The sequence below is a fragment of the Pongo pygmaeus genome, chromosome 7 (genome assembly GCF_028885625.2).
Source record: "Pongo pygmaeus isolate AG05252 chromosome 7, NHGRI_mPonPyg2-v2.0_pri, whole genome shotgun sequence".
NCBI lineage: Eukaryota > Metazoa > Chordata > Mammalia > Primates > Hominidae > Pongo > Pongo pygmaeus.
In genome coordinates, this window is record NC_072380.2 from 78,708,468 (window position 1) to 78,778,430 (window position 69,963).

General features: G+C 40.3%; 2 protein-coding genes across 2 annotated transcripts; one reads left to right on the plus strand and one right to left on the minus strand.

The window, feature by feature from the left end:
- Nucleotides 1–7,022: 7,022 nt before the first annotated feature.
- VCPIP1 (valosin containing protein interacting protein 1) lies at nt 7,023–47,924 on the minus strand. The gene is made up of 3 exons (XM_054497545.2): nt 44,844–47,924; nt 32,031–32,117; nt 7,023–13,889 (listed from the first exon to the last, which is right to left on the minus strand). Exons 1-3 carry the CDS (start codon nt 47,557–47,559, stop codon nt 13,018–13,020), a joined length of 3,675 nt encoding a protein of 1,224 aa, XP_054353520.1. The 5' UTR covers nt 47,560–47,924; the 3' UTR covers nt 7,023–13,017.
- Nucleotides 47,925–55,355: 7,431 nt separating this feature from the next.
- LOC129042088 (putative uncharacterized protein C8orf44) lies at nt 55,356–60,578 on the plus strand. The gene is given in 4 exon segments (XM_054497676.1): nt 55,356–55,376; nt 58,314–58,509; nt 58,512–58,585; nt 60,345–60,578. Coding segments are annotated over 4 exon segments (525 nt in total).
- The last annotated feature ends 9,385 nt before the right edge of the window (nt 60,579–69,963 follow it).

Genomic DNA, 69,963 nt, shown 5'->3' on the forward strand with positions numbered 1-69,963 from the left:
CGGGAGGCTGAGGCAGGAGAATCGCTTGAACCTGGGAGGCAGAGGTTGCAGTGAGCTGAGAGCATGTCACTGCACTCGCTCTGGGCGACAGAGCGAGACTTCATCTCAAAAAAAAGAAATACAAACACTACCCTAAGGTTCTGGAGGCCAGAAGTGCAAAAAGGATTTCACTGGGCTAAAATCAAGGTGTCAGGAGGGCCGTGTTCGTTTTCTGGAAACTCTAGAGGAGAATTTGTTTCCTTGTTTTTGCCATGCTCCTAAAGGCAGTGTGCACTCCTTGGCTCACAGCCGCTTCCTCTATTTTCAAAGCCAGTGGTGTAGCACCTTCAAATCTTTCTCTGACTCTCCTGTCTGCCTCTTCCATTCTTAAGTATTCTTGTGATTATACTGGGCCCACCTGGCTAATCCAGGTTAATCCCTCATGTCAAGATCCTTAAGTTAATCACATCTGTAAAGTCCCTTTTGCCATGGAAGGTAATATATTCACAGGTTCTGGGTATTAGGACATGGACACTTTTGAGAAATCATTATTCTCTCTACCACAAAAGTGTAGAGCAAGGAGTCTTGGGTTTAAATAGGGACATTTTAAAACTTTTCTCTTTACAATTTTTCCTCTCATGCAGTTCAAGTGCTCTTATTTTTAACTTTAAAAGCCAAACTAAGAATTCTATAACTGCTTATGTTAGACAGTGTGATTTCTATTTATAATTTTCATCAAATTTAAAATAGCACCCTAAATGTATACTGAAGATTAGCAAAAATATTGGTGGTGAGGGGACAGAGAATGGAGCAAACATTTCTCTATCCAAGATAGAGTTCTGAACCTGAGTTTTGTTTTCAGATTGAATACATGGTTTCATCATTTCTGTCCAGGTACTTTTATTTTTTGGAGCTATTTCCTTCTAGGATTGATTGATTGACTGATTGATTGATTGATTTTTTTGGAGACAGAGCTCGCTCTGTCGCCCAGGCTGGAGTGCAGTGGTGCGATCTTGGCTGACTGAAACCTCCGCCTCCTGGATTCAAGCAATTCTCCTGCCTCAGCCTCCGGAGTAGCTGGAATTACAGGTCTGCGCCACCACACCTGGCTAATTTTTTGTTTTGTTTTGTTTTGGTATTTTTACATGTTGCCCAGGCTGGTCTGAAGCTCCTGAGCTCAGGCAATCCGCTTGCCTGGGCCTCCCAAAGTGCTGGGATTACAGGTGTGAGCCACCGTGCCTGCTCATTCTAGGATAAAAACAAACAAACAGACAGACAAACAAACAAACAAAAAAAAAACATAGCTGGGCCTGGTGGCACCCCTCTAGTTCTAGCTACTGGGGAGGCTGAGGCGGAAGGATCCCTTGAACCCAGGAGTTTGAGGCTGCAGTGAGCTATAATCACACCACTGCACTCCAGCCTGGGTGACAGAGTAAGATCCCATCTCTTTAAAAAAAAAAAAAAAAAAAAAAAAAGTATAGTGTTCTAGGTACTAGATTAACCAGGGCTTTTCAAATCAGCATAAGCAAATCCTGGGAGTATTGCCCTTTTGTTACAGGAGGATGGGAAGTAGTAGGTACAGCTATACGGATGGTGCATATTCCTGGGGAAGCAATTTAAAGATTTAGAGTAGAAAATGAATTAGGCATTTTTTATTATTTACAAATAAAAATGCAAATATATTTATCATATTTACAAACTGAATTTGTAGAGTTAAGACAATTTTCAGAGAAAAATGCCAAAAATTAGCCAGGTGTGGTGGCACGTGCCTATAATCTCAGCTACTTGGAGGCTGAGGCAGGGAGAATTGCTTGAATTCGGGAAGCAGAGGTTGCAGTGAGCTGACATTGAGCCACTGCACTCCAGCCTGGGCGACTGAGCGAGACTCTGTCTCAAAAAAAAAAAAAAAAAATAGTGAATAGTGGGACATAAAACAAGATAGTTGAAGTGTCTATTAATCTTGTCCACAATCTATTCCTGCTTTCTTCTTGTGGAATAACTGCTAGTGAATTTATACCCAGGCAGAAACAAGAGGCTTGTTCTCCAAATAAATTAAATTACAATGACTGCCTTGATTTCACTGGGTGAAGAAATAGGTGAAAAAACAATTGCAACGTTTGCCTTGAAAACACTCCAACTTCTAATTACTGTCCCAGAAAAAAAAAAAAAAACCTTTTCATTTTATTTTTATTTTTTTAATTATTCTAGGGAAAGTGAAATCCTTTTCATTTTAACATTTGGGACCACCTTGGCTATTTATTAGCTTAATTAAACTATAGATTTTTTAAAAGGCACTTATGGCTAAAAGAACATAACTTGAATCCCATCAACCTTGACAATGTAAAAGTAATAAATAGGATAGCTGATAAAAAATTAGGAAGTAGAATGAGAAGATAAGGGATCTCAGAAAGTGTAAAAATGCTAATTGCCTCATTTTTCCTAGGGAGAGTCAAGAGATAATGTTTGAAATTGGTGGATTAATAAACAGAGACCTAACTATATTATTTAAAGTTATAGAGAAACCTAAAAAGGGCAAGGGAACTAATGTTTTTCACAATGGAGGAATAAAATACTGTCTAAAGTCGACAAATCAAGAGATTATACCTATGATATCTTATGTTGTAGAGGTAACCACCGAAGATAAAACGGTTGATTTAGCGATTGGGATGGGAGAACAGGGTGCCTTCTATAGTTTTGTATTATTTTAGCCATGTACATGTATTGCTTTGAGGATAAGTTTTTTTTGTTTCTTTTGTTTTGTTTTTGAGACGGGAGTCTCGCTCTGTCGCCCAGGCTGGAGTGCAGTGGCTCGATCTTGGCTCACTGCAAGCTCCGCCTCCCGGGTTCACGCCTTTCTCCTGCCTCAGCCTCCCGAGTAGCCGGGACTACAGGCACCCGCCACCACACTCGACTAATTTTTTGTATTTTTAGTAGAGACGGGGTTTCACCGTGTTAGCCAGGATGGTCTCAATCTCCTGACCTCATGATCCGTCTGCCTCTGCCTCCCAAAGTGCTGGGATTACAGGCTTGAGCCACTGCGCCCGGCCGAGAATAAGTTTTAAATGGGAAAAAATTAAGGCCTATTTGAATGAGAACTTTTCCAGATAGTAATTGTTCTAATTACCCCATGTACCAAAAATAAATTTAATAACATTGTAACATTTACAAAAGAACCAAATCACCTGCCATAAGAAAGATCACATAATGATAATCTTAAATTGAAATAGAATACTGTAAGCACAATTTAAGATAGGCATTTGAATACTAGCCACTTAGGCAGTACCACTGCTTAACGGAAACAGAGGTGACAGATACTGGTATAGGCTGGGAGAAGCTATAGGAAGAAATGAAACTAATCTTTCTAGGTCGGGCACCATGGCTTGTGCCTGTAATCCCAGCCCTTTGAGAGCCAAGGAGGGTGGATTGTTTGAGTTCAGCAGTTCGAGACCAGCCTGGGCAACATGGAGAAACCCCATCTCTACAAAAAATACAAAAATTAGCCAAGAGTGGTGGCATACGACTGTAGTCCCAGCTACTTGAGAGTTTGAGGCACAAAAATCGCTTGAACCCATGAACAAAGATCATCCGCTGTACTCCAGCCTGGGCAACAGAGCCAGACTGTCCAAATAAAATAAAAATGCCAGGCGCGGTGGCTCACGCCTGTAATCCCAGCACTTTGAGAGGCCGAGGCAGGTGGATCACGAGGTCAGGAGATCGAGACCATCCTGGCTAACACGGTAAAACCCTGTCTCTAATAAAAAATACAAAAAATTATCCGGGTGTGGTGGCGGGCATCTGTAGTCCCAGCTACTCGGGAGGCTGAGGCAGGAGAATGGCGTGAACTCGGGGGGTGGAGCTTGCAGTGAGCCGAAATCGCGCCACTGCACTCCAGTCTGGGAGACAGAGCAAGACTCCGTCACAAAAAAAAAAGAGGCTGGGTGCTGTGGCTCATGCCTGTAATCCCAACACTTTGGGAGGCCGAGGCGGGCGGATCACTTGAGGTCAGGAGTTCGAGACCAGCCTGGGCAACATGATGAAACCCCGTCTCCACTAAAAATACAAAAATTAGCCGGGCGTGGTGGCGTTTGCCTGTAGTCCCAGCTACTTGAGAGGCTGAGGCACGAGAATCACTTGAACTCGGGAGGCAGAGGTTGCAGTGAGCCGAGATCGCACCACTGCACCCCAACCTGGGCAATAGTGCAAGACTCAGCCTCAAAAAAAATAAAATAAAGAAACTAGTCTTTCTATAGTCCTGGTCATGTTGAAAGAAATCAGAATAACTGAGGGCTTCTAACCCTCTAATTTGATTCTGGCTTTACTGTTTTGCTTACATTTGTGTTATTCATCTATGTATCTAATTTACATTGGTCATATTACAAAGACACCTTTTCATTTCAAAGGAGAAGCTTATGTATCTGGTTACTTTTGTATATTCAGTGCAGAATCTCATTCCTTGCTAAAGTTTTTTCTTTTTCTCTAGCAACCCTATTTTCAACAGTTTTCTCAAAGTTCCTCATCCTTCTCTATTCAGCTGGCTCACTGCCCCCTTATAGGATCTGGAGTCGAAAGTACGGCAAACATAAACATCCCATTTAATTTTTTTGATGAACTGACCTAGTTAGTAAAATATTTTTGGAGATACTGAGTCTTGCCAATTTATTTTTTAAGAGACAGGGACTCACTCTGTTGCCCAGGCTGAGTGCCATGACACAATCATAGCTCACTTATAAACTTCCCCAGCTTCCTGAGTAGCTGGGACTACAGGCATGCACCACCACACCCAGCTAATTATTTTCCAATAGTGTTGGGGTCTCACTATGTTGCCCAGGCTGGTCTTGAATTCCTGGCCTCAAGTGATCCTCCCATCTCTGCCTCCCCATGCACTGGGCACGATCCTCCATCCCTGGCCAATTTTATTTTTATTTATTTATTTTGAGACGGAGTCTTGCTCTGTTGCCAAGGCTGGAGTGCAGTGGTGCCATCTTGGTACACTACAACTTCCACCTTCCGGGTTCAAGCAATTCTCTTGTCTCAGCCTCCCAAGTAGCTGGGAGTACAGGTGCACGCCACCATGCCCGGCTAATTTTTGTATTTTTAGTAGAGACAGAGTTTCACTATGTTGACCAGGCTGGTCTCGAACTCCTGACCTCATGATCTGCTGGCCTCGGCCTCCCAAAGTGCTGGGATTACAGACATGAGCCACTGCGCCTGGCTGGCCAATTTGATTTTTAAGTATACTATCAATTATTTAGGTCTCAGATGGTACATCACCTCTCAGGAAGCATTCCCTAACCATTTAGCAGGTCAGGTTAGTTCCTCTTGCAGCATAATCCCACACCACCCAATGCTCCCCCAATATGTACAGTTACTTGCTTGTTTAAATGTATCTATCTCTCTCTCACTAAAAATGTAAATGTAATGAAGGCAGGAAGTGTCTTTCTCAATTTATTATTCCTTCTGTTTAGCAAAGTACCTGACACATGATTCCATAGAAATAAATTTTCTAGTTGAGATGCATATAGCCCATGAACTATTTTTTGAGAAACATGACCTTTGGGAAACCTCCCCTCCAAAGCAGCAGACCCACTTAGTAAACAAGAATTATTTTAGGTCCTTGAAAAACTGGACTTTGACCAGTGATTCTCAAATGTAGCCAGGTTAGTCATCTAAGAAATTCTGAAACTCTTCCTTAAAGCACCTCCAAATTTAGAGGAGGCAAGAAAACAAATCCAAGGAAGGAAGAACTTGAGATGGAGGACTAGGGTTCAGGAAGGGAACTAGTAGGAAGTGAAATTAAAGCTGTTGCTCATGCCTGTAATCCCAGCACTTCTGGGATTTGAGACTAGCCTGAGCAACATAGGGAGACCCCTGTCTCTACAAAAAATAAATTAGCCAGGTGAGGTGACACACATCTGTAGTCCCAGCTATTTGGAAGGCTGAGGCAGCAGGACCACTTGAGCCCAGGAGTTTGAGATTGCAGTGAGCTATGATGGTACCACTGGGCACTCCAGCCTGCACAGCAGAGAGACCATCTCTTAAAAAAAAAAAAAAAAAAAAAAAAAAAAAAAGCCAGATACTCTATACACTGAAATCAATTAAAACCATGTTGGTGTATCTAAAAACAAGCTAGATTTAACAATAAATGTTTGTAAAGACTTATGTGACCACCAAATTTTATTCCTTTGCTAAATTACAAATGTAGCATTAAAGTTAAGAGCATAGACTATGGAGTCTTAAACATCTGGATTTAAATCTCAGCTCTGCCACCTAACTCCAGGACTTCAGGTAAACCAACTAATCTATATCAACTTGTTTCCTAAAAGATGATAATGATAGTACCCACCCACAAAGGCTTTTGATGGTTAATTATTGCATGTAGTGTTCGGCCTATTGCCCAGATATAAGGAAAAGAGTCACTAAATGTTAGCTATTACCAGCGTGTTTTGTGCTCATCTCCATCATTGGGATGTAAGCTCTAAGGACACATGGAATTTGTCTCATTTGGAACTGTTTCCCAAGTTTTTAAAACAGGCATTTGATCAGTACTTGTTTAAAATAATGAATGACCCCTCTATTTAGTAGAGGCCCCATCTCTACTAATACAAAAATTAGCCGGGCATGGTGGCGGGCGCCTGTGATCCCAGCTACTCGGGAGGCTAAGGCAGGAGAACTGCTTGAACCTGGGAGGCGGAGGTTGCAGTGAGCCAAGATGGTGCCACTGCACTCCAGCCTGGGCAACAGAGCGAGACTCAGTCTCAAAAAAGAAAAGAAAATTAAAAATAAAATACTGATTCCATAAATCAAATATAAAAATGTCATCACTTTATAGGTAGACTTCGTACTATACCTGTTTCTATAAATAGGACAAACAGGGATAATCCCCCCAGATTCCTACACAATTTTATCTGTTTCTCAAATAATTTACGTGGTATGACAAATGGGCCAAAGACAGGTTTACTTCTAAAGAGTGTGCAAATTTGAAGAGCCCATGTTTTTCACCTCAGTGTATCATATACAGTTCAGAAAATCAATTAAAGACTTACTTCGGTTTTTCTATATACATTTTTAATGATTAGAAACAATCAATTATTAAGTCAGAATTGCAGTTGCTGGGGTCTGAAAGAGCCAGACAATAAAAATAAAATCCATAATGAGCTGTTATAAGTAGGATGTTTATCTTATTTACTAAAGAGTTTTTGAGAATTCTATTCTGATGGTATGTGACCAATGGCATGCATATACAAGACCTCAAGTCCAAGTTTGGGATAACTGTAGCCAACACCTAAAGGAAAGGTAATTATGTTTAGTTTACATGGGGCTCATACCCATGTCACTTGTCCCATCAGCACTATGCCCTCTGCAAGTGAGACTATGACGACAATGGTCAGCAGAACAAAAGGTTGACCATTGTGAAACCACAAGGTTACAGAAGAAATGGAGGCCTTGAAAGCCTCCAAGACTTGCCTTGGGTCACAGAGCACACTGTTGGTTCATGAGATTCTCAGTGCTGCACATGGTCATAAATGTTTGAATGTACAACCATCCATTTTTTAGTCAATTATGTACAAGTAACTTTTAATGTAACAAATTATTTAAATAATGTGTGCCCTGTGAGGATTTATCCCACTTAATGGCAACTGAACTCTACCACATTACATTAACATATAACAATAGCAAATATTTGAGCATTTACTATGTGTCAGGCACTCTTCTAATTATCAGACACGTGTTAACTCATTTAATACAGCCACCCTAGGAGCAGATGTGATCATCCTCCTCTCAGAGAGGAATGCACAGAGAGGTCACAGAAAGCAGCGTACCAGGACTCAGGCCTAGGCAGTCTGGTGTCTAAGGCTATACTCTAAATTATTGAGTTAAATGATCTAATAAAATGTATATTAAGCATATACAACAAAACTTAAAAGTAAATATGTGTTGACTGCTAAGCTACACAAATGTTATTTAGTACTATTATCTGTATTTCATTTCCTTATCACTAACCAGTATTTTTTTAAACCACCACAAAATCAAGTTCTCTATTAGAATTTGCCTTTATTTTTAAATATTCAGTAAGCATTATGGCCCAATTATGTAATATGTCTAAAGAAATTTTGCTGGCTGGGTGCGGTGACTCACGCCTGTAATCCCAGCACTTAGGGAGGCAGAGGAGGGCAGATCACTTGAGCTCAGGAGTTCAAGACCAGCCTGGGCAACATGGCAAAACCCTATCTTTACAAAAAATACAAAAATTAGCCAGGTGTGGTGGCACATGCTTGTAGTCCCAGCTGTTCAGGAGGCTGAGGTGGGAGGATCACTTGAGCCCAGGAGGCTGAGGCTGCAGTGAGCCCTGATCATGCCACAGCAATCCAGCCTGGGCAGCAGAGTGAGACCCTGTTTTTTTTTAAAAAAATTGCGCACTCTTTTTTCACTGGGTCCATTTCATCTAGCAATGAAATCTGTATTAAAGGGAAAAATTACTATTCCTGTATGATAACCCACTTAAGTTCAACAAGAAAACTTTATTATTTAAGAATTTCTTTATAAAACTGAACTATATGTTCATGCATTATAATTCCAGGAAACTAAAGAACATAAAATTACCTTTAAAAGCTAATGTGGAGAATTTCAGGGGAAAATCAGTATTAACTTATAGTTTTATTATTGATATAAAACTTCAAATACTGTACAGTAAGGTGTGCTGTAGAACACTATAATACACTACTACCAATTATTCATTACTCAAATGTAATATATACAGCAATCACGAAATCGGAAAATAATGGGCAACAGCCAGTGCCTTAAGGGTGAAATAACATCTATACTATTTTATTGAGCAGTTAAAGCACTTGCTATTTTTCTAAATATTTACACTATTACTGCTTATGTTTACAAATTCTAAATATCATTTCCCTCCAAAAAGTAGAATTTCCAGTTCTTGGCACTAATTCTTAGTCAAATAAGCCTGAAAATACAACCTTTTCAGTCTTGCATTGCTCTACCACAGGCATAAGGGCTCAGGACGAGATTTCTGCATTCTAAAGAAAAGTATGCAATACCTTAAAATTTTAAAAACTAAGTAATTGATACTCACAAGCAGGTAACATCAACTAAAACTTTTTTCTTTACTAATTTTTCCTTTTCTTTTACAAGAGAATAATCATTAATATTATACTACAAAAGCATGTAGTCTCCATAATTAAAAAATTAAATGTCAGATATACAAGTAATGGCATTTTCTCCAATAATTCACAATTTTTACAATTTATGCTATTTTGGAACAAACATTAAAATTCCCATGATTTAAGTATCATTAAATATGAACTGAAACACTTAGCATCTCAAAGAATTATCAAGAATGGTAGAACTTGTAATTAACTCTATAACTTACATGGGTGATATAGTTCCCCTTTGTTGTTTTATTTCTTAAATATACATTCTACTAAGGAATATTTTCATGTGAACAGCTCTGGTTTGAAAAATTAATTTATACTGTGAAGAGCCTTAAGGTTGTACAATTTTGTTAAATTATATGATAACCTTGAATGGTAGGATACATTTACTCAACTTAGAATATGGTGCTCACTATTATTATTATAAATGGTGGTTTTTAATTCACATTAAGATAGGCGGAATTTAATCCAATTTTGCAAAGGCTTTGTTTTTATAAAAATCCTAAGATGGAAACCTTGCTTTGAGAACCATAAAACTCAAAATCTGTGCTGTAGTATTTTAAGTATGAACCAACTGAAATTACTGTTGAAAAATGAAGACAAAACTGTATTGATATTCTGAAATAAACACTTTATGCTGCCACTATATTGACCAGTTGAAGTGTAATTAATGACAGAAGTAAATTTTTTACCTAAAGGTTATTAGTGAGGTCTACATATTTAGAGAGTTATTCGGTAGCAGATAGTATTGGTAGGTAACTACATAAAACAATACTTTTATACATTTTGCATTTAGTAGCTAACATGTGATGTCAGTACAATTCTCAAAAACCTGTCATTAGTAGTATGAGTTGCTAGCAAGTGATCTTCCCTGAGGTAAGAGACCATACGCAAAAGTCAGTGTTCATCTCCAATGAAGATACTTAAAAATAATGGCAATAAGGACCTGTGGCCAGGAATTACGGATGCATTTCAGATATCTTAATTGCAAGCAGTAGGCTTGACTGTAAAAACCAAACCAAAAATCACTGGAAGACACAGAGCCAGTATCAGTCAATAGCATTTGCTAACTTTCTCAGGCCTCTACCCTAACATTTTCCAATAAAATATGTGAAACAGGGTGAAGGGGGAGAAATGGGTTTGCTCTTTAACTAGTTCCTGAGTAACCATTCTCATGGAGTTAATTATATTCTATCTTAATATATGGCAGCATCTTGTTTTCTTCAATTTACAATTTCTCATTACCAGTATTCTAGATACATACTATCTTCAACACTACCTGGACTTTAGGTCATCAACTTAAATTTGGTATGATTAACTACAGAATGGATTATTGAAGAAAAAATTTACAACTTTATTTCAATGTTTAGTGAAGCACTGCAAACAGAATTGCAGGAATGCATTTTAGTTATAATGTTACCTCTAGGGCTAAAAAAAAAAAAAAAAAAATTTACCTGAGATGTTTAGCTTGCACTCCAAGATGTGGCTATATCACAAATGGCAGTACTAGAAAAATAACCATGCTATACTCATGTATTTGGTTATGAAAACCATATGGAAAGACAAAGGATGATATTTAAAAACTTAAAGAAACCCTATTCTAAAACTTCTTCGTGAGGATACCTGGCCTACTTCTCAAAAACCATCAATCACCCCAACCAAATTTTCAGCTGATTTGAAAGAATTTCAAGAAATTTGATCACTTATCAGAATTGAGCCTTTTATTCATTTATCAAGGGAGAACCCAAACTGTTATTGTACTATTCATACCTAACTGGCTTTTAAATAGCATTGCTGTAGTTAGAGAAATTAATAAAGTTGTCAGAGATTAAGTCCATCTTCTAACATTCACATATGCATTCCAATTTGCACTAAATGTAAGAATAGGGAGATAAAGTTTGTTTCTGGTATTTTATGTTAATGCTATGAGATATCTGTCAGTTATCAATGAAGAAAATATTTGTTAAAGATGATTATATCATTTTACATGAAAGCAGTGCATTTTTTGATTAAAGTTTTCCTGTATTTAAATCCCCCCCCAAAAAGTTCCAGTGCCTGAAAAAGCCAAAAATAATTATAGTGGTTAGTGAAGTGATATTTGTAATTTGTAGTTTAATACACAGAAGCCACCTTTACTAAGTAGTAAATAGTATTTGGTAGCTACAGCTCTCATTTTATGCAAAAATAGTGTACAATATAAAAGTTTAAAAATTTCCTGCTGTTTTGATAGGGAGAAAGAAAATTTAGGATGAAGATAAAATATAAAGACAAACGTGATAATGTGATAAAAACTAACCCAAATATATATTTTGCTCAGATACACCTGTAAAATGTCTAGATTCTCCATTCTTTCCTTATTTAAAATAGAGTAGTTTGTTTAAGTAGTGGATTCAGTTAGAGATACTTTCACAGAAAGATGACCAAAATCTGCCTTATCTGGAAACACAAGTTAAAGTACTGTCTATATCCCTTATGAATCAACAGGCAGAGATTTTTAAACATCTGATAAAATACTTTCTGACATACATTTTCTTAGAATTACAAAAACAGTTCTGCATCTGTTACATGTGCAAACAGAGACAGCCAGGCTTTGAATGCTCTAGGTAAGAGATTGTATTAACATACATTTTGTCTTTCAGCCATTCAAATTCAACTTAATTTCAGTGAACAGAGGAAGAATATGGGTTGAAATGTACATTTTAGAATACAGATTTGCAGAATAAAATAAAATAGTGCAATACCAATCTCAGGATAAACACTCTTCTGTTGTTTTTAAGGAATAAGCATAAAAGCTGCTTCTCAAGGAAACTGGCACTAAAGATTTGATGAATACACTAAGCAAATACCCAGCTGATCAGGGTGTGATGCAGTAAAATTTGCATCTAAACCCAAGTGAAGCCAACAAATAAACTCTTATGGATTCTAAGAAAAAAAAAAAAAACATTTTGGCTCAAAGGGGCATAAATACACTTAGCATATACAGGCTTAAATACCACTGATCAAAATTGTAGAACAATTAACTCATTCATAAAGATAAACTCTTATTTATAAATTCTCTACTGCTACCATTATTTCTTTTTCTACCACACTTTGCAATCAACTTTTCTGCAAGATTAAAAAAAAAAAATCAGGTGGTTCTTGACCAAGCCAGGAATCAAAAATAATGGTAACATATTAATAGAGCACACACAATTGGCTGTGCTGGCTCAGACAGCAACACAACTGAATCACATTGACCTCATCAATCTAGAAGAGATTTTTCCCCAACCTTGCGGAAATCAGCAAAATGTTATATTGTTACATTCTATTCTCAAGATATTTTCGCCAAGAAATCTCTATGAATGTGTTTACGTTCATGGAAACATTTGCATTCCACTGCCTAATAAATAATTGTATGAATTTTAAGATACAATTTAGTTCAGATAAAATTCAAGTTTACATAAACCTTTTGACACTAGTATGTAAGATGGTTACCTTGATGACATCAACATTAGCAAAATCTAACTTCCCCTCCATTTGTAGCCTTTTCAGAAATCAAACGTATTTAAGTAAGAGAATTTTCATGTTGGAAACATTAAGACTTTCATGGAATTAAAATTACAAAGAACTTCCAATGAACCACATATATGGAAGAAAGTCATCTCAGCAGATCTAATAGCTAATTTATAGAAATTCAGAGCCAGCCTGGGCAGCAGTATATTAAAAGCTATGGCCAATCACACACTTGCTATCATGCACTGAATAACAAGATATAATCTTTGAATTATATACGTACAAGATTTTTAATGACTAATCAAGTTACGTGGCCCAGCCAACAAATATTACATATTCACAATAAACATTCTGCCTTTATTAGCCTCTAATTAAATCAAGAGTGATCCATTGGCTCAGTTGTGTTAGTCATCTCAGCATCTTGACTATCCATCTCTTCAAGATCCTCCACGGAATTTCCCATTTGTGCTTCTGACCTTGTGGCAAAGGCTGCTCCCAGTGCATCTGCTACACAGCCATCAGTTGTTTCTGTATTCAAATTTTCAGTACCACCAGTTAAAGGAAAAGATTCAGGCAAACCAGTCTGAAGACTCCCAGACTTTGCAGAAGAACTCACAACTTCTGTTTTCCTTTGAGGAAGATCAGATGGTGACTGCTCTGTACTTTGATCCCGAAGGTGCCTGTCCATTGAAGCCTGAATAGAAGAAACCATTTCCTGCAATTTTTTTCGCTGGGCCTCAACCAAATCAGGATCAAGCTGCCTGCCGTCTCTCATTGTTACTACTCCAGGAGCTATTCGAATAAGCTCACTATTACTAGAAGAAGCTGTGAATACAGAAGGCTCTGTTTTAGTGGAACTATTACTAAAGTCTGTCCCTGTATTATGCTTTCTTACAACTGAAGTTTCCCTAGCTCTTGGATCAAGGTGTGGGTTACCAGATGCAGTTCCTAAAGAATGCCCTTTTCCCTGAAAGGCAGTTACGTTATGAAGTTGCTCAGATTTCTTTTTCACTACTCCACCACTACCTAGTTTTAATAGCCCATGTGAGGGACTTGATTCCCTACTTCTTGTAGTAGCCTCTGCTCGAACCTGACTTACAGCCTCTTTAACTAAATCTTCAACATCAGGACCAATGGGGAAATGTCCTGCAGCATCCACACACAATTCCAGTCTATCTTCAGAAGCATTATAGACAAAGGTTTTGCCAGGCAGATGTGGAAAAGTACAATGCTTGCCATCAGCCATACCTAAAAAGGGGAAAAGATATTTAACATATTAAAATCTTAAGGTATTAATAAAAGTGTAGTCAAGACAATTATAGTTAAAATAGTGAATTTTAAATAACAATTTACAGATAACAGCTTTCAAAACAAAATTCATTCAGATTTATTGTATTACAAAAAAGAACCATCACCATAGACCCTAAAGTAGTTCTCCCCAGAGATCTTTTTTAAAAAAATTTTTTTGCTATCTTAACTAATAGCAAAGTTAAGAATGGGGCTTGAGGTCGCGCAGCAGCTCACACATGTAAACCCAGCACTTTGGGAGGCTAAGGCAGGTGGATCACCTGAGGTCAGGAGCTCGAGACCAGCCTGGCCAACATGGTGAAACCCCATCTCTACTGAGAATACAAAAAATTAGCTGGGCGTGGCAGCAGGCGCCTGTAATCCCAGCTACTTGGGAGGCTGAGGCAGGAGAATCGCTTGAACCCGGGAGGCAGAGGTTGCAGTGAGCTGAGATTGCGGCACTGCACTCCAGCCTGGATAACAAGAGTGAAACTCCATCTCAAAACAAAAAAAAAGAATGGAGCTTGAGGCCAGGTGCAGTGGCTCATGCATATAATCCCAGCACTTTGGGGAGGCAAACAGGTGGATCACCTGAGGTCAGGAGTTCAAGACCAGCCTGGCCAAAATGGTGAAACCCAGTCTCTACTACTAATACAAAAAAAGAAAAAATAGCCGGGCATGGTGGCATGCGCCTATAGTCCCAGCTACTCAGGAGGCTGAGGCAGGAGAATCACTTGAACTCGGGAGGCAGAGGTTGCAGTGAGCCAAGATCACATCACTGCATTCCAGCCTGGGCGACAGAGTGAGACTCAGTCTCATTAAAAAAAAAAAAAAAAAAAAAAAAAAAGGGGGGGGATTGAAACAAACAGCTGAGCTATAAGGCAAACACAATGTAAATAAATAAAAGAATATACTTTTATTACAATTCAAATTATAAACTTTGCCAAAACATCTATCAAGGCAAAGTGAGGTATACCTAACTTGTTGCACAGTGTGTTGAACTAAAAATTAAGTCAGTCTATTGAATTGTAAAATACCAGAAAGGTGTTTTCACAGTGTGCCGTAGGTATGTATCTTTCACAAATATAAAAAATATGAGCTTTCAAAATAAGATATTCCATAGTTAAAGCAGTAGCTATGGGGCACATTTAGAAAAACTAAATAATGCACCATGACTTCAGTGTGAACTAACACTTGCTTGTAAAAAATTTAAAATACTTTATTCAATTAAATTCCTTTGAAATAATTCTTATTCATTTCTGGTAGGCCAGAACCACCCAAGTAAGCCAGGGGTTATGGATGCTCCTCACAAGGCTCACTGCTGTTTATTTCTCCTGGTCCACTAATGCAGCAGCAGAGGATAAAAACTCTAAAGTAAACTTCTCCTATTTTCTAGTCAAGGAGTTGGTCTCACTACAGGGTATTCAAAAATTTTACATTTGTTTCAGCCTGTGTATTAAAAAAAAAATTGTGTGTTTTAAACAATCCACTACCTTTACACTTTAAATTTGTCACTCTAAGTATACTCCACATACGTGACAGTAAGTGTTTTCCATACAAAATTATATACTATTTTCAAAAAAAAGATAAGGAACTTTTTATAATATATGGTACATAGTAATATGTTTATGGCAAAATATAAAGGCAAAAGCAAACTAGTCAGAAGCAAATGAAAGGTAAGTGCTACAGAAATTCAGAGAGGAGGGATAATGCATAAACTTGGGAATGCTTTGTGGGCATTTAGGCATTCTCTAGTTTTGTAGGATATTAAGAGTAGTTCTTCCTTCCCTGAAAAAGAGCTTCAAAGGTTCTAATGTACCTCTCTGGGAATATTCCAAATAACCAGCAAAAATAACTCAATTGCAAATGAAAAAATAACATACGTTAATTTCATATAAACATTAATTTCAATGGTAGGTAAAGTATCAATTAATAAAAATCCAAGTAGAATTTCCTCTTGACACATTTTCAGCAGAGATAAATGACAAAAACAGACATGCCAAAGTTGAAGCCAGAGATGTGGTCTAAATACTACTTTTCTGGGCACATCTGGAATGAGTTTATTGGTTACCAATCCCTGTCCTTGGAAATCTATAGACTATAGCTCAGGAAACAAAGGTAGCAAAGAAGAGAATTTTATAAGGCCAAAACTGCCTCAAGGCAAAGCTTTTAAACATCCATCTGAATAGATAACATCTATTGAGCCTCACTATGTGCCAGGAACTAAAATAGACTCTGAGGATTTAAAAATAAAATACCATAATTCTTAGAAGACAGTTACAGATTATTATAATACAATCGGGTAAGTATAATGATGGGCATATTACTCATTTCATTCAATTATTTAAGGATTACATAAGAAAACATTTAAGCACATTAAAAACATTAAAACACTGAAGCACATACCACAGTGCCTAATATCAATCAGGTAGTCAATATGTTTTAATTCTTCTATTAGAACAAAAAGGTTTTGTGGCTGGGCGTGGTGGCTCACGACTGTAATCCCAGCACTTTAGGAGGCCAAGGCGGGCAGATCACTTGAGGTCAGGAGTTCAAGACCAGCCTGGCCAACATGGTGAAACCCAGCCTCTACTAAAAATACAAAAATTAGCTGGGCACGGTGGTGTGTGAGCCTGTAGTCCCTGCTACTGGGGAGGCTGAGGCAGAAGAATTGCTTGAACCCAGGAGGTGGAGGTTGCAGTGAGCCGAGATGGCGCCACTATACTCCAACTTGGGTGACAAAGCAAGACTCCATCTCAAAAAAAAAAAAAAAAAAGGTTTTGCAGGTGTTTCCAGATTGCTACTGAGATGCTTTTCCTTGGCTATCCCTAGAAAGAATCATAGTTCCACACATGTTCATCAGAGTATTACTTACAATGAAACAATGGAAAAAATCTAAATTTTCAACAAGAAATAAGTAAATTATTTCCTATCTACCTGTTGGAAGTATATGCAGCTATTAAAACTTAAATAAATAGGCCCGGCGCAGTGGCTCACACCTGTAATCCCAGCACTTTGGGAGGCCAAGGCAGGCAGATCATGAGGTCAGGAGTTTGAGACCAGCCTGGCCAACAGGGTGAAACCCCATCTCTACTAAAAATACAAAAATTAGCCAGGCATGGTGGTGCGCGCCTGTAGTCCCAGCTACTCAGGAGGCTGAGGCAGGGAGAATTGCTTGAAGCCAGGAGGTGGAGGTTGTGCTGAGCCAAGATTGTACCACTGCACTCCAGCCTGGGCAACAGAACATGACTCCATCTCAAAAAAAAAAAAATTTAGATAAATAATGCTTGAACCCAAGAGGCAGAGGCTGCAGTGAGCCCAGATCATGCCACTGCACTCTAGACTGAGCAACAGAGTGAGACTCCGTCTCAAAAAAAAAAATTTTAGATAGAAAGCTGTGATGCCTGATATATACAGTAAAATGTGCATGATGCTGCAATAGCAGGAAACAAATCTAAGTACTATGATTACAATCTTGCCTAAAACATGTATGTATAAGACAAATATTTTTAAATGATAGGTGATGTTTCCCATTTCTATAGTTTCTGCACGTTTATATTGTTATTAAAAAACTCCAGCCAGGCATGGTGGCTCAGCACGTTGGGAGGCTGAGGCAGGAGGATCGCTTGGAGTTTGTTTCCAACAAACAAAGGCTAGGAGTTTGATACCAGCTGGGCAACATGGTAAGACCCTGGACTCTACAAAAAAAACAAAAGGTTAGCTGAGGGTGATGGCATACACCTATAGTCTCAGCTTTTTGGGAGGCTGAGGCAGGAGGATCACTGAGCTCTGGAGTTTGAGGCTGCAGTGAGCTATTACTGAGCCACTGAACTCCAACATGGGTGATAGCAAGAAACTGTCTAAAAACAAAACAAAACAAAAAACAAACGCCCCAATTTAAAATATATATTTAAAAATCAATGGATAGGCTGGGCACAGTGGCTCACACCTGTAATCCCAGCACTTTGGGAGGCCTGGGCAACAGAGCAAGACTTTGTCTCAAAAACAAAAAAACAAAAACAAAAAAGTATATACTTTAAATACAATACAAATACTGTTGTGATACTTCTAAGCATAATTGTTTAGGGGTTTCTTTGGCAGGTATAGAGAGAATGTTCAGATTTTATATAGTCCTTTGAATTTTAAGAAGCAAGGCACATTAAAATTTCTCTATCACATATCAACAATTCCATTACTTAGGGCCGGGCACAGTGGCTCACACCTGTAATCCCAGCACTTTGAGAGGCTGAGGTGGGCGGATCACAAGGTCAGGAGATCGAGACCATCCTGGCTAGCACAGTGAAACCCCATCTCTACCAAAAATACAAAAAAAAATTAGCCAGGCGTGGTGGCGGGCACCTGTAGTCCCAGCTACTCGGGAGGCTGAGGCAGGAGAATGGCGTGAACCCAGGAGGTGGAACTTGCAGTGAGCCAAGACCGTGCCATCGCACTCCAGCCAGGGCGACAGAGCGAGACTCCATCTCAAAACAAAACAAAACAAAAGAAAAATTCCATTACTTATATATGCTAATGACATGTATAGTATTTATAGTTACATTATTCTTTACATTAAAAATCCAGAAACTACCCAAAAGCTCATGAGCAGAACAATGAATTGTGTTAAAAACAATACAACAGAATACTATGCAGCAGTGAAAATGAATAACCTATAGTTGAACTCATCAACACAGATGTATCTGAAAAAGTGTTGCTAAACTAAACAAGTCAGCCAGGTATAGGGTTCATGCCTGTAATCCCAGCACTTGGGGAGGCAGAGGCAAATTGACTACTTGAGCCTAAGAGTTCCAGCCTGGGCAACCTAAGGAGACCTCACCTCTACAAAAAATTTTAAAAAATAGCTGGGTGTAGTGGCATATGCCTGTACTCCCAGCAACTTGGAAGGCTGAGGCAGAGGGATCACTTGAGCCAGGGAGGTTGAGGCTGCAGGGAGTTGTGATCATACCACTGCGCTCCAGCCTGAGAGTAAAACCCCATCTCAAAAAAGAAAAAAAAAAAAAAGAAGGCCAGGCGCGGCGGCTCATGCCTGTAATCCCAGCACTTTGGGAGGCCAAGGCAGGTGGATCACGAGGTCAGCGGATCAAGACCATCCTGGCTAACACGGTGAAACCTAGTCTCTACTAAAAACACAAAAAATTAGCCAGGCATGGTGGCGGGCGCCTAGAGTCCCAGCTACTCAGGAGGCTGAGGCAGGAGAATAGTGTGAACCCAGGAGGCAGAGCTTGCAGTGAGCCAAGATCACGCCACTGCACTCCACCCTGGGCGACAGAGCGAGACTCCTGTCTCAAAAAAAAAAAAAAAGAAAGAAAGAAATCATAGAAGAAGGTATACAGCATAATTCCATTTTTATAAAGTTCAAACACAGGCAAAGCTGAGTATTATATAGTTAAAACTAAATTTGCCATTCATTTCTTCATTTCTCTGTACAAAAACCTGCAAGAAAACTTTCTCTCTCTCTCTCTCTCTATATATATATATATATATACACACACATATATTTTGTGGGGGACAGGGTCTCACTCTGTCAACCAGGCTGGAGTACAGTGGTGTGATCATGGCTCACCACGGCCTCAGCCTCCTGGGCTCAAGCGATCCTCCCACCTCAGCCTCACCAATAGCTGAGACTACGGGCACATGCCACCACACCTGGCCAATTTTTCTATTTTTAGTAGAGACAGGGTTTCATCATGTTGCCCAGGCTCGTCTCAAACCCCTGGGCTCAAGCGATCTGTCCGCCTTGGCCTCCCACAATGCTGGGATTACAGGCATGAGACACCACACCTGGCCGAAAACTTACTATATTTTAAGCCAATTAATTTTATTCTAGTTGTTGTTGTTGTTGTTGGGGTTGGGGGGAATGGAGTCTGCTCTCAGCTCTGTTGCCTAGGCTGGAGTGCAGTGGTGTGATCTCGGCTCACTGCAGCCTCCTCCTCCCAGGTTCAAGCGATTCTCATGCCGCAGCCTCCTGAGTAGCTAGGATTACAGGTGCCTGCCACCATACACAACTAATTTTTGCATTTTTTGTAGAGACAGGGTTTCACCATGTTAAATGATCTGCCCACCTAGGCATCCCAAAGTGCTGGGATTATAGGCATGGACCACCGTACCTGGCCTGAGCCAATTAATTTTAGAATACCTTTCCAAAAATGAAGAACAGAAATAGTAATAGTATAGTTTAGTTATAATGGACAATACTGTTTTTCAAATGTAGATGTAACCATCTATATGTTAAGGTGGATTTGAATAAAATAAGAGAGTTATGTATGCTCCTTTCCTGTTTTTGGAAGACGGAGGTAAATGGCTGGGGTTGAGAGGGGCTTGATATGTTTTGATTCTTTGACCACAGGATGATGATGATGATGATGATAATAAATGGGAGCTACATGATGAGAACATATGGACATAAAGAGGGGAACAACACACACTTGGGCCTTTCGGAGCATAGAGGGTGGGAGGAGGGAGGATCAGGTGGGTGCTAGGCTAAATATCTGGGTGATGAAATAATCTGTACAACAAATCCCCATGACACAAGTTTACCTAGGTAACAAACCTGCACTTGTACCCCTGAACTGAAAAATAATAGTAATAATTTGCCACATGAATCTGTTATAAAAATATAGAGAAAAATTTACCACAAATATCAGAAAAAATTCTATTTTAGAAGGTACTTTTCTGAGGATGATCCATTTCAAATGGCTGTGTTATAGTCAGAATTTTAATTTTGCGAACAACAGCTGGAATTCTAATAACAACAACAACAAACATTTGCTAAGTATTTATTAGGTACCAGATCATTTGCTAACTGCTATACATCCACTATCTCCTTTGATCCTCACAATCACCCTGACGTTATCATACCCACTTTACAAATAAACTGACACTTAGAAGTCAGAGTGTAATACATCCAGAATTTGATCTCAAATGTTCTGACTCTGATACAGAAAGGAGGCAGGGAAATACTAGGCAGAAAAGGGCAAGGTCCCTGGTGAAGGCCCACCCTCAAGCCTGGACCTGCGGCCCAAAGTGAGGACATGGATTCCTGTTTTTCTGCTCCAATGTTGCTTTTTGGCCTGCCCTGCCCCCCATCCTGTACCCATAAAAATCCCAGGCAGACAAGCAGACTGGCAGAGTGGCAGAGAACGAGAGAAGAGAAGAAACAGCTGGATGTCAGAGAAAAGTAGCTTGACTTCAGAGGGATGGCTTGACGGGGGTACTTCAGGGAAGAGTTTGGCCGGGGACAGCTGAACTCCAGGGGAAGACCACCTTTCCAGTCCATCCCCTTTCCAGCTCCCCACCCCACTGAGAGCCATCTCCACCACTCAAAAAAATCCTCCACATTCACCACCCTTCAATTCGTTCGTGCAGCCTGATTCTTCCTGGATGCCAGACAAGAACTTGGGTACCAAGAGGGTGGGTGCAAAAGGCTGTCACCCTGACCCTTCACTGAGCTGTTAAACACTTAAGCTATTTGTGGAAGGGAAAGCTAAAAGGGCGCACTGTTAACACATGCCCTCTGGGGCCCTGGAGGTCACAGGTACCCCCCTAGATGCTGCCACAGGGCCGCAGAGAGTTCTATTCCTGCTGGTGCCCAGAAGCACTCGTCCCGGCCCCTGTATCTGCTGACCTGTGTGCTGCCTGTCCCATGAAGGGCTGAGAGCTGTGGGCTGAGTAAGCAAGCCAACCCCTTCACAAGCCCCTCGAAGGGGTCAAGGGAACTATCCCGTTTCAACTCCAGAGCTCTAAACTACCTCTTAATGATAAATACCACATGTAACATTCTAAGAAATATGACAACTCTATTGAGATATAGTTCACATACAATTCACCCATTTTAAGTGTATAACCAAATGGTTTGGGACATATATATATATATATATATAGGTTTTTTTTAGAGACAGAGTTTCCCTCTATCACCCAGGCTGCAGTGTGGTAGTGCAATCACAGCTCACTGCAATCTGGGCTCAAGAGATCCTTCCACCTCAGCCTCCCAATGCTGGGATTACAGGCATGAGCTGCTGTGCATAGCCAGTTTTTAGTGTATTCACAAAGTTGTGGAACTTTCAGAACAGTTTCATCACCCCAAAAAGAAACCCTGAACCTTAGCAGTCATTCCCTCTACCTCATTCCCAGCCCTAGGGAAGCCACTGATTCACTCTCTGTTTCTCTAAGTGTTCCTATTCTGGGTATTTCACTATATGCTCTTTTGTGACTGGCTTCTTTCACATGGCATAATGTTTTCAAGGTTCATCCATGATGTAACAAGTACCAATACTTTACTACTTTTTATTGCCAAATAATATTCCAATGTATGGCTATACCACCTTTTATTTATCCAATCATCAGTTGATGGACATTTTAGTAACTTCCATTTTAGGCTATGATGAATAATGCACCTATGAACATTTGTGTACAAATTTTGTGTGGACATATGTTTCCATTTATCTTGGGTATACACCTAAGAGTAGAACTGCTGGATCATATAGTAACTCTACGTTTAATCTTTTGAGGAACTGCCAAAGTTCCCAAGTGGCTGAATCATTTTTACATTCCTACCAGCAGTGTATGAGGGTTCCAATTTCTCTACATTCTCGCCTACAATTCTTATTATGTGACTTTTGGACCACAGCCACGCTAGTGAGTATGAAGTATTATACCATCCCATTTTTCTTTTGATTTGCATTCCCCTGATGACTAATGATGTTGAGCATCTTTTCACATGTGATTGGCCATTTATATATTTTCTCTGGAGAGAAATCTATTCATATCTTTTGCCCATTTTTAACTGTTATTTGTCTTTTTTGTTTAGTTGTAAGAGTTCTTTATATTCTAGATACAAATCCATTCTCAGATACATGTTTGCAAAAATTTTCTCCCATTCTGTGGGTTGTGTATTTACTTTCTTGATAGTATAATTTGTAGCACAGAAGTTTGCTTTTTATTTACTTTTTTCTCCTGTTACTTATGCTTTTATTTTTGTATCTAAGATTATGCCTAATCCACAGTCAATACATTTTATGCTTAGTTTTCTTCTAAGAGTTTTCTAGTTTTAGCAAGTAAACTTAGGTCTTTGATCTATTTTGAATTAATTTTGTATATGGTGTGAGGCAGAGGTCAAACCTGAGGTAGACATCAAACTTCAATATTTTGCATGCTAATATCTAATTGTCTGAGGACCACTTGTTGAAAAGACTATTCTTTCCCCACTGAATTGTCTCAGCAACACAGTTAACATTTAAAAAATAATTTCAAACTAGAAACAAAACTATTTTGAAAATAGTAAAGATAGCCATCCCCATGCCACCCCCTTATCCTTCAACCCCCTCCCATACACAAAACACAACTGAAGGAAGTTATTTGCAGTTGCGTGGAAGACAGTGCATATCGATCCAGATTACTGGAATCCCCATAATCCATCCTAATTAAATACTAACTTCTAAAAACCACTAATTAGTATCAATATATTTCAGAAAGTAGAATTTAAAAAAGGAAGAAAATAAAACAAAGTAGAATGAAATGAAAGATAAAAAGTTTAAAAGGGATGTAAAAAGGCCAGGCATGGTGGCTCACACCTGTAATCTCAGCACTTTGGGAGGCCGAGGTGGGCAGATCACCTGAGGTCAGGAGTTCTAGACCAGCCTGGCCAACATGGCAAAACCCCATGTTTACTAAAAATACAAACATTAGCCAGGCATGGTGGCACGTGCCTTTAATCCCAGCTACTTGGGAGGCTGAGGCAGGAGACTCACTTGAACTCGGGAGGTGGAGGTTAAAGTGAGCTGAGATCACGGCACTGCACTCCAGCCTAGGCAACAGAGTGAGACTTCGTCTCAGAAAGAAAAAAAAAAAAAAAGATGTTAAAAAAAAGGGAAGGGAAGGGATGCTTAGAGAGAAATTTATAGCTTTAAATGCCTACATTAAAAAAAAATTTGCAGGCTGGGCATGGTGCCTCATTCCTGTAATCTCAGCACTTTGGAAGGCCAAGGTAGGTAGATCTCTTAAGGCCAGGAATTCAAGACTGGCCTGGCTAACATGGCGAAACCCCATCTCTACTAAAAATACAAAAATTAGTTGGGCATAGTGATGCACACCTGTAATCCCAGCTACTGGGGAGGCGGAGGCATGAGAACTGCTTGAATCCGGGAGGCGGAGGTTGCAGTAAGCCAAGATTGCACCACTGCACTCCAGCCCAGGCAAGAGATTGAGACTCTGTCTCAAAAAGTAAAATAAAGAAATAAGAAAAAAAAGAGCAAATTAAACCTAAAGCAAGCATAAGGAAGGAAAAAATAAACATAAAAGCAGAAATCAATGAAAATGAAATCAGAAAAATAACCAACAAAAAAAACCCTATGAATCCAAATGTTTCTTTGAAAAGATCAACAGCCAGACTGGACAGCCAAAAAAAAAAAAGAGGCACAAGTTGCCAAGATCAGAAATGAAAGAACTACAGATTCTACAGACATTAAAAGGACAACAATAGGGGAATACTAGAAACAACTTTATGCCAATACAGTTGATAACCTGGATGAAATGGGCAGATTTCTTAAAAGACAAAACTAACAAAGCTTACTCGAAGAAGTAGATAATTTTAAGAGTACTCTATTAAAGAAATTAAATTTATAGTTAAAAAACTGCCCAGCAAAGAAAACTCTAAGCAAAGATGGCTTCACTGGTGAATTCTACCAGTTAAAATAAAACTATTATAAAATCTACCAAAAAACAGAAGAAAAGAGGAGGCAATGCTTCTCAATGCTATTTTATGAAGCCAACATTACCCTGATTAAACAGTCATTACAAGAAAACTACAGATAATTATCCTCCCTGAACACAATCACAAAAATACTCAACAAAATATTAGCAAATTAAATCCAGCAAGTAAAGTTGGTTCAACATTCAAAAAAATCAATGCAATTCATGCTATCAACAAACCAAAAGAGAAAAACCGTATGATCATCTTGATACATGTAGGAAAAGAGCATCTCACAAAATTCAACCTCCACTCATAATATAAACTCTCAACAAACCCAGGAATAGAAAGAAATGTCCTCAAGCAATCCTCAATCTTACAAAAGGTATCTCTGAAAAACCTGCAAGCTGAATGCTTCCAAGATATGGAAAAAGGAAATAATGTCTACTCTCACCTTTCCGACTCAACACTGAACTGAAGGTCCCAGCCATTGCTAATAAAATTGTCTTTTATTTCCAAAAGACATGACGATCTACATAGACAAGGATCTGCTAAAAGTTGCTAAAATATGTGAGTTTAGCAAAGTCACACATAGGGTACAAGGGCAATCAAGGGCAATGTTAAAAAAAAAAAAAATTTTAGGCCAGGTGCAGTAGTTCACACCTGTAATCCTAGCACTTTGGGAGGCCGAGGCGGGCGGATTACTTTGAGCTCAGGAGTTTGAGACCAGCCTGGGCAATACAGTGAAACCCCGTCTCTATAAAAAATACAAAAATTAGCTGGGTGTGGTGGCCCACACCTGTGGTCCCAGCTACTTGGGAGGCTGAGGCTGGAGAATCGCTTGAGCCCAGTTGGTGGTGGGACATGGGTGGTGGGGGTTGCAGTGAGCTAAGATTGCGCCACTGTACTCCAGCCTGGGTGATGGAGTGAGACCCTGTATCCAAGAAAAAAAAAAAAAAGAGGCCAGGCATGGTGGCTCATGCCTGTAATCCCAGCACTTTGGGAGACTGAGGCAGGCAGATCACGAGTCAGGAGTTCGAGACCAGCTTGGCCAACATAGTGAAACCCCGTCTCTACTAAAAATAAAAAAATTAGCTGGGCATTGTTGCGTGCACCTGTAGTCTCAGCTACTCGGGAAGCTGAGGCAGGAGAATCACTTGAACTCAGGAGGCAGAGGTTGTGGTGAGCCAAGATCGCGCCACTGCACTGGCACGATGGGCAACAGAGCAAGACTCCGTCTCAAAAAACAAAGCAAAAGAAAAAGAAAAAGAAAGCCAATTTTATTTCTATCTACTAGAAATGAACAATAGGAAATTTGAAATTTGTAGAAGCATCTTTTACAGTATCATCCAAAAAACAAATATTTCATGGTGTAAATCTAACAAACTATGTGTCAGACCTATATGCTGTAAACTACAAAATTTGGATGAGAGATATTAAAGACTTAAATCAATGAAGAAATATAACATTTTTGGTCAGGTACAGTGGTTCATGCCTGTAACCTCAGAACTTTGGGAGACTGAGGCAGGAGATGGCTTGAGCCCAGGAGTTCAAGACTAGCCTGGGCAATATGGCAAAACCCTGTCTCCACAAAAAAAAAAAAAAAAAAAAAATTAGCAGGGCGTGGTGGTGCGCACCTGTAGTCCCTGCTACTCAGGAGGCCGAGGTGGGAGATCAACTGAGCTAGGTAGGTTGACGATGCAGTAAACTGTGATTGTGTCACTGCACTCCAACCCGGGTAACCAAGTGGGACCCTGTCTCAATAAAACCAAAAACAAGAAATGTAACATCTTCATGATTCAAAAGACTCCATGTTGTCAAGATATCAACTGTCCCCAATTTTATCTATACAGATGCTCCTCAACTTACAACGGGTTACAGCCAGATAAAGTCAAAATGCATTTTTTTTTTTGAGACAGAGTTTTGCTCTGTCACCCAGGCTGGAGTGCCAGCAGTGTGATCTCGGCTCACTGCAACCTCCGCCTCCTGGGTTCAAGGGATTCTCCTGCCTCAGCCTCCCAAATAGCTGGGATTACAGGCGCATGCCACCGCACCTGGCTAATTTTTGTATTTTTAGTAGAGACGGGGTTTCACAATGTTGGCCAGGCTGGTCTCAAACTCTTGACCTCAAGTGATCCGCTTGCCTCGGCCTCCCAAAGTGCTGGGGTAACAGGCCACTGTGCCTGGCCCAAAATCCATTTAATACCCTGATAAACTCATCATAAAGTCAAAAAGTCCTAAATCAGGCACAGCCTGTATATTCAATGCAATCACAATAAAAATCCCGCAGACTCTTTTTGAAGAAATCAAGCTGATTCTAAAATTTATATGGATAGGCCAGGCGCAGTGGCTCACGCCTGTAATCCCAATACTCTGGAAGGCTGAGGAAGGCAGATCACTTGAGGTCAGGAGTTTGAGATCAGCCTGACCAACATAGTGAAACCTTGTCTCTACGAAAATTACAAAAATCGGCCAGGTGTGGTGGCATATGCCTGTAATCCCAGCTACTCAGGAAGCTGAGGCAGGAAAGAATTGCTTGAATCCAGGAGATGGAGGTTGCAGTGACCCGAGATCGTGCCACTGCACTCCATCCAACCTGGGTGACGGAGTGAGACTCCATCTCAAAAAAATAAATAAATACAGAAGTTCGAGACCAGCCTGGGCAACATGGTGAAATCCCGTCTCTACTAAAAACACAAAAAATTAGCCAGGTGTGCTGGTGTGCACCTGTAATCCCAGCTACTCGGGAAGTTGAGACAGGAGAATCACTTGAACCCAGGAGGCAGAGGTTGCAGTGAGCCAATATTGCACCACTGCACTCCAGCCTAGGCAACAGAGCGAGACTCTGTCTCAAAAATAAATAAATAAGTAAATTAAATAAATAAATAGGCCAGGCATGGTGGCTCACGCCTGTAATCCCAGCACTTTGGGAGGCCGAGGTGGATGGATCACGAGGTCAGGAGTTCAAGACCAGTCTAGTCGAGATGGTGAAACCCCGTCTCTACTAAAACTACAAAAATTAGCCAGGCGCAGTGGCAGGCGCCTGTAATCCCAGCTACTTGGGAGGCTGAGGCAGGAGAATGGCTTGAATCTGGGAGGCAGAGGTTGCAGTGAGCCAAGACTGCGACACTGCACTCCAGCCTGGGCGACAGAGTAAGACTCCATCTCAAAAACATAAGTAAGTAAATAAATAAACAAAAGTAATAAAATTTATATGGATAAACAAAGGACTCAGAACACCCAAAACAATTCTGAAAAAGAAAAAAAGATGGAGGACTCACACTGATTTCAAGAATAACTATAAGATACAATAATTAGGATTATTACTGTACTGGAGAAAGGAGAGACATATAGATCAACAAAACAGAAAAGAAATTCTACAAATACTAATAGAACCACACATATAGTCAGTTAAGTTAAGAAAAAGTAACTTCACTGAGGTATATTTTGTATATCACATAATTCATCCTTTTCAGGTGTATGACTCGTGGTCAACTGATTTTTGACAAATATACCAAAATAATTCAATGGATAACATAAAGCCTTTTCAACAAATGGTGCTGGAACAACTGGTCATCCATACATTAAAAAATGAACCTTAACTCATAACCTGCAACATATTAAAAAATCAACTTGAAATGGATCATAAACCTAAATATAAAACCTTAAACTATAAACTCCTAGAAGAAAACACAATTGATTCTCCCACTTCAGCCTCCTGAGTAGCTGGGACCACATGCACACATCACCATGCCCAACTATTTTTTATATTTTTAGTAGGGATGGGGTTTCATCATGTTGCCCAGTCTGGTCTTGAACTCCTGAGCTCAGGCAATCTGCTCACCTTGGCTTCCCAAAGTGTTGGGATTACAGGTGTGAGCCACAGTACCCGGCCGGTTACAGGTCTTTTAAAATGTGACACATCTATATCATGGAATACTACTCAGCAATAAAAAGGAATAAACTCTAGTTATTCAAAGTGTTTTTAAAAAACAAAGGAATAAACTAATACATGCAACAAGACAGATCTCAAAAGCATATTAAAACATAAATAGGCACATTTTTTCTGTATAGGGCAACATTTGTGCACCATATGGTTTCTTTCACAAGTATTCAACTCTGCCACTGTAATGTGAAAGCAGCCATAGACAACATGTAAATATGAGTGTGGCTGTGCTCCAATAAAACTGTCTATCTATCTATCTAATCTTATCTATCTAATTGATCATTTATCTAATCTATCTAATCTATCATCCATCCGTCCATCTACCTATCTAATCTATCATCTATCTGATCTAATCTATCCAATCTATCATCTATGTATCTTATCTATCTATCTATCTATCTATCTGAGTCTCACTCTGTCACCCAGGCTGGAGTGCAGTGGCATGATCTTGGCTCACTACAACCTCCACCTCCTGGGTTCAAGCAATTCTCAGGTCTCAGCCTCCCAAGTAGCTGGGACTATAGTCGTGCACCACCACACCCGGCTAATTTTTTTGTATTTTTTGAAGAGATGAGGTTTTACCATGTTGGCCAGGCTGGTCTCACACTCCTAGCCTCAAGTGATCTGCCCAACTCGGCCTCCCAAAGTGCTGGAATTACAGGCGTGAGCCACTGTGCTCAGCCCCAGTAAAACTTTTAAGTATTCAGCCAGGCACAGTGGCTCACGCCTGTAATCCGCACACTTTGGGAGGACGATGCAGGAAGATCACCTGAGTTCAGGAATTCGAGACAAGCCTAGGCAACATAGTGAGACCTTGTCTCTACAAAAAATGTAACAAAAATTAGTCGGGCATGGTGGCTTATGCCTGTAGTCCCAGCTACTCAGTAGGGTGAAGGATGAGGATCACTTGAGCCCAGAGGATTGATGCTGGAGGCTGCAGTGAGTCACGATCATATCACTGCACTCCAGCCTGGGCAACACAGCAAGACTCTGTCTCAAAACTAATAATAATAATAATAATAATAAATTATATAAACAGGCAGCAGTCTGGGTGCAGTGGCTCATGCTTGTAATCTGTCGCTTGTAATCCTAGCACTTTGGGAGGTCAAGGCGAGAGGATTGCTTGAGCTCAAGAGTTCAAGACCAGCCTGGGCAACATGTCGAAACCCCATCTCAACTAAAAATACAAAAAATTAGCTGGGCATGGTGGCACATGACTGTGGTCCCAGCTACTTGGGAGGCTGAGCTGGGAGGATCACCTAAGCCCAGGTCAAGGCTGCAGTGAGCTATAACTGCGCCACAGCACTCCAGCCCAGGAGATAGAGTGAGACCCTGTCTCTAAAACAAAAAAACAGGCAGCAGACTTGAGATGGCCCCACAGGCCACAGTTTGCCAATTCCTGTGCTAAATTAAAGATGCCAGACACAAAAGGTCACACTATAGGATTCCATTCACATGGTAATATGAAAAAGGCAAACATATAGGGGCAGAATCAAATCAATGGTTGTCAGGGCCTGGGATTGAGGAGAGCTGACTACAAAGAGGCACAAGAAAACTTTTTGGAGTGATGGAAATATTCTATATCTTGATTACAGTGGTGGTGTTGGTTACATGACTATATATGTTTGTCAAAATTCATATACAGTATACAAAATTCGTATACTTGTAAGTCTGAAAAGAGTGAATTTTACTGTTTATAAATTATGCCTCAATAATCCTGTCTTAAAAGAAAAAAACAAGGCATTTTTTGGTCTCTGATTGAAGAAAACCCAAGAGAGGAAAACATTTTTTAGAAAATTATCAACATTAATTATCAAGAAAATTCAAACAATGACTGGATATTTGGTGACATAAAAAAATACTGTTCTTTTTTTAGGTTGTAATAATGGCTTTTTTTTTTAAAGAGTCCTTATCTTTAGAAATACATATTGAAGTTCAAAGGAGAAAATGAGAAGGAAAAAAAGGAAATACGTACCAATGTACTTACAGATGAAATTATAGTATATCTGAGATTTACTTTAAAATAGTCCAATTAAAAAGGGGACAGAGATGTACTAATCATTATTGAGGCTGGGTAGTAGGTAAATGGGGGTTCATTACATTATTCTTGCTACTTTTGTATATGTTTGAATATTTCTACAACAACCAAGTTGGAAGGAAAAAAAAGTGTATGAGGAAGAGATGAAAACAACAGATTACGCAATTAATGTCTACAGTGGCCAGGTAGGTGAAATAGATAAGCCAGAACGGTAAGCCTGGGGCCGAAAGCATTAACATAAAATCTTTGAAAAAAATGTGTGAAGTCCAAACACATGGCCTGGCAACCTCTCTCTTAAGACCACTCTGAAGATACAGACATACACTTGTACACAAGTCTATCTTTACAAACAATGTATGCACAATGTGAAAGAAGCTAAATGTATAATGAGCTGTATCCTAGAACTTAGAAAGCAATAAGATATATGCTAAATATGGCCAAACCTAACAACAACAACACAAATATTATCTGGTTCTGGAATACTAGCATTATAAACAAATCTGCTTCTGATTTCACAATTTGTCTTTAGTTGTTAGGAATCATACACATGGCTGGGCATGGTGGCTTACGCCTGTAATCCCAACATTTTGGGAGGCCGAGGCGGGCAGATCACCTGAGGTCAGGAGTTCGAGACCAGCCTAGCCAACATAGTGAAACCCTGTCTCTACTAAAAAAACACAAAAAATTAGCCAGGCGTGGTGGCAGGTGCCTGTAATCCCAGCTACTCGGAAGGCTAAGGCAGGAGAATTGCTTGAACCCAGAGGCAGAGGTTGCAGTGAGCCAAGATCGCGCCATCACACTCCAGTCTGGGGGACAAGAGCAAGACTCCGTCTCAAAAGAAAAAAAAAAAGAATCATAAACATGGCCGGGCCCAGTGGCTCACGCCTGCAATCCCAACATTTTGGGAGGCCAAGGCAGGCAGATCACCTGAGGTCGGGGGTTCAAGACCAGCCTAATCAACATGGAGAAACCCCCATCTCTACTAAAAATACAAAATTAGCTGGGCGTGGTAGCACGTGCCTATAATCCCAGCTACTCGGGAAGCTGAGGCAGGAGAATCACTTGAACCCAGGAGGCAGAGGTTGCAGTGAGCCGAGATCGTGCCATTGCACTCCAGCCTGGGCAACAAGAACGAAATTCCGTCTCAAAAAAAAAAAAAAAAATGAATCATACACCCATACACATAATTTAAGTGAGAAAAGAATAGCAACAAAGTGATAGATTTTTAGTAATACTAGCAGAAAACATAGCTGACCATATCAGGGTAATAATCCATTTTAAGTAGGCAAACTGCTAAAGAATATAAACCTAAAATTAACTTTGAAAATATTTTAGTAGAAAACTATATGAACTTTCTTAATCTTAAAATAGCTTCAGTAGAGCTATTATTTAAGAATAAAATCAAATTAACTATACCCATGGTTTTCTTCATAATACTGTAGAATACACCACCCTGCTGAAACATGTGAGGAAGTCCCTTTGCATAAGACCATACATCTTCTCCTGTAAGACAAAAAGAGATACAGTATTAGCAACAAGCAAAAGAGTTCCATCCAGGGCTGCTTTAGTAAGGATTAGCCTAGAATAAACATCAAGGCAGAGCTCCTAAATGAGTGAAACAGCCTGACACACCATAGAGAGATGATACTGAGTGACAGATTGTGGCATACTAGAAAATGCATGGCCTATCTAAATGTGCCAGCCACTGCCAAGTGCTGTCAGGAAGAGTGCACGCCTAGTGTCTCAAGACCACGTGGCTTTTCAAGAGAACCCAAAATTCAAGTTTTTAATATGAATTCTCCCAATTTTAAAATGTAGGAACTAATTAAAAAGCATCTTTAAAACTGCATGAGTCAACAAACATGGTGGCTCATGCCTGTAACCCCAGTACTTTGGGGGTCTGTGGATAGCTTGTGTTCAGGAGTTCTGATACCAGCTTTGGCAACATGGCGAAACTCTATCTCTACAAAAAAATAAAAATAAAAAATAGCTGGACGTGGTGGCACGTGCCTGTCATCCCAGCTACTTAGAGAGCTGAAGCAGTGGAGTGGCTGGGGGGAACCCCTTGTACACGGGAGGTGAAGGCTGCAGGGAGCAGTGTTTGCATCACTGCACTCTACCCTGCGTGACAAAGTGAGATCCTGTTTCAAAAAAAGAAAAAACAAAACCACGAGTCAAGATAGTCAATATTATGATGAACAAAATATATTTGAAGACTCAATCCAGCTCAAAGGAAACTAGTCTGTAAACTCTGTACTAGAACAGATAAGATTATTGAAAGATATTTTTGGGCCAGGCATAGTGGCTCACTCACACCTGTAATCCCAGCACTTTGGGAGGCCCAGGCAGGCAGATCACCAGAGGTCAGGAGTTTGAGACCAGCCTGACCAACATGGTGAAACCCTGTCTCTACTAAAAATACAAAAATTAGCTGAACGTGGTGGCGCGCACCTGTAGTTCCAGCTACTTGGGAGGCTGAGGCAGGAGAATAGCTTGAACCCAGAAGGCGGAGGTTGCAGTGAGCCAAGATTGTGCCATTGCACTCTAGCCTGTGCTACAAGAGCAAAACTCTATCTCAAAAAAAAAAAAAAAAAGATATTTTGAAAGTAAAATACAAAATTGAAAATACAAATTTTATATTTATATTAAAACCAAGAAATAAACAGAAGGGGCTATTTCAGTACTTATTTCAGTAAGAAATTTCAAATAAAAAGTAAAGAATGATCATCACTGTTGAAGAAATCAATAAAGAATGGCAGGAACATAACAGTTACTATGGCTGTTTTTATTTGCTTCTTTATAGTTTACATTCTAATCTCCTAATGTATATGTACTACTTTTATAATCAGGAAGTTTTTAATTTTAACACAAAAAATTAACTTTTGTCTTCCCTACATGAAGATTATATTGTTGGACCTGAGCTCTGAATAGTTGTGACTGACAGTGCTAATTAATCACTATGTACTTACAACATCTCAGAGTTCTAATCCCGCCTCACATTCATAAACAGGGTATGACTTTATGTGGCAGTTGGCTAAACTTACCTTCACTATACCAGCTTAAAGTAGACAAGTTTTAGAAGACTTGACAATTAAAGTTTCAGTTAATCAAAACATTTACTTATAAACACTTATTAATGATGCAGTACTACTAGAATAGCTATATTTAAGGGTGGACACACAGAAGTTTAATATTAATAAGAGTCCACAAATAAATATTAATAACCACTAGTGGTGGCTCTGATTGCTGAGCTTACTATTAAACCTCACTTGGATAAATTATTTCTATGATGATAACCTTTCATTTCGTTATTGTCAATGTTGTCCTAAATGTACTCAATATTTTCTAAAATATTCTAGTATAGCATTTATTTGGAAGACATATCAAAAAAAGATACAGCGGTATTAAATTTTTTTGATAAGAATCCAAACAAGGCTGGTCTAAAGGTAGTGAGTTATCTCAACTGACTGTTCAGTTACAGTTAGAACTGCTTATTCTACCATTTCCCCCCTTCTCACTACCTGCACTTGACTAGTCCAAACAAACAAAAACCACAAGAATCTGAATAGGTGCCAAAACGGTGAACTCCTCAGAACTGACCAACTGATTAATAAGAAAAATCACATCTCTTAGTACTTTACATACCTAGTTATTCCTAATTTAAACAGGCAAATCACTTACTCTACTGCAGTGTTTGTCAACCTTGTTTTCATTATCTCCTAAGGAGCCTTAACAGGCATTATCTTCCTAGTCCTCCCCATGCCCTCATGATATTTGAATTACACAGATATACCTTATATCTGCTTATGTACTGTATATACATCTTAGTTTTATATATTAATCATAAGATTTTTTCACCCTTCCTCCTCCAAGAACAAATTTTTACCCCCTTCAAAGCAATATGGCCCCACTGTTCTATTGCTTTAAGGGAAATACCATGTAAGCCTCTATTATCTACCAAGCTCTGAGCAGGCTCTTCACATAGTTTCATTAACTCATCACAACTAAGCTCTATGGACAAGGAAACAAGCTCAGAGAGCTTAAATAACTCTTCCAAGATCACACAGCTAGTAAGTGGGAGAGCCAGGATTTGAATCCTGTATATCGATCCAAAGCTTATACCCTCCTTTCCATTGACATTAAAGCTCTACTGAAGGTCAAATTGGCTGGGCTCACGCCTGTAATCCCAGCACTTTGGGAGGCCGAGGCAGGCGGATTACCTGAGGTCAGGAGTCAAGACCAGCCTGGCCAACATGGTGAAACTCCATCTCTACTAAAAATACAAAAATTAGCCAGGTGTGGTGGCACATGCCTGTTATCCTAGCTACTCTGGAGGCTGAGGCAGGAGAACTGCTTGAGCCCAGGAAACGGAGGTTGCAGTGAGCCGAGGTCGTGCCACAGCACTCCAGCCTGGCTGACAGAGCAAGACACACACACAAAAAAAGGTCAAGTTGTGTTTCGGCAAATTTGAAAGAACTATCCAGTCTTTTCTTAATAGAAATTCATGGCATCAACACTGGTTGGAGAAAAAAATAGGTAATCTCTTTTGGTAAACAAATATGTCCACTGAAGGTCATGTTTGTTGGTAACAAAAATGAGGAAAAGGATTAGAGATCAGGAAGCAGGGTTTTGACACTTTGCACAAGTCCTGCACCACTCTCCTATGGCTCTCCACTGCTTTTCTCTCCAACCCTCCTAACGCCCAGGTTCAATGCCTGGATTACTGCCACTTCCTCACAGCTGGTTTCCCTTGAGTCTTATCCCCCATAAATCCCTCCTCTATACAGCATTCAGAGTTAAACCTGTAATGGTTCCCCAACGCCATATGGCAAAGTCCAAGTTCCTTTTCCATGGCATACAAGGCACTCTAAGAGTTGGTCCTTGCCTTTCCCATCTGACATCATACCATACCTTTATTTTTACAATGTTATACCACCACACAACTGTTCCTGTTCCCTAAAGGCCAATAATTGTTACGTATCATTTAAAACTCAATCTACGTATCACTTCCTTTAGGATTCTTTGGAGTGTTAGTTAGGTAGGTACCCTTATTTGATGCTCCTACGTATATGAATACCACAGCCCTTATCACACTTCAGGTTAATTAACTTTTCTGTTTTACCTTCTAGACTAAGTTTCCCTTTTATACTTTTCAGATTCAGGGAAAGGTCAGTGGCCTATCTGACTTTTTATCCCCAGGGCCTGGCACAGTGCTGAACAGATGGCAGCACTCTTAGTATTGGTTGAATGAATGTATAGATGCAAGCTTGTCCAACCAGCCTTATTTTGTTGTTGTCGTGTTTTGTTTTGTTTTAGGCTTTTAGCAGCCTGAAGCTACGGTTTTAATTTCTGTCTCTAGTGATAAGCAGAAAAGAGTGATGAGGAAAGGGCTCTACTGGCCCAACCAGAAACAAAAGCTAAGAACCCATAACTGTATTCTCTACCTTAGACACCCTTGGTGGAGTGAATATTATAAATGAGGTTTTTTCCTTTTAAACAGTGCCTGAAAGCAATCCAGAATAAACTTAATCAAAGCAGCATAATGATTACCATTCAATGTTACATATATAAAATACAACTAATGATTATATGCTACTGACTTTTCCCTGAATCTTGTTTTCTCTTCAAGAATCTAATAAAACAAAATAATAGCAAAAACAAAGGGAAACAGTTTTTCTACCATTTTATTCGAAAGCAAACTTTTAGAGAATAGGAACAGTTTGGAAAAGCCTCTAACAAATATGTTAATTTATATTTTTGTTAGTCTCCAATTATTTTTACTTTATAATCCAACTGTTTCTTCATACTACAAAAGTAAAAATACTTCTATCCAATGTACTGTGTATATATAAATGTAGAAAAAAAATCTACACTACTGCGAGCACTACAGATAACCTCTGTTAATTACCTTGCTTCCACAAATCTTTCCCCTTCATAACCTTCAATCTTCTACCTGAAACAGTAGCTATATATGGCAGTGGTATTATGAACGCTTTTTCTTTTGGTTTATCCAATTTTTTTCCTGTTTGATGTGAATAACTTTTAATTGTTTATGTTAAAATACATTTTTAAAAATGTATTTTTCTAATTTTTTTCTAATAAAATTATGGAATTAAAAGTTTAAAGTCATCATCAAAAAAAGTTTAAGAGGTCATCATTCTAATTTTTAAATTTTAGGTATTTATTTATTTTTGAGATAGGGTCTCGCTCTGTCACCCAGGCTGGAAAGCAGTGGCTCAATCATGGTTCACTGCAGCCTTGATCTCCTGAGCTCAAGCAACCCTCTCACCTCAGCTTCCTGAGTAGCTAGGACTACAGGCGTGTGCCACCACAGCCGCTAAGTTTATTTATTTTTTGGAGAGACAGGGTCTCCCTGTGTTGCCCAAGCTAGTCTTGAATGCCTGGTCTCAGGCCATCCTCCTGCCTTGGTCTCCCAAAGTGCTGGGATTATAGGTGTGAGCTACTGTGCCTAGCCTTCTAACTTTAAATATTTAAAAAGGCAATTTGAATTTTTTACTTTGCAATTTATGGGGCAAAGCAGTAAATTTAAAAATCTAATGCCTATATGAAATATATTTTTGTTTTATTTATTTATTCATTTATTTATTTATTTTTGAGACAGAGTCTTCCTCTGTCACCCAGGCTGGAGTGCAGTGGCATGATCTTAGCTCACTGCAGCCTCTATCTTCCAGGTTCCAGCAATTCTCCTGCCTCAGCCTCCTGGGTAGCTGGGACTACAGGCGCAAACCACCATGCCCAGCTAACTTCTGTATTTTTAGTAGATACAGGGTTTCACCATGTTGGCCAGACTGGTCTTGAACTCCTGAGCTCAGGCGATCCGCCCCCCGCCTCGGCCTCCCAAAGTGCTGGGATTACAGGCTTGACCCACTGCACCCAGCCTATTTAATTTTTGAGAAAGAATCTTGCTCTGTCTCCCAGGCTGAAGCGCAGTGGCAGGATCTCTGTTCACTGAAACCTCTGCTCTCTGGGTTCAAGCAATTCTCGTGCCTCAGCCTCCCGAGTAGCTGGGATTACAGGCGTGCACCACCACTCCCGGCTAATTTTGTATTTTTAGTAGAGACAGGGTTTCTCCATGTTGGCCAGGCTAGTCTCAAACTCCTGATCTCAGACAATCTGTCCATCTTGGCCTCCCAAAGTGCTGGGATTACAAGTGTGAGCCACCATGTCCAGCCAAAATGTATTTTTAAAGCCCCAAAAGAAACACCCAAAATGAACTCTGAACTCAAGTATTTATGACCATAAAATGAAGTACTTGTTTATTTAAATTTAAAATTTAAAGAAACAATTCAAAATTTTTTAATAATTTGAATAAATGGTTCCAAATATAAAGTAGGAACACAGGACTGTTTCAACTAGAGAGATTTCCAAAGGTAAAGGTATTCATTTGCTGAAAGAATTGTTGGCATCTCTGCCCTTCCTGACGTAATCCTCACGTTTAAAAGTTTATCTACCCTATTGATAGTCAAAATGGTTTATAAAAAAGGCATATCTGTTTCTTGCCTGAAATTCAGTCCCCTTAACGGTATACAGTCACACAACTTTAGTGTCACCAGCAGCATTAATGAATATTTTTATCATACACAGACATGCAAACAAACTCAATAGTGTTTAAATGCGTACAGAGTCTGAAAGGACACATCTCAATTTATTAATAATGATTTTATCTGGGGAGTACAAATGTTAAGAACTACCATATTTTATATGTACTTGAATTATTTGAATTTTAAAAATTATATTGTAATTGAAAAAATATTAAAAATAAAAGTGATCAAAGTAGTAGGAACAGAATCAATCTATTATTATCTAGATTTCCTTTTCTATCTAGAAAGGAATAACATCAATATTTGACTTAATTTTCAAAGTATAATTATATAAAATCACCATTTACAATATATACATTTATCTTAAGATACACCTATGCATTATTTTTTATTCAACTTTATAACTGCTCTCCCATTACAAGTATGCTACATATAAATCAACAGAAGGGCTATCAGAAGGCATAGAAAGAATAATAATATACAGCCAGACACGGTGGCTCACGCCTGTAATCCCAGCACTTTGGGAGGCCCAGGTGGGCGGATCACGAGGTCAGGAGTTCGAGACCAGCCTGGCCAACATGGTGAAACCCTGTCTCTACTAAAAATACAAAAATTAGCCAGGTGTGGTGGCAGGCACCTGTAATTCCAGCTACTCAGGAGGCTGAGGCAGGAGAATCACTTGAACCTGGGAGGCAGAGGTTGCAGTGAGCTGAGATTGCACCACTGCACTCCAGCCTGAGCAACAGAGCAAGGCTCCATCTCAGAAAAAATAAAAAGAAGAATACACATAAGTACTATCTAGATTTGAAACTGCCCTTTACCCAACATTTGAAAAAAAAAAGGTGCAATAATAATATTCAGTTGTCGCCTAAAAAATAAGTGTCTCAGTCCCAAGCGTGATTCTGGAAAATTCTTTTTTTTTTTTTTTGACAGAGTCTCACTGTCACCAGGCTGGAGTGCAGTGGCCCAATCTTGGCTCACTGCAACCTCTGCCTCCCGGGTTCAAGTGATTCTCCTGCCTCAACCTCCTGAGTAGCTGGGATTACAGGCAAGCGCCATCATGCCCGGCTAATTTTTGTATTTTTAGTAGAGACAGGGTTTCACCATCTTGGCCAGCCTGGTCTCAAACTCCTGACCTCATGATCCACCTGCCTCAGCCTCCCAAAATGCTGGGATTAAATGCGTGAGCCACTGCGCCCGGCCGATTCTGGAAAATTCTAAGGCATTTACAACATCAAGAGGTATTATGAAATTACAAAATATTGTGTATTTTAAATATATATATGTTAAAAAGCCACACAATTTTTTCAGGAACAGAGAAAGTATATCAAAATGAAACAAGTTTCTCAACTCCTGAAAGGTTGGTAACACTTTGTAGTAAAGCAAGGAAGTATCACGTAGCCTAATTTCATTTAAGTAACTCCAAACTGACAAATTCTGTTCTTCACCTAAATCTGTCCTTACCTCTAGGAAAACAAAAAACCAAACAAAACTAGAAACTTAATGAAATATAACACTAAGAAAAAATAAATTAGCCCAGATATTTATGGTGGATAATATACCACCTATCCTATCTACCATGAAAGAAAACCCACAAATAACTGATCTACAAGAAATTTTTTTTTTTTTTGGAAAGAGTGTTGCTCTGTTGCCCAGACTGGAGTGCAGTGGCGCAATCTTGGCTCACTGCAACCGCACCAGGTCTACAAGAAATTTGAACGACATATTTTGCAAAGCCAGAGTTAGTCTTTTAAGTATTATATAAATAATGAAGATGACTGTCTGCAAAAAACTAAGTTCAATTACCTCGTGGTCTGGATAAAAGAGATTAAAAATGTGAAATAGTATGGGTAAAATATCGTTATTCCATTTTATACTTCCTAAGATTCAAAGTTACTAGGTTCCATGAATGACTTGTACTAAGCCAAAGACTAATACACCTACTTATTGTTTTATTAATATAAGTAATAGATGATCTAGTCAATGGATATTCTACTTAAAAATGAAAGAAAAAAGCTCATGTCCCTGGCTATCATGCAGTCAGCCTATTTAGTGAAAACATACAGGCCGGGTGCAGTGGCTCACGCCTGTAATCCTAGCACTTCGGGAAGTCGAGGCGGTGGATTGTCTGAGCTCAGGAGTTCGAGACCAGCATGGGCAACGTGGCGAAACCCCATCTCTACTAAAAATACAAAAAATTAGCTGGGCGTGGTGGTGCGCACCTGTAGTCCCAGCTACTTGAGAGGTTGAGAATCACTTGGACCCAGGAAGCAGAGGTTGCAGTGAGCTGGGGTCACACCACTGCACTCCAGGCTGGGCGACAATCTGTCTCCAGAAAAAAAAAAAGAAAGAAAATATACAATCCCCATGTATATATTTGATTCTTAATCAAATGAGAAGTTATAAAATGCTATGTTGGTCCTATTTGGGGATTTTATAATTTTTATGTATTTAGAAAATAAAGCTGGATATCTGCTCATGAAAGCTAAAAAGTATGGAACTCCTTCAGCTGAAAGCCTGAAGGGAAGTTAATGGAGGGCAAGCACTGACTTTCATTTATCTTCGTACACTCAACATACATACAAGTTCACAGTATACACTGATTTTGCTGAAATAATTGCATTCCTTAATCCAACAAGCATTTACTTGGTACCTACTATGTGCCAGGCCCTGAACTAGGAAATAAGGTATTGATTGGTGAAGAAAATAGGGTACAGTCTCTGTCTTGATGGGCTTTATAATATAGTGGGGGAGGCAAACAAATAATTAAACCAACAAATAAGATTATTAAAAATTGTGATAGATGCCATGAGGGATATCAACAGGGTACACTGATAGAGGGAACCTACTTAGAATGGTCAGCAAAGGTTTCTCAAACCCTTATCTTCTCTTACAAGGTGGTGGTATTTAAGCCTAAACTTTAACTAGAAAGAACCAGCTATTTGAACAGCATAAAGTCTGATGAGCTATATTCTAAACATAACATAGCTTAGCTCACTTTTGGTAATTCACAAAGTAATTTCTGCACTTTGAAATCTGTAATCTTCTCAACAAGCTCTGTCATTTTCTAGCCCTCTCCAACCTAAACATCAACAGTTGCCCAGTACTCTTTACATATGGTTAGTATTTACCCCCAAACTGAATTTTGTAGAAACATCTTTTTTTTAAATTAAGAATATCTTCGGCTAGGCGCAGTGGCTCATGCCTGTAATCCCAGCACTTTGGAAGGCCGAGGAGGGCAGATCACCTGAGGTCGGGAGTTCAAGACCAGCCTGACCAACATGGAGAAACTATATCTCTACTAAAAATACAAAAATTAGCTGGGTGTGGTGGCACGTGCTTGTAATCCCAGCTACTTGGGAGGCTGAGGCACGAGAATTGCTTGAACCTCATGAGGCGGTTCAGTGAGCCGGAGGCGGAGGTTGCAGTGAGCCGAGATCATACCACTGCACCCCAGCCTGGCGACACTGCAAGACTCCGTCTCAAAAAAAAAATCTACATAATTCAAATACAGTTATAAGAGAACTAAAGGAAGAAAACTAAGATTTATAAGGGACTAATATAATACAGGCTATGCACTTAATACTTCAATTTAAAGCAGAAAGTATCTCAAGTGATACCACTACAAAATTAACACAATGCTCTCTTTTACACCCAAATTTTGTGTTGGTAGTGGAAGTACTTTTAAAGAAATTTGTGGGTTTATACAGGTATAAATGCTGGATATGAAGAGGGAAGGGATCAGAACAGAAAGACATTATCTTGGTGAACTCATTGCAGTCCATACTCTAGTTCTCTCAGATATTCAGGTCCAAGAACTTCCAACCAAACTCAGAAAGTATTTATACACCAGAATTATATTTGATTAATTTTCATTATGAAATATATTATCAACCAGGCACAGTGACTCATGCCTGTAATCCCAGCACTTTGGGAGGCAGAGGTGGGCGGTTCATGAGGTCAGAAGATCAAGACCATCCCGGCTAACACGGTGAAACCCTGTCTCTACTAAAAATACAAAAAAATTAGCCAGGTGTGGTGGCACATGCCTGTAATCCCAGCTACTCAGGAGGCTGAGGCAGAAGAATCATTTGAACCCAGGCAGAGGTTGCAATGAGCTGAGATCGCGCCACTGCACTCCAGCCTGGGCGACAGAGTGAGACTCTGTCTCAAAAATCTATATATAATCATACCGATTAGATTTTTTTTTTTGAGACACAGTCTTGTTCTGTCATCCAGGCTGGAGTGCAGTGGCGTGATGTCGGCTCACTGCAACCTCTGCCTCCCGGGTTCACAAGATTCTCCTGCCTCAGCCTCCTGACGAGCTGGGACTACAGGCTCCTGCCACCACACCCGGCTAATTTTTTTTTTGTATTTTTAGTAGAAACAGGGTTTCACCATCTTAGCCAGGATGATCTCGAACTCCTGACCTCGTGATCTGCCCGCCTTGGCCTCCCAAAGTGCTGGGATTACAGGCATGAGCCACCATGACCGGCTCTGATCATATTTTTAAGACTACTGATCATAATCCTGCCCATGTCCATTTATTAGTCTACAATGGAGAATACAGCTTCCAAAGTGAACACATCCTTATCTGCACTGTCACCTGTACATCAAAACTTATCAGGAAGCTAAATAAGTGTTACGAATAGATGCCTGATGAACATGGAAATCAGGCAAAGGGACAGAGATGTTTCAGCCAGGCCACAGTCAGGATTGATCAAATATTCCTACCCCTCGACAGAGATTACCTTTCTAGTTACCAGAATTTTCATGAACCCCAGATGATGTACCTTTTTCCTTTGTACAGCAGTATATAAACATTGCCGAATTCTGCTTTTCACTTTTTTCAATGTTCAGTGCTGACTGACCATCCATTCCATTTCTGCAGATACAGCCTTTCTTTAGCTGTGTTAATGTCATCTATTTAATTCAATTAAAAAACATTTCAGAGTGCATACTACCCGCTGAGCACTATTATCAGGTTCTGTGCATACAAGGATAAAGATAAGAGCCACATTCTCAAGAGTCCATCTTCTATTGAGGAAACCCTTCTCTTTCCTGTTTTTGACCTGGGAGACTGAAGGTCTTTTATTTATTTATTTATTTATTTATTTATTTATTGAGACAGAGTCTTGCTCTGTCGCCAGGCTGGAGTGCAGTGGCGCAATCTAGGCTCACCGCAACCTCCGCCTCGCTGGTTAAACCAATTCTCCTGCCGCAGCCTCCAGAGTAGCTGGGATTACAGGCACAGGCCACCTAAGATTTGTATTTAAGTACACTAGCATTCGTATTTAAGTGACCTTGATCACAAGGTCAGGAGATCAGGACCATCCTGGCCAACAAGTTGAAACCCCGTCTCTACTAAAAATACAAAAATTAGCTGGGCATGGAGGCGTGGGTCTGTAGTCCCAGCTACTTGGGAGGCTGAGGCAGGAGAATTGCTTGAACCCAGGAGGTGGAGTTTGCAGTGAGCCGAGATTGTGCCACTGCACTCCAGCCTGGAGACAGAGCAAAACTCCGTCTCAAAAAAAAAAAAGAAATATATAAAGTGCGTAGGACAGTTCCTGACATACCCCCCAATTCAATTACTATATCTGGCAAACTAAAATCAACAATTCCGGGTTCTAAATTTGTGCAGGGTTTTTAGATCCCCTATTTACTACTCCCCCAGATAAGCCAGGAGTAGTATTCATTTTGGTAGATTCAGGCCCAATTCACTGCCATATAGTACTATCAGAAAACAGAATCAAAACCCAGATGACTTTTCTCATTGAAAGCTTTAATCTCAGCAAAAATAAAACCCTTCCAGTAACTAACACATTTAAATTTTACTTCATACTTTAAGACTTAGTAAAGCATACTAAGTTATTTCAAAACAAAGACTAAGCAAATATAGACACTGTAAAAAGTACACCATTGAACAGTATCCCAAATCATCTAAAGCTTTAAATTAGACATTTGTTTAATATATTTTTCTTTAATTTATGCTGATTAAAAACAAATAGTTCTTTACACCATTACCATCCATCTCTGTTTATGTTTCTCATGAACTACAACTTATAATAGTTCATTATAATTGATGGCAAAGACTTATCGAGTAGTGAAATTACTTAAATACAAATCCTAGTGTACTTACATACAAATCCTAGTGTATGAGAAAGAAAAATGTGATGAACTGGGAAAGGAAGAAAATGAAATGTAAGAAACTACTAGATGGGAGTGCGGTGAGAATATAAACACCAGAAACTGCAATTCATCAAACAGGAAGTGCTGAAATCACATGACATACAGGAAAATAAAAATTAAAAATAAATGAAAAAGGGGCAAGGTAGGCAGGATCAATAGAGCCTACCAAAAAACTTAAAACGCTTTAAGTAAATACAAGTCTGTTTTTTAAAAAGCAATTGCAAGAATAAGATATATTTAAATAATCTGTTGACTATTATTGAGGGACTACATTAACTTTCTATTTTCCTAATAGTTACTCAATAATCCTATGAACATCTATCCATTAACTGTCAAAATACGAAAAATAATTCTCTCCTGAAATATATAATTAAAAACTTACAATGGCTACAGATTTCTTTTCCCCCAAAGACAACAGGAAAACTCAGTGTATTATATTTACAATTAAGATATACCATCAGAATTAAATTCATCTTACCCATTAATGTTGCTAAAAGACACAAGGAGTACATTTCTTTTTCAGCTTGCTCCTGAAGTTCTTTAGATGACAGTTTACCAGTAACAGCAATATCTTCTTGTTTCACAGTGTGGGCTGAGTGTGCTGCAGCAGACTGACCACCTTCAGCTTTACTTTTTAGAATTTCTATTGTAATTCTGTCGCCATGCTGTAAAGGAACTGGTTCCTTTTCCATTCCTGCCTGTGGTGGCATTAACTCTTTAGGAGGAAACCCGTATCGAATACACTGTAAATATGGAGGAATGCTGAATTCTCTGGCTATACTTTCCTGAAGTTCAAAAAAGGTTGTTGAAGACTTAAGGGTAACCATGGACTGTCGTCCATCATTAGTTGTGATTCGGATCTTCTTCTCCTTAGAAGTTGTAGGTGAATAGGGAGCCTTGGTAGGTGTAGCAGGTGCAGAGGAGGGACCATCACGAATGGTACTGGGAGAAACAGTCCTGGGTTGCCCTTTTTGTTCTTGTTTTAACTTCTCTGTTTTCCGTTTCTGCATTACAGAAGCCTGTTCCGTAATATTCTGTTGAATAGTTCTTTCAGTTTTACTCATGTTTAACTCCTCCTTGTGCAAAGTTTTTGTTTTCTGTCCAGTAAGAATAATTTTAGTTGGGAGCTGAGACTCTGATTCTTGTCCTTGAACATCTCCAACTCTTTGGGCGTGAGCACCATCTATATTTACAGGAGTATAATCATCGGGATTCTTTTTGGCAGTCTGATGCAATATAGTGTGGACAACTTTCTGAACTAGGATTTCACTCCCAAATTCACCTGGAAAGTGCTTGGTAACAAGTTTCATTGCAACATCGTAAACATTACTATTCAAAGATGAATCACTTTCATACTGGAACCAATATACTGTTTCTCTGACCACTCTTCCACCCCATTCTAAAGTAATAGGGAAAGCTTCTGGTAGATTGTCATACTCCTTACCGTCCCAAAAGTGTTTGAATCCACAACCACATTTGCCACCAGTGGACCTAGAATTAGTTCTGTCTCCATCCAAATACACAATAGATCCATCTCCTCTGACCTTTCGCACAGATGTGCCATGGCACCAATTACAAGCTGTTAGGTTACTCATTCCATAGTCTGGTACCAGAACATCTTTCACTGAATCATATGAGCAAACCAAATTGTTCAAGGGAAAGCTATAATTTTTGTCAGTCCTCAGCTGTCCATGAGTACTTTTTGCCAGGTTATACAATTTCCCTCCAGGAGCCAACCACTCTGGAGGAACATGAAGTTCAGAAAGGGCACCACAGAGCAAACATTTGTGAAGGCGATTATCCATTACTGCTTTTTTAGCAGCTGCTGTGACTTCTTCAGGCTGAACTCCTATCACTCCAGTCCTTCTGTAGAAATACTGATGGACATCAGCAACCAAACTAGGATGGATACCATGTTTGTCCATAAAGACTTCTTCCATAGCAGCAACAAGCCTAAGTAAGTATTTATCTTGCAAACTTCTGTCACCTCCAATAACACAACCACCATCCTCTTCAAGTTTTATGTACTTTTTAATAAGGTCCTGAGGCACACCCCATGCTTTAGGAAGCAAATTCATGGGCAGTTTGGGCAAAGCAGCCCCTTTTATGCCTACCAAGGGGATATAATGGTTTCTACCGGAGCTGCTCCATGCAATACAGATTGGTTTGTTCAAATGACCATCTTTCCCAGTGCACTTTTCTGCAGGGATGAGCCCAGGTAGAAAGGTGGCTGAATAATCACCAGAGCTTCTCATGCCACTGAGGGAATCTAACAGAATAATAGGACGATGTAGCACATTGGCAAGACCAAATATGTGGATATTCCTCAGGCCCAAGGGAACACCCTCAGGTGGTACAAACAGAGGGTCACACTCATTGATAATGTCCTCCCACTCAGCAGCATCAATGAAGTCATGGAACAGAGCTTGATATCGGGCCAGGTGCTGCTGAAAGTGCTGTTTAAGATTCTCTCTTAAGGCATGCCAGAAGAGCTCTCGGCCTACTAGAGCCCGAGACACAGCATGCACCAGGCAGTGTCCATCCCCGTCCACATGCACTGGAATGAGACATTCCTGACTTTTATTGGCCCGCTTAATGTCCTCCAGAGTGTCATGCAAATACAGGAGGCTTCCGGAGCGGTCCTTGCCATAGCCCACAGTGTTAACATGCTCTGGTTCTATGAGGAAGGCGCGGTCACCCAGTAAGGCGCAATCGAACAGTTCGCCCTGGTTCATGTCCCGGAGAAGCTTGGCCCGGCCTGTCTGTTTGTCCATTCCATAGCGAGCTAATATGGGCGACAACAATTTGCAGTGATAGTTGGAAAGGCCCATCACCTTTACCAGTTCCGTGTTCTTCTTGGGTGCCCCCGTAACCCCGAGCAGCGCGTTCCGCAGCAGGTTGTGTAGCACTACGTCCGGGTCGGTCACCTCCTCAACCCCCAGCAGCTGTTGCTGCTCGTGCCGCTGGCCGCACTCGGTACACTCGATGCTGACAGAACCGGAGGCCGGGAAAAACAGACGCGCCTGGCACTTCGGATCCGGGCAGCTCCCGGAAAGGATTCTCCGGTCTCTCCGCTTCAAAAGCCCCCCCGAAGCAGCCGCCGACGCCGACGCCAGGGACGACGGAGTCTGTGGAGCCTCAGGGGGAGGAGGTGGCGGCGGCAGCGGAGGCGGCGGCGGCGGCGGCTGAGACATAGCTCCCGGCTCTCGTGTCTCGCTCCGCGTCCCAAGCGACCCTCAAAAGCTCATAGCCCAGACCCCCACCAACCCGACTCGGTCTAGTCCAGGCCCAGGGCGAAGCACTTTCCTTTCCCTACCAGCTCTTCCTCCTCCTAAGCGAAGGCGGAAGCGCCGGACGTTTTCTCTTCTTACTTCTCCACTGCCGTAGCCGTTGCCCCGAACGTAACGGCCACCACCCCACCCCGCACTCACACTCACTCACTCTCGCTCTCTCTCCCTCAGACACAGACATACACGCCCTCATTGATTGTGCGCAGGCGCAGCTTCCGCTCTGCCCTCTGGGAATTAGAGTCTTCCAGCCTCTGTGCTGGCCATCAAGCCCTAGGATCTTGAGTCCAGAAGGAACTACAAGTACCGTGAGGCCAAGCGGTTCAGCGCTAGAGGAGAGGAGGAAGAGGACGGCAACAGGAAAAGGGGCGAAAGAAAGATGGTGACTCGCATTGCCTGCCGGTAGTTGTAGTTTTACTGGGCTCTCCTTCGTCGTCTTCCCCACTCTGCAGCCCAAGCCAAAGAGTCTGAGAGACCACATTTCCTAGGATGCCGTGCGGTGCGTCTAGCTGCACTTCCTCCTTAGGCGGAGGGGAGGATTCAGGGAAGCTTGGTTAAAAACAGTTAAGGCAGTGGGAGTCGAAGCAGAGGGTCTGAAGTTCACGACTACTAGAAGGGGAGGGGAGTGGAAAGGCTCTCAGTGAAAAAGGTACAGTAAATAAATGTCCAGGGATATTGTGGGCTGGGAAGTTGAATAAATGGTCTAATCTAGGCTGGAGGCCATAAGGGGGAAAATAGTTGATTCTCGGAAGCTCTGCCTTCTCCCCCTTTCTAGTGCGAGTCACTGAGGCGCCATTTGATTTCTCGTTTCCTGCATGTTTTGGCAGTTTACAGTACAAATAACGGTACCTTGGATATCTGTAGAGTTTTGTGTGCATATACAAATTCTCTTAACTAGGTTTACTTTCATTTGCTCTTTACCACCCTACCTCCCTAGAGAATAATAAGAGCTATCATTTGTGAAGTTCTTAATATGTGTCTGGGCAGCATTTGCATAACACGATATCATTTGATCTTAAAAAATAACCTTCTTAGGAAACAGGCCCAGAAAGGAAATGACTTGCCAAAGTTCACGCAGCTGATAAGTGACTGGATAGACATTCAGATCTCAATCTGTCCTCTTTTTACAGATAAGGACATAGGCAGGAAAGGTTAGGCCTGTGTTACATAGAATAGTAACTAGCCATTTGCTTACTATTGCCTTATAGTTTACATATTTAATAATATGTTCACATGTATCATCTCATCCTCACACCAGTCCTGTAATACCTTTACCAGGTGGTGTTCACTTCATTTACAATTAGGGACACTGAGACTAAAAGGAATTAAGTGACTTGCCCAAGGTCAAGTCACCAGTTATGCTGGATCTCAATCTCAAACCTTGAGAGTGATTTTTACGCTGCTGCTTACCAAAAAATCCCGGCCGGGCGCGGTGGCTCACGCCTGTAGTCCCAGCACTTTGGGAGGCTGAGGCGGGTGAATCACGAGGTCAGGAGATCGAGACCATCCTGGCTAACATGGTGAAACCCCCGTCTCTACTAAAAATACAAAAAAATTAGTCGGGCGTGGTGGCGGGCGCCTGTAGTTCCAGCTATTCGGGAGGCTGAGGCAGGAGAATGGCGTGAACCCGGGAGGCGGAGCTTGCAGTGAGCCGAGATCGCGCCACTGAACTCTAGCCTGCGCGACAGAGCAAGACTCCGTCTCAAAAAAAAAACCAAAATGTTAGGCTCAGATCTTTTGCTAGGCCTTAGAGTCTCCTCTTAGTGATGCAGGGATGTTTACTGTTACGGAGGCAACAGCTTTATTCTTTTTTCACTTGTGTAGGAAACTGCCTCTTCATACAGAACAATATTCGTATGTTAATAGAAAGCTAGTATTAATTATTTTTGTACATTCATCCCCTTTCACTTATTCCGGAAATTCTTGCTTTCTGGAAGTTTAGTATCACCTTAGGTAAGTGGACTACCTCAAATTTTCTGAAACATTTGGCACCAACTAGAAACATGAGTGAAGTCCATGAGATCATTTGAGTCTTCTGTAGCTGCCCAGGAAACCGCCTGATTAGGTTTTGTGTGTGTGTGTGTGTGTGTGTGTGTGTGTGTGTGTGTGTGTACGTATGTAGAACTTGATGCTTTGAAATGAACCATCTGTAAAATAGAGGCCCATAAAGGGTATTAGTTTTGATGTGCACCTAATCGTTACAATTTTCTTGAAAATAAATTAAATATTTGAAAGAGAAATCCTCCATAATGGACCTTAATTACAAGAGAAGTGATTTTTCCTATCTTGGGATATTTTTCTTTCTTTCTTTCTTTTTTTTTTTGAGACAGAGTTTCACTCTTGTTGCCCAGGCTGGAGTGCAATGGCGCCATCTCGGCTCACCCCAACCTCCGCCTCCCGGGTTCAAACGATTCTCTTGCCTCAGCCTGCCGAGTAGCTGGGATTACAGGCATGAGCCACCACGCCCGGCTAATTTTGTATTTTTAGTAGAGACGGGGTTTCTCCATGTTGGTCAGGCTGGTCTTGAACTCCTGACCTCAAGTGATCCGCCCGCCTCGGCTTCCCAAAGTGCTGGGATTACAGGCGCGAGCTACCGTGCCTGGCCGGAGGGAGTATTTTTCAATAAAGTTTTTCTCAAAGAATTCATGCCAGAAAAGTTATTTATTCTAACAAGTTTGGTGGTAACTACACAGATTGGTTTTGGCACTGATTTTTTATTAACAGTTGAATGCTTTATAAGTAGAGAAATTGGATATCTCCTTTAAGTGGAGATTATTTTATGCTGTGACTAAAACGTTACACCTGCAGTGAAACTTTTTCTCATACAGAATCCAAATAATTGAATTAAAGCTTTGTAGCACATGAGATGACAACAGTCTGCAATTCTAAGACTGTCAGGTACTTTTATATCTTAACAACACCAGGCCAAATTTTTCTTATTGATGATACATATACATAGTGAAGTAGATTTTTTAAATTGTATTTGAATATGTCATTCTGAATCATACCATGACAAAATAATCACTTCCCACCCCACTGAAGAAATGAGAAGGCTTTTTCTGGCTTGTCTAGATCATTTAATAAGTTTGTAGATGCACTCAAAGTTCAGAAAGAAAGCTAACATAAAGGGGCAATGAAATTAAATGCCAAGTTTAATATGTGAATTAATTCTTTATTACTAGCACTTAGAAGGCATGGGTACCTACAAAGAAAAAAAAATTGTTAGGTCAAAAATAGGACATACTGTTTCTTATAAGACCAGAGGAGTGTAGAAAGCCTCTCCTGCTTATGCAAGATCTGCAGGCTTCCTTCCTCTTTTCCTCCCAAATTCCATGATCTTGCCTAATGAAGATTAATTTAACTACCTAATTAACTTTCACAGGATTTTTGTGGGGTAGATAATAGTTCTTGTTTTTAGTATTCCAGATGAAAAGAATAAGCTGGGCCCCTGACATTAGCTGTGCTGATACACATCTCTTCTACCACCATCACCCCAGCATCACTAATATCTAAATTGCCAAAATTCAGTTAAAATTGAAATTCATCTTTTTCATAGTTTCTAGTATGGCACTTGTAAACTCCCTATATTGCTTTTAACAAACATGGTAAATGTAAATGCAGAAGTCATCCACTTTTACCAACAGAACAACCATCATTGTTCTTGATCTTTTATATTTTATATGTATAAGGAAGGGAATCATAACTTTGGGGATTGCTTAAGTTGGCCACATACCTGCTTATATAAACTATACATCTTTACTAAGAATTGACTGTGTTCTTCCAGACCCGTACCACATATAGTCAGATTTCCAGTCACAAGCTTCGACTGAAGCTCAAAGTAGATTTGGGAGGGACTAATTATTGAAGTAGGTATTGTAAGAATTTAAAGGGATGCAAAATTTCATCTCTGTCTCAAAGAAGCTTAGAGTTTAATAGAAGAGGGAGGCTAAACTAAATTGTTCATAAATATAAGTAGAATAAAGCATGTAATCAAAATAATACAGGAAATATCACAAATGCTATGAAAATTTAATTGAGGATTTATTATAGGGCAGTGTTTTGAGTATCTCATCTTAATCTTTAAAACACTCCTGTGATACAGTATTGTCGTTATACAGATAAGATTTAACTCTAAAAGGTTAACTTCGTTTTTATTACCACCAGCTATGAAATAGAGCTGGGCTTCAAATCAAGGTTTTCCTTGTTCAGCACTCACTCTTTCCACTACATCACAGCTGCTTACTGATTAGAGAGAGAATTAGCCAAGAAGTCAATACAAACTGGTGGCCAGTAGCCAAACTTGGCTTGATGTAGTTTTGTTGGGTCAGCAGCAGTTTAACTTTTTTTTTTTTTTTTGAGATGGAGTCTCGCTCTGTCTCCCAGGCTGGAGTGCAGTGGCGCGATCTCGGCTCACTGCAAGCTCCGCCTCCCGGGTTCGCGTCATTCTCCTGCCTCCGCCTCCCGAGTAGCTGGGACTACAGGCGCCCGCCACCACGCCCGGCTAATTTTTTTGTGTGTATTTTTGGTAGAGATGGGGTTTCACCGTGTTAGCCAGGATGGTCTTGATCTCCTGACCTTGTGATCTGCCTGCCTCGGCCTCCCAAAGTGCTGGGATTACAAGCTTGAGACACCGTCCCCAGCCTTTTTTTTTTTTCTAATGTGAATGTCTTTGAGCAGTGGCCAGTATTTCACTCTTTAAGACCTTACACCAGGACCCCTTGAGACAAATGACCGAGTACAGAGCTACAAGTCAATCCTTCGCACAGTAGTCCTCAAGCTTTAACGTGCATCACAGTCAAATGGAAAGCTTGCTAAAACACAGATTGCTGGGCTCCATCTTAGAATGAGGGTGTCTGAGGTGGAGCCTGAGAATTACGTTTCTAGCAAGTTCTCTGGTTGCAGATGCTGCCAGTCCTTGCGAGCATCACACTTTGAGAATCACTGCTTACCAAACTTGTAGGGCACTTTTGGGGAAGGCTTGTTGTTGTGTTTCTGTTGTTTATAATACAAAAGAAATTGCTTGTCAGAATGTGCAGAGATAGGTAAAAAAGAAAATTAAAATTATCTATCAGAGATTATAATTGCTAACATTTTTAATGGACCATTCAAGCTCTTTTTTTATGTGTATAGTATGTACTTTTTTAAGAAACCAAAATTATATAATAATAATAATAATAGCTATTAACACCTTTTTAGCATCTATTGTGCACCAGGGTCTTTACATGTAGTATTTACTTAATCCTTTTAATATCCTTATGAAGCAGGTACCATTACTATCATTCTTATTTTTCAGATGAAGAACTTGAGGCACAGAAAGGTTAAGTAACTTGTTCAGTGTCTCATTGCTAGTAGGGAGCATAATTAGGATTAAAACCAAAGCAAGGCCGGGCTCACACCTGTAATCTCAGCTCTTTGGGAGGCCAGGACAGGTAGATCACTTGAGGCCGGGAGTTCAAGACCAGCCTGGCCAACATGGTGAAACCCTGTCTCTATTAAAAATGCAAAAATCAGCCGGGCATGGTGCCTGCTTGTAGTCCCAGCTGCTTGGGAAGCTGAGACAGGAGAACTGCTTGAATGTGGTAGATGGAGGTTGCAGTGAGCCAAGATCACGCCACTGCCCTCCAGTCTGGGTGACAGAGTGAGACTCTGCCTCAAAACAAAAAACAAAAAGGAAAACAAAAAATAAAATAAAACCAAAGCAATCTAGTGCCAGAACCACTCTGCTATACTGACTCTTCTACTGTTTATATTGTTTTTCACCTGTATTGTGTAATCATATCATGAACACTCTTGATATTAGACATTTCTTGTTTAACATTTAATTTTTTAATTTTATGTAATTTTTTGTTTAAGAGACAAGGTCTTGTTATGTTGCCTAGGCTGGAGTTGAACTCTTGGGCTCAAGCTATCCTCCTACCTCAGCCTCCCGAGTAGCTGGGACCTCCAACATGTACCACCATACTTGGCCTCTTGTTTAACATTTTAAGTGAAAGCCTGCTTTTTTCTCTTAAAATATTTGAAACATTTAAAGGTATACGCAAAAATAATGTAAAAAAAACTCATGCACCCACTACTAGATTTAACAAATGTTAATTTTTCAGCATATTTGCTTCATAATCCCCCCTCTTTAAAAAACACGTTATAGGCCAGGTACGGTGGCTTATGCCTGTAATCCCAGCACTTTAGGAGGCTGAGGCAGGCGGATCACAAGGTCAGGAGATCGAGACCATCCTGACTAACACAGTGAAACTCCGTCTCGACTAAAAATACAAAAAATTTGCCGGGCGTGGTGGCGGGCAAAAAAATTAGCCGGGTGTGGTGGCGGGCGCCTGGAGTCCCAGCTACTCTGAGGCAGGAGAATAGCGTGAACCCGGGAGGCAGAGCTTGCAGTGAGCCGAGATTGCGCCACTGCACTCCAGCCTGGGCGACAGAGCAAGACTCCCTCGGCCAGGCTGGTCTTGAACTCCTGACCTCAGGTGATCCACCCTCCTCGGGCTCCCAAAGTGCTGGGATTACAGGTGTGAGCCACTGCACCTGGCCCAATGAGGTGGATTTTTAAAAGTAAAAGAAAAAAATTGAGTTCCAGAGCTAGAAGTTCCATCCTCAGTCTGTCTGAAGCATGCCTCCTGCAATCGTTTGTCTTTTTTAAAGACCAACAAAATCATCACTACAACATAAAGGACCCTGTGTAATCAGGCCACCTGGCTTCTCTGACATTATTTCTGTGGCTTGTGTGCTTCAGCCACACTGGCCTCCTTGTGGGTCCTCAAACATTCCAAGTACATTTCTGTCTCAGGACCTTGGCACTTGCTCTTCTGCCTGGAAAACTCCCGGGTAGAATTTATATAGTTGTCAGCTGAAATCTCAGTTCCAGTGAGATGGCTTTTCTAACCAATGTCTCTAAAACAACACCTCTATCCTTTTTCTCTCTTCCTCTATCCCACTCCTTTTCTTTTCTTTTCTATTCTTTTCTTTTGGCTCTGTCGCCCAGGCTGGAGTGCAGTGGCATGATTTTGGCTCACTGCAACCTCCCCCTCCTGGGTTGAAGCAACTCGCCTGTCTCAGCCTCCCAAGTAGCTAGGACTACAGGCGCCTGCCACCACACCCGGCTAATTTTTGTATTTTTAGTAGGATGGGATTTCACCATATTGGTCAGGCTGGTCTCGAACTTCTGACCTCAGGTGATCCACCCTCCTTGGCCTCCCAAAGTGCTGGGATTATAGGCGTGAGCCACTGCGCCTGTCCCCCACTCATTTTCTTTATACCACTAATCATCAGGAGTTATATGATTACTTGTCTGTTGTCATCCTTCCCCACTAGACTCTTTAGTAAGGCTTTTCATAAGGGCAGGCAGTTTGTTGATTGTTGGATTCCCTGTGCCAGGCATATATAGCCTGAATAAATATTGAATGAAATAATATTTATTCAGGCATATATAGCCTGAATAAATGTTGAATAAAAAGTTGAATGAATTAATGGCTATCATCTATGGCAGTGTGTTTCAGCCTGATATTCAAGCATAAGTTCCTGGAGAATCCACCATTTGGTTGCAGTTTAAAAATGTTTGTGTTGTCATTTTGATGCCAATCTAAAGCAAAGTCATATTATTTGTGATTTTTCCAGATGAGCACCTTAAAACATGAAGTTTTGAGAGCCTGAATTCACACCGAGTTTAGGATTTTGTTTTTATCAGTTGAAAGCCAATGAACATTGTGACAAAACGTGTAAGGTTTCACGATCATTTTGAGAAAAGAGATGGGAGAGTTGAGTCATCACATGTCACACAGTAGCCCATTGCAAACTCAGCGCTGTAACTATCGGTGCCACGTTCCTACTAAAAATAGAAATTGCACATAACACACATGCACTTGCATATATTTGCAACAACTTAGTCACTGTAAGTAAAGTAGTAAATACACAACGAGGAATTTTTTTTTAATTTCCCAGGAAGAATTAAATTAGATACTATATAATTCAGATTTAAAATAGTCAAAAAAATACTAACCTTATCTTAAAGTAAGACTCTAATCAAGTGATATTCAAATAAAACTGGCTTTCCAGGGTTTTGTAGTGCGAGAATTTTTATTAAAGTTTGAGATCTGATTATTTCAAACTAGCAACAGAAGACCAGGAAGTTAATAATGCAGTGTATTTGTGCAAACAGGTGTTTTTGCATTGACATTATTAAATGTACAGAGGGCCTGGGAGCAGTGACTCATGCCTGTAATCTCAGCACTTTGGGAAGCTTAGACCAGAGGATTACCTAAGGCCAGGAGTTCAAGACCAACTTGGTCAACCCCATCTCTACAAGTAATAAATTTAAAATTTTTAAAAGTTAGCCAGCTGTACTGTTGTGTGCCTGTAGTCCTAGCTACTCGGGAGGTTGAGACAGGAGGACTGATGGAGCCCAGGAGTTTGAGGCTGCAGTGAGCTATGATAGTACCACTGCACTCCAGCCTGGGTGACAGGGAGAGATGCGGTCTCTAAACTAAAAATAAACATACAGAGACACATTTAACGTAGAAATAGATCAGAAATTGAATCTTAATGCTCATAAAGCTAACACTTTACAATTCAAGTTACTATTGATTCTTATTTATTTATTTATTTATTGGAGACAGAGTCTCACTCTGTTACCTAGGCTGGAATGGAGTGGTGCAATCTCCGCCTCCCAGGTTCAAGCGATTCTCCTGCCTCAGCCTCCTGAGTAGCTAGGATTACAGGCATGTGCCACCATACCCAGCTAATTTTCGTATTTTATTTTATTTTATTTTTGTAGAAACGGGGTTTCACCATGTTGGCCAGGCTGGGCTTGAACTCCTGACCTCAGGTGATCCACCTGCCTCAGCCTCCCAAAGTGCTGGGATTACAGGTGTGAGCCACCATGCCCAGCTGAGTTACTATTAATTTTAAATGGCAAAACCAAACAACCAATATTGTTGGAGCAGGAGAATGCTTATCACTGCAATTGTATTACCTTTGCCTGTTACCTGTCTTCATTTTCCCTTTATTTAGAACCTGAAGAGTGCTTTTAGGGTGGAAGAATATAAAGTTTAAGAATTTGCTTAAGTGAAACACTTGTTATATCTTCATTCTAGTAACATTCTAGTTTTTGTAGAAGGGCCTGATCCCTCTCTCTGACCCATTTAACTCTGTCTCCTAAACACAGTCTAATTCAGTTCCTTTTGTATGACATAAAAGTCAGAATAAGAAGTACCTGACATACTTTCTACATCTGTAGCTGCGGAAGACATTTTAATAGGTAAGAGCAAAAGCACAAGCCTGCATACTTCTTTTTTAACTCTGTGGATCATTTAAATAAATCCTTTCGTATTATTCCAAGATATAAGTGCATTGTGATGATGTATAAGAATTTAAATATAAGGCAGTCTGCAAGCAGGGTTTTTTATGTAGATGGGCAGCAGTTTGTTGTAGGAAATTATGTGTATGTACTAAATTAAAGCATCAGCACTAGGTGTCCGCAGATTACATCAAAGAGGGCCTCAAATTGAGTATCAGTAAAATCACAAGAAATGGACTACATCCTTTACAAGGACACCTCTGGTACAACATTTTCCTGTTCAAACATTAATTTCCATATAGCCTGGCATTTGGCAGGTTATGTGCCATGAATTCTGTGGATATTAGTAGGCCTCATGTTGAGGGAAGGGTTCTGTAGTCAAATGCGGACTAAATTAGTTTTATTCTTTTTCCACTGTAGGTCTTCTCATAGCCTTTCTATGCTAAGGACATTGTGACTCTCCAGAGAGCAACAGTGATGGCTCTAGAATGTCTAAGAAAAAGAAGGGCTTAATGTCAGGAGTCTGCTTGGGGCACACAACACTAGAAGATGTCTTCCTGCACATTGTTTCATATCGAATGTGTATTTTGTGGTGATCTGGGATGCTGATAGAAATAATTGGATGTTAGTGCCCTAAGCCACCTCTGCACTATTTTTGTTTTTATTTATTTATTTTTTGACAGAGTGTCTCGCTCTGTCACCCAGGCTGGATTGCAGTGATGCAGTCTTGGCCCACAGCAACCTCTGCCTCCCAGGTTCAAGCGATTCTCCTACCTCAGCCTCCCAAGTAGCTGGAATTACAGGCACCTGCTACAACACCCGGCTAATTTTTGTAGTTTTTGTAGAGACAGGTTTCACCATGTTGGCCAGGCTGGTCCCAGACTCTTGACGTCAAATGATCCACCTGCCTCGGCCTCCCTAAGTGCTGGGATTACAGGCGTGAGCCACCGCGCCTGGCCCTCTCTGCACAATTATTGATATGTAGCATTTTCACACTTCTATGGCCATGAAACCATTTTGAACCTGTATCAGAGGCTCACACTTTAGGAAAAACCAATACAGACAATAGTGCCTCTTGTTACAGTTTTTGCTTTTATCAGTGTGTTGGAAAAGGTCCTCTTTATCCCCAAGATCAGTTAATACTTCCTTATGTTGTCATTTCTGTGGGCTTTTTTCCATTTAATGTTTTAATCCAGTTGAAATGTATTTTTGTATATGATGTAAAAGACATTCAACTCATTTTGTGTATGTATTTATTGATTGAAAAATGCCAGTTATTTCCAAACCTTGCATTAAATGTGTTTTTGTTTTTCTTTTCAGGTATGGAACCCTTCCGATCAAAGCTTACCAATAAATTCAGTGTGTAGAACAGATTAATGTAGTTGAAGTGAGGAAGAATGAGAGTTGTCCCAACCCGCCAGCACCCCCTACCCCCATTCCCACACTTTCCCTCATGGGAGTCTGCTGGGAGCACTTCAAAAACCACTGGAAAGGCTGGGCACGGTGGCTCACGCCTGTAATCCCAGCACTTTGGGAGGCCAAGGCAGGCGGATCACCGAGGTCAGGAGTTCAAAACCAGCCTAGCCAACATGGCGAAACCCCATCTTTACTAAAAATACGAAAATTAGCCAGGCACAGTGGTACACACCTGTAATCTCAGCTACTCGGGAGGCTGGCAAGAGAATCACTTGAACCTGGGAGGCAGAGGTTGCAGTGAGCTGAGATCATGCCGTTGCACTCCAGCCTGGGTAACAGAGCGAGACATCGTCTCAAAAAAAAAACCATTGTAAAAATTAATCCTCTCATAAATGACTTGAAATGCCACCTCTGTAATACACTACGTTAAAAATTTTACATACTCAAATTGTTTTTCTCTTTTTGTGCCAAGTCATACTTTAAGGAACCCGAGAGCTTTATAACATAACAAAAGAAACTGAAATGTCTAATAAATGTGTACGTAACAATATGAGTTGTTTGTGTTTTTTTGGCCTATAAAATTAGCATAGATCTTTAAAATAATATACAGCATTGGTAAGAGCTGAATAAATACCTTTAATATAGAGAAGGTTTAACTTAGTAAAACTATGTTTGGTAGATAATGTGTGTCAAAAGTTTACAATGCTCATATCCTTTGATCCAGCATCTCACTTATAGGGTTTCACCCTAAAGAAATAAACAGAAATGTGTGAAAAAAATTTGCTATTGTTTATATTATTGATAAAATTGAAGATGATCAATAACAGTGTGGGACTGGGTAAATGAATCACGGCACATCCCCATGAGATGGGATACTCTTCAGCCATAGAAGTGATATTGTAGAAAGAAAAATATTGAGTGCTTGTGATGAATCTGGCACCATACCAAGCACCTCATTTATACTGTCTTAAGCCTAAAAATACCCCTATACGATAGGTATTATTATTCCCATTTATAGGTGAAAACACACTCAGAAAAGTTAGGTAAAGTTCAAACAGCTAGTAAGGTAGTGCTGGTAGTGTAAGGTAGTGTTGCTGGAATTCAACCCATGTCTACTCTTAACCCTTATTCTTAGCCACTGTCATAATGATACAGGAAAATACTATTTACTGATAAGTTTATAGTAATTTAACTGACATTAAACATCATATGAAAACTCCTATATGCAATTCCTTCCTTTCCAAAGTTCCTAGGCTTGGTAATTTTTTATCCTAAAATGAATTTATATGTTTTTTATTGCTTATGGAAGTATTACATGCCTACTCTTAAGAATTCAAACTGTACAGAAGATTATAAAGAGCTGCATCTTTAGTCATAAATTATACCCTCTATATGATAGGATAGATTAATAGGCTATTTCTGTTCCCTCAATTCTGTTCTTGCTGTGGTATCAGCTTGTGGGCCCTGGTTGGGGATAGAGGTGAACTAGAAAGGCAAACTGAGTGGAGTGCAGGTGTGAGTGGTTGACTTTCACCACAGGTGATTAGAAACACTGATTCTGGAGCCAATCTGGCTAAATGGAGTCCCAGCTCTTACCAGCTGTTTGGACTTGGGCAACTAATAGGAGTGCTTACTGTGTGTGATATGCATACATGGTTTCCCCATTTGTCTATGAGTTAGATGTTTTTATTCCCTTTTTATACAGATGACAAAACTAAAATTCAGGGAGGTTACGTATGGAAGTAGAATGAATCATTAGACCCATTTCTAGGACTACAGACAACATAAATACTGAAAGCTGCTTGTCCAGGAGATAGCAAAATGCTGACAAATGAGAAACAGACCTGCATAGCCATCACACCCTCTAGAACCAAGGGGTAGTGTTTTAAGATAGAGGACTGGGTGAGTATCAGAAAGCTGTGCTTTGAAAACCTGACTGCTTTTAAGTATTTCCTGTTTTGTTCTCATTTTGTAGGTATTAGAATTATTTCTGAATTATCAGTCTCTCATTTGTGCTTTGGGGAAGCAGAAAAGGCAAAAGGGGTCTTTGGCCATCTTCTGCTGGAGCTTCCAGGGAGGATGTGTCTCCAAGAGACCAGATGTGCCGGGTTTGAAATCCCAGAAGCCCAAGAGGAAAAGAACCACAGGGAGGAAAAGACTGTCCAAAGGCTTCTGGAGTCTTCTGTGCTCTAACCTTGGAAGGTTTTGAATAATGTTTCTCAGAGGATAGCCTTTCACTTACTCATCTGTCCAGCATGACTCATCCCCAGGAGTGTTGAGTAAGTGAAATTTTGCTGTATTCATGTTTTTATGACTTATAAAATAGGATGATAAGGAGAGAACATGAACTCGAGTCAGACCTGTTAGCTCGGACATGATACTCTTAGCTTTGTCATTTAGTATTTGAGTAATTTTGGGCAAGCTAACATCTCTGGTCTTTCTCATCTGTAAAATGAGAATAAATGAAACCCACTAACCAGAATTGGTATGAAAATGAAATGTGGCAGAAAAAAAATGAAAGTGAATAATATCACCACTGACACACAAGCACTAAAGGCCCTTCCTGTCTCCATCAGGTATGGATTTGGGGCAACATTTGGCCAGGTCTTGTTTATCTTTCTGTTCATCTATTCTGTCTAATTCAGTGCTTTGTTTACAATGAATGGCTTACAAATGCTGACTGAACAACACTAGCATACCTGCATGAACAATAGGTAAATAAATTTTAGATGTGTTTTAATGTTTATTAATCTATCCTGTCAGAGAAGAACTGCCAGTTATAGATAAATATGATGCCAGGTCAGGGCTGAAGAGTTGGGCAGGTTGTTATCTGCATGGGGTCTCTAGGCTCCAGCGGAGAGGTGGGGGCTAAGCTCTCACCCCCTCTGCAGCCACCTGGCACCTGGTTTCAGTTTCCTGAAAGGGAGCCTTCTACTGGCTGACGACTGCCTCATCTCTTCTGAGGTTTCCTCTGATAAACAATTTTCTCTGCTTGAGTTTTTTTTTCTTTTGAAATTATGAAATACTTAAAATGTAAAGAAGATAATGTGACACACATTTACCCATAATTGAGATTGCCATAATTGCTATAACTTTTTCAAAATTTTGACTTAATTTCAGACTTTTAGAAAGATTGGCCAGGTGTGATGGCTCATGCCTGTAATCCCAGCACTTTGGGAGGCCAAGGTGGCTAAATTACTTGAACCCAGCAGTTCGAGACTTGCCTGGGCAACGTAGTGAGACCTCGTCTCTACTGAAAACAAACTAAAAAAAAAAATTAGCCAACCGTGGTGGTGCATGCCTGTAGTCCTAGCTACTCGGGAAGCTGAGGCAAGAGGATAGCCTGAGCCCAGGGGAGTTGGGGCTGAAGCTGGGTGACAGAGGAAGACCCTGCCTCGAAAAAACAAAAAAAAGAAAAAAAAATTCTTTGTATTACAAAGAATTCCCATATACCTTCCACAGTTTCCCAAATGTTAATATTTTCCCACATTTGCTTTATCCTTGTCTCTCGATATTACATATGCTGGTTATATTTTTCTGAACCATTTAGTAGAAATTTGCATACATGATGACTATTTCCTCCTAAATACTCCAGTTCTTATTTTCTAAAAATAAGGACATTCTCTTATACAACCACAGAACAATTATCAAAATCTGGGAAACTAACATTGATACAATACTTTAATCTACATACCTTATTCAGATTTCACCAGTTGTCCTAATAATGTAATAAAATTATTTCTGGATTATGTCTATCTCATTTATAGTAAAAGAAAATCCAGGATCATGCATTGCACTCTGTTGTGTATCTTTAGTCTCCTTCACTCTGAACACTTCCTCAGTCTGGCTTTATCTTTCCTGACATTGACATTTTATAAAAATACAGGCCAGTTTTTTTTTTCCTTTTTGAGATGGAGTCTCAGTCTGTTGCCCAGGCTGGAGTGCAGTGGTGCGATCTTGGCTCCCTGCAACCACCGCCTCCCCGGTTCAAGCGATTCTCCTGCCTCAGCCTCCCAAGTAGCTGGGACTACAGGCGCCTGCCACCACACCTGGCTAATTTTTTGTATTTTAGTAGAGACAGAGTTTCACTGTGTTGCCCAGGGGTGGTCTTGACCTCCTGAGCTCACACAATCAGCCCACCTTGGCCTCCCTAAGTGCTGGGATTACAGGCATGAGCCACCGCACCTGGCCCAGGCCAGTTACTTTTGCAGAATATCCTTCAATTTGGATTTTTCTTCTCTTTTCTTCCCTTCCTCCCTCCCCTCTCCTCTCATCTCCCCTCTTCTCCCCTCCCCTCCCCTCCTCTCCTCTGTCTCCCTCCTTCCTTCCTCTCCTTCCTTCCTTCTAAAGCATTTTAGGTAGAGCTGAAACTTCACCTCTTCACCCATCTCCTGCTCTCCCTGTCTGTTTTTTCCTTTGTCAAGGAACCTGCTTTCTAATGTGTTTTTGTCCTTTTACTACATATGATAAGATCTATAGATACTGATTTTTTGGTATCTATTGAGACTTGCTTTTTGACCCATTACATGACCACTTTTATAAATGTTCTGTATAATATAAGAAAGAATGTGCACTCTTCAGTTCTTTAAATGAGTTAATAAGTGTAAAGCACTTACAACCAGTGCCTGTTTCATCATAAGCACCATGCAGTGTCAAATTTGTAAAATAATAATATGAATGTACAGTTTTACATAAATCCAATAGCTCAAATTTGTTAATTGTCTTGTTCATATTTTGTATGTTTGAGCTCTCAATCATTAGATAAGTTCATTAAACCTCCCTGTGATTGTGATATGTACATTTTTGCATGTCTCCTACCAACTTTGCCTCCCTGGCGTGGGAGTGAGAGGTCCAGGCCAGTCGTCTGGATCCTGTCCCCTGATCCTTCCTGTAAGTGAGGGCTGTGCTTCACTGCGCAACAGAGAATTAAGACAAAAGTCTTGGCACTGACTGAGCAGAAAGGGCATCACGGGGACATAGAGATTAATGAATTCAAACAGACTGAGAATCACAGTGGCGTTGCCATCTCCCCTTTTGTAAGCTTTTGCACTGCAGTCCAATCATCACTTGCTGCCCTCTGATATTTCTTCTCTCAAAATGTCTCTTCTGTTCTCTCAACACTAATTCCTCAGAAGTTTAGGCCAATTTTTTGGATAGTAGTCACCAAATTCCCTGTTTTTAACATTTCAAAACTACATTTCAATATTCACCTGATACTTATGGGACCAGAAGCTTGAAGAGAAATGTTTTTTAACTGATTAGATAAATATTGAATATTGTTGGCTATACAGTGGTAAAATACACATGGAGATTTCAGAAGAGTGGAGACATGAAACAAATAAATTGCTGAGAGGATAAAGAGCTGGACTCTATAAGGAAAAAAACAAGAAGTGGGGAAGGATGTGCCGAGAGTAACATCCCAACCGGCTCTTGGAAGGCCATGGACCAGGGCAGACCTTGGCCACTAAGCTCTGAAAGAAGCCACGAGGCTGGAGCACATGCAACCAGGTGGTGTCCGAAAGACAGGGGCTAGCTCCCAGAGGGCCACAAGAGAGTTTTGGATTGTGTTCTAGGGATGGGAATCCATTGAAGGGTTTTAGGAAAAGAGTGAGGCCAGGTGCAGTGGCTCACACCTGTAATCCCAGCACTTTGGGAGGCTGAGGTGGGTGGATCACTTCAGGTCGGGAGTTCAAAACCGGCTTGACCAACATGGTGAAACCCTGTCTCTACTAAAAAATACAAAATTAGCCAAGCATGGTAGCGCATGCCTGTAATCCCAGCTACTTGGGAGGCTGAGGCAGGAGGATCACCTGAACCCAGGAGGCGGAGGTTACAGTGAGCCAAGATCGTGCCATTGCACTCCAGCCTGGGCAATAAGAGTGAAACTCCATCTCAAAAAAAAAAAAAAAAAAAGAGAAAAGAGTGACATGACTGGATTTATGGTCTTAAATGCAGCTGTAGCTAGTAGGTAGAGAATGACTAGAGAGGGTCAAGAGTGAAAGCAGGAGCCGGGTGTGGTGGCTCACACCTGTAATCTCAGAATTTTGGGAGGATGAGGTGGGTGGATCACTTGAGGTCAGGAGTTCGAGACCAGCCTGGCCAACATGGTGAAATCCCATCTCTACTAAAAATGCAAAAATTAACTTGTGTGGTGACACGCACCTGTAGTCCCAGCTACTCAGGAAGCTGAGGCAGGACAATCACTTGAACCTGGGAGGCGGAGTTTGCAGTGAGCTGAGATCACACCACTGCACTCTAGCCTGGGTGACAAAGTGAGACTCCGTCTCAAAAAAAAAAAAAAAAAAAGAATTGTTTACACAGTTCATGGTGACCACCATAGCCACCTCATAAGTCTGGAAGGTCTAGTGTTACAACCATAACTCCCTCCCCTTATTTGAATGTTTTGAGTATTTTGTTAAAAACTTTTCATTTTGAAAAAGTCAAACTTACATAAGAGAATAGCACAATAAACATCCATGACTTTGATTCAATAATTCTTGTTTGCCAATATTCACATCACCTGGCTTTTTTTTCTTTGCTGTAATATTTTAAAGCAACTTCTAAATATTATGTAATTTTGTTCCTTCATTAATCAAGGATCCATCTCTAAGATGAACATTTTCTTACATACTACAAAGGCATGTTCATGAAACTAATAATTTATTGGTGATATCTAATATCAGTTCCACAACCAGATATCCCTGATTATGTCAAAAATATCTTTTTACAGTTGGTTCGTTTGAATCAGGATCTAACTAAGGGCCACACAATGCATTTGGTTGTTAGATCTTTTAGTTCTCTTTTAATCCAGGACACTGCTTTTTTTCCCTGCTTTTTACTTTCACTCTCTTTAGAAAATGTGTGTCATTGACTCATAGAAACTGAATTAATTGTCCTGTAAAAGTCTCAATACTATTATAAATAGCAAAAATTCTTAAATTAAAAAAAAAGGACTAACCCTGGTGTTTGAGGCTTAACTTTAAACTTCAGCAAGTCAGATTATCACTTTGGAATTGGAATGTTCTTTGAAGTATCTGGCATACAGTCCAGTCCAGTGAACCATAAAAAGTTCCTACTTGGCACACATATTGCACGTTGTTTAATAAGAATGCTTATTGCACATTAATAAGAAGGCTTGTGCTTAGTGTTTTTTGTTTGTTTGGAGATGGAGCTTTGCTCTTGTCACCCAGGCTAGAGTGCAATGGTGCGATCACAGCTCACTGCAACCTCTGCCTCCTGGGTTCAAGCAATTCTCCTGCCCCAGCCTCCCAAGTAGCTGGGATTACAGGCACACACCAACATGTCCAGCTAATTTTTGTATTTTTAGTAGAGACGGGGTTTCACCATGTTGGCCAGCCTGGTCTCGAACTCCTTATCTCAGGCAATCCACCCATCTCGGCCTCCCAAAGTGCTGGGATTATAGGCGTGAGCCACCATGCCCAGCCATGCTTAGTGTTTTAATTTATCATCCAGTCTTCTCAGGTGCTTGACCTGCTTACCGTGATTTGTCAACTGTTATTAAGTTAACAGAATCTAAAAATAGCACATAGTTTCTCAGACATTTTTAAAAACCATTAAGATGATGCTTCAGTTTGCTAACCTCAGTCTTCACTTCAGAAATTAGAAAACTAAAAATAGCTGAAATGAAGGTAGCATCAGTAAAAACCAAGTTTGTTTCCACTTTGAGGATATATAGAAGGAGCCATGACCAAATAACACATGTATTCTTCAACCCAGTGTTTGTCTTCATCAAGAAGGACGACTTTGATTGGCTGTAATTGGCCACTGTTGCCAATGGAGTAGAGAGAGTCTTGCTACATGCGGGAACTAGAATTACATCACTGGGTTTTTTGGCTTTGTTTCTTCAATGGGTTGTAGTGTATGAATATTATTACAAAATAAAATTATTTAAAAATATCCATCTAATGTTAATCATTTTGAATTATTTACTGATTTGATGATTCAAAGCAAGTGTATATTTACAGAAAATGGGGTTTTTGTCTCCCATTGAATTTGTGCTCATACATTCTGGGCTTAATACTGATTTTACCACTTGCCAGCTCTATGACACTAGAGAAATCATTTAACTTTTCTGAGCCATAGTATCCAATGTGTAATAATCACATCACAGCAAATGGAGTATCTATCACCTAAAGCATTTATCATTTCTTTGTGTTTGAGACAGTGGATTAAAAATTTAGCTTGGGTAATTCTGGGTGTGTTTATTGGATCAGGCCTTAAACTAGGTGGCATTTTACAGAGACACATTAGTTACTTTGAGATGAAAGACGGTTAGGAGCCAGGATCCTTGAATTGTCAAACAGCCAGTTACTGTGGCTTCAGCCATTCCTCCTCAATCCCTATAACAGATAAGTGTTTAGAGGACCAGGCTGGACAGACACTGGCCATCAATACATCCAGAACCTTGACGTAGTGTCTGGGATGAATTGAGTGGATGACCTCCCCACATCTTCACTGATAATTAGTCACTCCCATAATTAGTGTTCCCATAGCTCTTTGGATTCATCATATCCTGACTTGTACTATATACAAATATATACCTTCCACTAAAATATAGGTATCTTGAGTAGGGATCACATTGTTTATCTTTCTAACTTCCTGTGCTTAGCATAGAACTTTTAATGTAGTAAGAACTAGGTAAGTGTTTCATTTAATTGAATTGGCACTCAGAGCCCGAAAACATCATAGCCAGTTATCCTGGTGCTGTTTATTAAATAAGCCAGTCTTTCCCCACTGATCTAAAGTGCTACTTTGAACATGTATGAAATCTTAAATGTATGAACTTGAGTTATTTTGTGGATTCTGTTCCACCCCACTGCTCCACTTGTCTTTTCCTGGTCAGTACCGTTCTGCCCTGCTTACAACGTAGTTTCATAGTTCTTTTTAATATCTCATAGGCCAAGTCTTATTTTGTCACAGTTGTTTTTCAAACTTTCTTGGCTATTTTCTTTCTTTCTTTTTTTTTTTTTTTTTTTTTTTTTTGAGATGGAGTCTCGCTCTATCACCTAGGCTGGAATGCAGTGGCGCGATCTCGGCTCACTGCAAGCTCCACCCCCCGAGTTCACACCATTCTCCTGCCTCAGCCTCCCGAGTGGCTGGGACTACAGGGGCCCACCACCACACCTGGCTAATTTTTTGTATTTTTAGTAGAGATGGGGTTTCACCGTGTTAGCCAGGATGGTCTCGATCTCCTGACCTCGTGATCCGCCTGCCTTGGTCTCCCAAAGTGCTGGAATTACAGCGTGAGCCACTGTGCCTGGCCGGCTATTTTCAAACATTTGTCTTCCAAATAAACTAGAGAATCAACTTTAAAAAATTGCCATTTGGATTTTAATAAAAATGGCATATAATTTATAGGTCGATGTGAAGATACTTCCCTTTTTATTTTATTTTATTTTATTTTTTGACATGGAGTTTCGCTCTTGTTGCCCAGGCTAGAGTGCAATGGCATGATCTCTGGGTCACTGCAACCTCTGCCTCCCAGGTTCAAGCAATTCTCCTGCCTTAGCCTCCCAAGCAGCTGGGATTACAGGCATGTGCCACCACACCTGGCTAATTTTTGTATTTTTAGTAGAGACGGGGTTTCTCCATGTTGGTCAGTGTGGTCTCGAACTCCCAACCTCAGGTGATCCACCTGCCTTGGCCTCCCAAAGTGTTGGGATTACAGGTGTGATCCACCGCACCTGGCTGATACTTCCCTTTTTAAATGGGTTTTAACATTTCTTATTAATTTTGTTTCAGGGTATTTTATAGTTGTGATTATTATAAATGGGATTTTAAACATTTTTAAACTTTCTCATGTATACAGATAAGGAAACTGAGGCACAGAGAGGGGAGGTAACTTACAGTGGCTCTCACAACTGGTAAGAGGCAGTCAAATGTGTCATGTTCCAAGGTCAATGCCTCTTCCTGTGTCTTCCCCAATACCAATTATTTTGTTTTTTTCTTTATTTGTTTTTGAGACAGAGTTTCGCTCGTTGCCCGGGCTGGAGTGCAATGGCGCGATCTCGGCTTACTGCACCCTCCGCCTCCCGGGTTCAAGCGATTCTCCTGCCTCAGCCTCCGCGGATTACAGGCATGTGCCACCACCCCGGCTAATTTTGTATTTTTAGTAGTGATAGAGTTTCTCCATGTTGGTCAGGCTGGTCTTGAACTCCTGACCTCAGGTGATCCGCCTGCCTCGGCCTCCCAAAGTGCTGGGATTACAGGTGTGAGCCACTGTGCCTGGCCTATTTTCATTTTTCATTGCATTTTGAAACTTTAAAAGGTACATGAGACATAAGACTTCATGTTGTATTTCTTTTTCTTTCTTTTTTTTTTTTTTAAACAGAGTTTCCCTCTTGTCGCCCAGGCTTAAGTGCCATGTTGCAATCTCAGCTCACTGCAACCTCCGCCTCCTGGGTTCAAGCGATTCTCCTGCTTCAACCTCCCGAGTAGCTTGGACTACAGGCACCCACCACCACGCCCGGCTAATTTTTGTATTTGTAGTAGAGACAGGGTTTCACCATGTTGGTCATGCTGGTCTCGAACTCCTGACCTCAGGTGATCCACCACCTTGGCCTCCTACAGTGCTGGGATTACAGACATGAGCCACTGCGCCTGGCCGCATTTCTTAGCTAATCAGTAGGCTGTCTGATACCATAGTTTTTAAACTGCTTTTTCATCTCCTTTGGCCACTTGTCCAATAGACTAATGGTGTTAATTATGTATTTGTAAGAACACAGTTTACATATTGGATAGAAAGTTTTTAAGGATTCTGTTTTTCCTCATATCTTCTTAAATAGCCTTGGGTCTTCTTGCTCACTAATTCCTCCTTTCCTCTAATTATTCTAACTTACATCTTCTGTAACAACTTCTTATCTGAAAATTCTACTGCCAGCACATATTACAGTATATTAAGTATTTGTTGTTATATGGAACATCCTTATCTTGTTAGTGTTATAGTAGTAGCAATAGTAAATAATAATAACAGCTCTCAAACACTGAGTGCTTTCAGGTGCTATATCTCATTTAATCCTCACTGTGACCCAATAAGATATCCTCATTTTACAGATAAAGAAATAGTCGCAGACAGATTTACCAACTTGCCCAAAGACATGCTATTAACAAAAGGAAGACCTGTCAAATTCCAAAGCCCATGTTCTTCATTATCATGCTGTCTGGTCCTCAAGTGTAAAGTCAGCTCTCCGTGGGGAAAACAAAAAGCTCTTTATTGTGTTAAGAAAGAAAACTTCCACACTAATTTATTAAAATTCCTACACCAATTTATTAAAGGCTTTAAATAAAAAAGATTTTCAGTTTTATGAAATATTTTCTCAGCATTTGTAAGAACTCTGCTGCCTACCATCTCCCATGCCTACACTGGCTTCCCCTGTCTCTTGGGGTCCCTGGGCATTGCCACTATGACCTCCAGGGGGCACTATTTCCCCTTTATTATTGAGGCTCAAGCGTTTGACTCATTTCCTGAAGTACAGATGAAACAAGGGAAACTTTTACAAACTTTAACAGGCCGGGCTGGGTGGCTCATGCCTGTAATCCCAGCACTTTGTGAGGCTGAGGCAGGTGGATCACTT

What these genes read in the sequence shown, in the direction of transcription:
- VCPIP1 (XM_054497545.2), bottom strand. Translation starts at nt 47,559, where the DNA reads ATGTCTCAGCCGCCGCCGCCGCCGCCTCCGCTGCCGCCGCCACCTCCT. An exon ending in TCTTTTAGCAACATTAATGG is followed by an intron (nt 32,118 to 44,843) that starts GTAAGATGAATT and finishes TTTGTCTTACAG; the next exon opens with GAGAAGATGTATGGTCTTAT. An exon ending in TATTATGAAGAAAACCATGG is followed by an intron (nt 13,890 to 32,030) that starts GTATAGTTAATT and finishes TCCCCTTTTTAG; the next exon opens with GTATGGCTGATGGCAAGCAT.